Here is a 72,089-nt window from a genome sequence, read left to right as displayed (position 1 = left end):
GGCATAGGAGAAAAGGAAAGATACACTCATTTGAATGCAAAGTTCCAAAGAATAACAAGCAGAGATAAGAAAGCCTTCCTCAGTGATCAATGCAAAGAAATAGATGAAAACAATAGAATGGGAAAGGCTAGAGATTTCTTCAAGAAAATTTGAGATACCAAAGGAATATTTCATGCAAAAATGGGCTCAATAAGGATAGAAATGATATGGACCTAACAGAAGCAGAGGATATTAAGAAGAGGTGGCAAGAATACACTGAAGAACTATACAAAAAAGATCTTCATGACCCAGATAACCACAATGGTGTGATCACTCACCTAGAGCCAGACATCCTGGAATGTGAAGTCAAGTGGGCCTTAGGAAGCATCACTATGAACAAAGCTAGTGGAGGTGATGGAATTCCAGTTGAGCTATTTCAAATCCTAAAAGATGATGCTGTGAAAATGCTGCACTCAATATGCCAACAAATTTGGAAAACAGCAGTGGACACAGGACTGAAAAGGGTCAGTTTTCATTCCAATCCCAAAGAAAGACAATGCCAAAGAATGCTTAAAATACCACACAATTGCACTCATCTCACACGCTGGCAAAGCAATGCTCAAAATTCTCCTTGCTAAGTTTCAACAGTACGTGAAGTGGGAACTTCCAGATGTTCAAGCTGGATTCAGAAAAGGCAGGGGAACCAGAGCTCAAATTGCCAACATCTGCTGGATCATAGAAAAAACAAGGGAGATCCAGAGACATCTACTTCTATTTTATTCATTATGCCAAAGACTTTGACTGTGTGGATCACAACAAACTGTGGGTAATTCTTAAACAGATGGGAATACCAGACCACCTGATCTGCCTCCTGAGAAAACTGTATTCAGGTCAACAAGCAACAGTTATAACAGGACATGGAACAACAGACTGGTTCCAAATCAGGAGAGGAGTATGTTAAGGCTGTATATGGTCACCTTGCTTATTTAACTAATTGGCAGAGTACATCATGAGAAATGCTGGGCCAGATGAAGCACAAGCTGGAATCAAGACTGCCAAGAGAAATATCAATAATCTCAGATAGGCAGATGACACCACCCTTACAGCAGAAAGCAAAGAACTAAAGAGCCTCTTGATGTAAGTGAAAGAGAAGAGTGAAAAAGCAGGCTTAAAACTCAACATTCATAAAACTAAGATCATAGCATCCAGTCCCATCACTTCATGGCAAATAGATGCAGAAACAGTGTAAACAGTGACACATTCTATTTTGGGGGGCTCCCAAATCACTGCAGATGGTGACTACAGCTACAAAATTAAAGGACTCTTGCTCCTTGGAAAAAAAGCTATGACCAACCTAGGCAGCATATTAACAAGCAGAGACATTACTTTGCCAACTAAGGTCCATCTAGTCAAGGCTATGGTCTTCCCAGTAGTCATGAATGGATGTGAGAGTTGGACTATAACGAAAGCTGAGAGCCAAAGAATTGATGCTTTTGAACTGTGGTGTTGGAGAGTGCCTTGGACTGCAAGAGATCCAATCAGTCCATCCTAAAGGAAATCAGTCCTGAATATTCACTAGGAGAACTAATGCTGAAGCTGAAACTCCAATACTTTGGCCACCTGATGTGAAGAACTGACTCATTTGAAAAGATCTGACGCTGGGAAAGATTGAGGGCAGGAGGAGAAGGGGATGACAGAGGGTGAGATGGTTGGATGGCATCACTGACTCTATGGACAGGAGTGTGAGTGAGTTCTGGGAGTTGGTGATGGACAAGGAAGCCTGGCTTGCTGCAGTCCATGAGGTTGCAAGAGTCAGGCCCGACTGAGCGACTGAACTGAACTGAATTGAAGTGTTCATCAGTGGACAATGCATAAACAAAATGTAAATTCAGTTCTGCTGACCACCACCAAGGACAGACCCTCGGGTCAACTGTTGCAATCAAAGGAGGCCTGTCCATGTGGCAGGCAATACTGAGTTTCAGCTGAGTCAGAGATGTCTCTTGTGTTCTTGTGCACTGGCTTTTCAAGCTCAATAAAGGCACTTTCATTTCGGGTGAATTTCCTCTTGGTAGATTGGACATAGGCTGATCTTTGGAGAGAGATCAAGTCCTGAGCCTCTGGAGTGAGAGCACTGACTTCAAGACCCTAGACTACCAGAGAACTAATCCTGCTGCTGCTGCTGCTAAATCACTTCAGTCATGTCTGACTCTGTGCGACCCCATAGACGGCAGGCCATGAGGCTCCTCTGCCCATGGGATTTTCCAGGCAAGAGTACTGGAGTGGGGTGCCATTGCCTTCTCGGGAACTAACCCTAAGGAGTATCAAATAGGGAGAACTCACACAAAGAAAACCACTTGGATACAAGACCCTGCATCTCCCAACCACCAGTAGCACCCTGTGCATTACACCTCATCTAAACAACAAACAAAACAAAAATACAAACCCAATCATTAGCAAACAGGATTACCACCTCACTCAGCCTTGCTCATCAGAGAAAAAACAAACAAGCAAACAAAAACTCAGCACAAATATCACCCTATACAGGGCTTATAAAAACAACTGGACCAACCTTAAGTGAAGTGAGTGAAGTCGCTCAGTCATGTCTGACTCTTTGCGACCCCGTGGATTGTAGCCCACCGGACTCCTCGGTCCATGGGATTCTCCAGGCAAGAATACTGGAGTGGGTTGCCATTTCCTTCTCCAGGGGATCTTCCCAACCTAGGGATCGAACCCAGGTCTCCCACATTGGAGGCAAACACTTTAATCTCTGAGCCACCATGGAAGCCCAAGAGGGCAGAAACCAAAAGGAAGAAAGAATACAACTTTCTTCAAGTAAAGAATTCAACTTTCCTTGAGCCTGGGAAAAGAAGACTTCAAACACAATAAGTTTAAAAAATATAATGGAAAGGCAGAGTAATACTGCACAAATGAAGGGAAAACACTAGAAACAGATAAGTCCAAATAAACAAAGAGGAAATAGGCAAACTACCTGAAAAAGAATTCAGAATAATGATGGTAAAGATGATCAAAAATGTTGAAAACAAAATGGAGAAAATAGAACAATCAATTAACAAAGACCTAGAAGAATTAAAGAATAAGCATACAGAGAAAAACAACACAATTACTGAAATTAAAAATACTCTAGAAGGAATCAATAGCAGAATATCTGAAGCAGGAAAAACAAATCAGTGAGCTAGAAAATAAAATTGTGGAAATAACTTCTGAAGAGCATAATAAAGCAAAAAGAATGAAAAGAGCTGAGGATAGTTTCAGAGACCTCTGGGACCATATCAAATACACCAACATTAGAATAATAGGGGACCCAGAAGAAAAAGAGAAAAAGAAAGGGTATGAGAAAATTTTTGAAGAGATTATAGTTGAAAATTTCCCCAACATGGAGAAGGAAATAGTCAATCATGTCTAAGAGACACAAAGAGTCCCATACAGGATAAACCCAAAGAGAAACACACCAAGACACATACTAATCAAACTAACAAAGGCTAAACAAATGAAAGAATATTAAAAGCAGCAAGGGAGAAGCAACAAATAACATACAAGGGAAACACCATATGCTTAAGTTTTCAGCAGAAACTCTGCAGGCCAGAAGGAAATGGCAGGATATATTTAAAGTATTGAAAGGGAAAAAAATCTACAACCAAGATTACTGTGTCCAGCAAGGATCTCACTCAAAACTGATGGAGAAATAAAAAACTTTTTAGACAAGCAAAAGTTAAGAGAATTCAGTACCAGCAAACCAGCTTTACAACAAACGTTAATGGGACTTATATAGTCAAAAATACAACAAAAGAAAAAATATCTACAAAATCAACCCCAAACAATTAGAAAATGGCAATAGGAATATGTATTATCAATAATTACTTTAAATGTAAATAGATTAAATGCTCCAACCAAAAGACACAGACTGGCTGAATGGATACAGAAAAAAGACCCATATATATGCTGTCTACAAGAAGCCCACTTCAGACCTAAATACACATATAGACTGAAAGGGAGAAAATGGAAAAACGCAAATGGGAAGCAAAAGAAAGCTGGAGTAGCAATCCTCATATCAGACAAAACAGACTTTAAAATAAAGAAGATTACAAGAGATAAGGAAGGACACTACATAATGATCAAGGGATCAATCCAAGAGGAAGACAGAACAATTGTAAATATCGATACACCCAACATAGGAGCACCTCAATACATAGGAAAAACACTAACACACATAAAAGGAGAAATTGACAGTAACACAGGAATAGTAGGAGACTTTAACACCCCACTCATACCAATGGACAGGTCATCAAAACAGAAAATTAATAAGCAAACACAAGTCTTAAATGATACATTAGATGAGATGGATCTTACTGATATCTTCAGGACATTCCATCCAAATGCAGAAGAATACACCTTTTTCTCAAGGGCACATGGAACATTCTCTAGGATAGACCATATCTTGGGTCACAAATCAAACCTCAGGAAATTTAAGAAAATTGAAATCGTATCAAGCATCTTTTACGACCACAACACTATCAATTACAAGAAAAAAAACTGTAAGAAACAAACTCATGGAGATTCAACAACACGCTTCTAAATAAGCAACAGGTTACTGAAGAAAACAAGGGAGAAATTAAAATATCTCTAGAAACAAATGACAACTCAAAACCTATGGGATGCAGCAAAAGCAGTTCTAAGAGGGAAGTTTATAGCAATAAATCCTACCTTAAGAAACAAGAAAAACACTGAATAGAAAATCTAACTTTATACCTAAAACAACTAGAAAAAGAACAACAACAACAACAAAAAAAAAACAAAATTAGTAGAAGGAAAGAAATCATAAAGATCTGTGCAGAAATAAATGAAAAAGCAATGAAAGAAACAATAGTAAAGATTAATAAAACTAAAAGCTGGTTATTTGAGATGATAAACAAAATTGACAAACCTTTAGTCATACTCATCAAGGAATAAAAAGGGAAGAATCACATCAACAAAATTAGAAATTAAAAAGCAGAGGTTACAACAGACAATGCAGAAATACAAAGGAATGTAAGAAACTATTATGAACAAGTATAGGGCAATAAAATGGATAACCTGGAAGAAATGGACAGATACTTAGAAAAATTCAATCTTTCGAGACTGAACCAGGAAGAAATAGAAATTATGAACAAACCAATTACAAGCACTGAAATTGAAGATCAAAAATCTCCCAAAAAACAAAAGCCCAGGACCAGGTGACTTCACAGGTGAATTCTATCAAACATTTAGAGAAGAGCTAATGCCTATCCTTCTAAAACTCTTTCAAAAAACTGCAGAGGAAGGAACACTTCCAAACTCATTCTACGAGGCCACCATCACCCTGATACCAAAACCAGACAAAGACAACACAAAATAGAAAACTACAGGCCAATATCACTGATGAACACAGATGCAAAAAATCCTCAACAAAATTTTAGCAAACAGAATTCAGTAACACATTAAAAAATCTCATATACCAAGTTGGATTTATTCCAGGGATGCAAGGACTCTTCCATATATGCAAATCAATGTGATACACTATATTAACAAATTGAAAAATAAAACCATATGATCATCTCAATAGATGCAGAAAAACCCTTTGACAGAATTCAGCACCCATTTATGATTAAAACTCTTCAAACAATGGGCACAGAAGGAAGTTACCTCAACATACTAAAGGCCATATATGTTAAGGCTACAGCAAAGATTATTCTCAACAGTGAAAACCTGAAAGCATTCCCAAGATCAGGAACAACACAAGGGTATCCACTTTGGCCACTATTATTCATAATAGTTCTGGAAGTCCTAGCTTCAGCAATCAGAGAAGAAAGAGAAATAAAAAGAATCCAGATCAGAAAAGAAGTAAAGCTCTCAGTGTTTGCAGATGACATGATTCCCTAAAGATAGTATCAGAAAATTACTAGAGCTAATCAGTGAATTTAGCAAAGTTGCAGGATACAACATCAATACACAGAAATCACTTGCATTTCTATACACTAACAATGAAAAATCAGAAAGGGCAATTAAGGAATCAATCCCTTTCACCACTGCAACAAAAAGAATTAAATATCTAGGAATAAACTTACCTAAGGAGACAAAAGAACTATACACAGAAAATCATAAGACACTGATGAAAGAAATCAATGATGACATAAACAGATGGAGAGATATTCCATGTTCCTGGCTAGGAAGAATCAATATTGTGAAAATGACTATACTTTCAAACACAATCTACAGATTCAATGTGATCCTTATCAAATTACCAATGGCATTTTTCACAGAACTCAAACGAAAAATTTCAGAATTCATATGGAAACACAAAAGGCCTGAACAGCCAAAGCAGTCTTGAGAAAGAATTGAGATGGAGGAACCAACCTTCCTGATTTCAGATTATACTACAAAGCTATGGTCATCAAGATAGCTGGTACTGGCACAAAAACAGAAATATAGACCAATGGAACCAGACAGAAAGCCCAGAATAAACCCATGCACTTATGGGCACCTTATTTTTGACAAAGGGGCAAGAATATACAATGAGGCAAAGACAGCCTCTTCAATAAACGGTGCTGGAAAAAGTGGAAAGCTACATGTAAAAGAATGAAATTAGAACACTTCCTAACACTATACACAAAGATAAACTTAAAATGGATTAAAGACCTAAATGTAAGACCAGAAGCTATAAAACTCTTAGAGGAAAAATAGGTATAACACTTGATGACATAAATCAAAGCAAGATCCTCTAATACCCACTTCCTAGAGTAATGGAAATAAACACCAAAGTAAACAAGTAGGACTTGATTAAACTTAAAAGTTTGTGCACAGCAAAGGAAACTATAAGCAAGAGAAAATAACAGCAAATGAAACAACTGATAAAGGATTAATTTCCATATACAAGCAGCTTATACAACTCAATACCAGAAAAACAAACAACACAGTCAAAAAGTGGGGGTAAAGATTTAAACAGACATTTCTCCAAAGAAGGCATACAGATGGCTACCTAACTCATGAAAAGATGCCAACATCACTCATTATTTGCGAAAAATGCAAATCAAAAGTACAGTGAAATATCACCTCACACCAGTCAGAATGACCATCATCAAAAAGTCTACAAACAATAAATGCTGGAGAGAGTGTGGAGAAAAGGGAATGCTCTTGCACTATTGGTGGGAATGTAAATTTATACTTAGAAGACTATGGAAGTCTTCTATGGAAGATGGTATGGAGATTCCTTAAAAAACTAGGAATAAAACCACCATGTGACCCAGCAATCCCCCTTCTAGGCATATAGCCTGAGGAAACTAAAATTGAAAATGACACATGTGTCCCATTGTTCACTGCAGCACTATTTACAATAGCTAGAACATGGAAGCATCCTAGATATCTATCAACAGATGAATGGATAAAGAAATTTTGGTATATATACACAATGTAATATTACTCAGCCATAAAAAGGAACATACTTGTGTCAGTTCTGATGAGGTGGATGAATATAGAACCTATTACACAGAGTGAAGTGAGTCAAAAAGAGAAAGATAAATATTGAATTCTAATGCATATATACGGACTCTAGAAAAATGGTACTGAACAATTTAATTACAGGGCTGCAATGCAGAAACATAGAGAATAGACTTAGGGACATGGGGGGAGGGGAGGAGAGGTGAGATATAAGGAAAGAGTAACATGGAAACTTACATTACCATACGTAAAGTAGATAGCCAAGGGGAATTTGCTGTATGGCTCAGGAAACTCAAACAGGGGCTCTGTATCAATCTAGAGGGGTGGCACAGGTTGGGAAATGGGAGGGAGGTTCAAAAGGGAGGAGATATATGTATACCTATGGCTGATTCATGTTGAGATTTGACAGAATACAACAAAATTCTATAAAGTAATTATCCTTCAATAAAAAAGTAAGTTAAAAAACATGTGGTAAATTTAGTCAACAGAATATTATTTGTCCACAAGAAGGAATGAATACTAGTAAATGGTACAATACAAATAAACTGAAAACATTCTAAGTGAAAGAAGCTAGTTATAAAAATGCACAAATTATATGATTTTATTCATATGAAAGTTCAGAATAGGGAATCTCATAGAAATAGAAAGCAAATTAGTAACTATTAGGACAGGAAGGAAGAGTAGGAGTGATGGTCAGGTGACAGTCAAACAGTACAGGGTATCTTTGTGAATTGATGAAAATGTTCTAAAATGAGAGTAATAATGGTCACACATATCTGTGAATATACTAAAAACCATTAAATTTTACACTTTAAGTGCATGAATTGTATGATTTTATGTATGATACATGAATTTTATTTCTAGAAGACTATTTTTAAATTGATAATACAGCAAAAACAGTTAATAATAAGGAAAATTGATAAAAACTGACAACACAGAAGAAAGTATTAATGGAAGAATTAGACCACTTCACCAGCATAATGAGCGATTTGAACATATCTCTTCCAACTATTGACAAATCAAGCCCTAATAAACAATCAGCTTACTAAAAAAATCTCAACATTACTAAATAATATGGAACGAATGGTCCCAAATATTAAGAGTATATATTTTTATGAAGCACATGGAATATTTACAAAATCAATCTTGTATAATGCCATAAAATACTTCCCTAAAGTTGAAAAAATTGTCACACAAAATCTCATTCTTTGACTAGAATGTAACTTAGAAATTAATAACAAAAAGAAATTTTAAGCTTACATATTTAAAAATTAACTCCTTGGTCAAAGAAGAAATCATAATAGAAATTTAAAAAATATTTCTACATGTTTTTATCCATTTTTGAGAAATCTAAAATATAAGGCTACAAATACTACCTATAACACAATAAAATTTTTCACAAATAAGTATATTAGAACTTTTCAGTTTCTCAAGGATTGCTGGGCTTATAAGTAGCAGTACCAAAACACAGGTAAGAATAAATTTTAGCCAATAGGAAAGATTACTCAGATATACACAAATAATTGGATATTTCTGAAAGACTCCTCTATGAATGGTCCTATGGGTAAAAGCTAACAAAGCTAAACTTTTTTTAGCTATTCTTATAAACATAATTCTCCATATCTATTTCCATGGGAGAAGTGTCAGAGAGTTTCCGATTTTTGAGGTCACTCTCCCGACAACAGCTATTTCAATCAAAAAGATATTCAGATAGGAAGAGTCTGAATAAATAAGGCTTTATAAATAAATTCTTTCCTAAGATTTTCCTTTCCCCACCTAAATCCAGTCAAAGTTAAATACATCTATTTTAACAGGCTTCCCAGAAACAACATCAGAACTTCAACAAGCAAAAACAAAACCATATTTTTGTTTCATGGGGCACTAGTTGACATAATAATTGCACAGATGTGATTAGCTGCATAGATATATTAATTGCATAGATGTAGATATTTTATTGACCAGCTTAAAATGTATTTTCCCTGGTAAAAATGGTTATGTTACATACAGAAAAAGGTTGTACAGCACTAACACTTGAGTAAAGATAGTGAGGAATACCATGAAGTTAAAATGCACTATTTTCTATGTTATATAAATACAACTTAACAATTTATTTTTAGAAAAAGAGTAGTTGACGAAAATATGTCAATCATATTTCTGGTACATACAAGTTTAGGTACCAAATTGACATTTCTGGAATCTAAATTTTCTTTTGGCATTTAGAACAAAACTCAAAAATCTCGATGCTAAAACTGTAGCCACAGAACACGGTAGGATTTTTGTTCTATACAAAATATACATGTTTCTACATGTATCAGAAACATGAAGTATTATAAGGAATAAAAAGCTAAGAAAAGTTTCAAAAATGTTAAGTTACTACGTTAAAATTCTCAGTAATGTTTCAAGACATAAGATGATAAAGTTATTTATAGAATGTGTTGGTTCCCTCTGGACAGCGCTCAAAATCAAAATCTCTCTTTTCAATGCTTTACCATCATATACAGTAGAGCTGATTCTCTCTCTCTTTTTTTTTTTTTGAGCTGATTCTCTTAAATAGCATACATGTTGTCAGCATGCCTATATGCGTGCTCCCTATGGACTGTAGCCAACCAGGCTCCTCTGCCTGTGGGATTCTCCAGGCAAGAATACTGGAGTGGGCTACCATGCCCTCCTCCAGGGGACTGTCCTTACCCAGGGATTGAACCCACATCCCCTTGGACTCCTGCATTGCAGGCGGATTCATTACCTACTAAGCCACTGGGAAGCCCTGTTATGGCACATTTCACTTCTATTCACTCTCTATTTAAAGAATATCACTAATAATGATGATGACATATGTTACCATTAACTATTTTCTTTATACCAGGCTTTGTGTCACATACTTTCCATGTTTTATCGCTAATTCTCATGATAACATAACAAAGCATTAGTTATTATTGTTATTTCATTTTAAAGAAATCACATCTGAGACTACAAAAGTTTAGTTAGATCATCTACCCAAGAAACAATCCCTAATCTGTAGTTTAAGGGGTCCAGAATCTTTCCTCCATTCCATACTTTAATTTGCATTTCCCTGTTGATCAGTCAGTTATAAAACCAAATTCAAATAGGTATGTCTATACTCCAGGCTGTGAAAAATACGCTTGACACTATACTGTTACAAAAATATACACTTCTTTTAGACTTTAGAATAAAACACAAGAATTCTGTTAACCTTGGGTTAGAGACTCCTTTTCCTGCTTTTGACTGTCTGTACCTACCAGTGAATATCCATGTATCCCTCAGGCTTCCTTTATAGAGTTGGGGCTGTTGATTTACTTTTAAATAGTTTCCCATTCTCAGGAACTTGTGTGTTACATATGGTTTCGAATAACTTTAAAAGGTGAAATGGTGCACATATCATTTTCAATTTATGTTTTTCCAGCTTTCAGTACCCTCTTCTAAAGCAGTAGCTCTCAAATTTTAATGTACATAATAAAGTGTGTCATGGGACTTGTTATAATTGCCATATCCCAGACCCTCCTCCAAGATTCTGGCTCTGTGGGTCTGGAATGAAACTGGGAATTTCCAAATAATTCCTTTTTTTCCCAAATGATTCTGATGCAGGTAGTGTTCAGATGACAAAAGGACTGGATGTTATCCTTCTCCAAGATAAACTGAATATGATTATAATCATATTTAAATAAGAGTGGCAAGATCATGAGCTCCAGGTTTAGATTAACTTGTGGTTACACTCTACTTCTGCAGCTTTCTATCTCTGAACTATGACAAATCTCTTAAACTCCATAAGCCCCAGTTTGGGGAGGATTTAATAAGATAAAATGTAAAAGCCCTTAACCCAGTGCCTACTGCTCACCAAAGTCCTCAAAAAACATTTGTTCCTGTCATTCACTTTCCCCTTTTAAAGCTCAGATCTTCATACTCCCAACCTTCCTTTCTTTCTTCTCCACAAATATGACTAAGAGCAAAACGCTGCCTGCTAGAAACGCTACAGCTCAAAAACGCTGCCTGTCTTCTTAAATTCCTATGCATTAAACCAAGGCTACTACTCATTTCCTCGATGATTAATCTTCTAGTCGTCACTAGATGAATTTTCCACTGGCACCAGTTTGTTTTGACATTTTGAGCCTTTTGTGGACAATAATGCCATTTATTTGGAGAAAATAAAATTATGATGGAAATTCAAAACTGAAAAAAAAAAAAAAAAACCATTTATAAGGTACTCTGTTCCAGGCAATAGGAATTCACCTGAATTACGTCAGAGACCTATTACTTTTCTGGTTTCCTTGTGAATATGGCTGGCAGATAGCTTCAGTCATCATGGCCTATCCAGCTTTTACTCTCGCTAAATAGACATAAATTACCTTCTATTACTGGACACACTTCAGGAGACATAAGTGGCTTGGAAGACACTAAAAGAATACATTCTCTACACTGTATAATAGCTGTGCTATGGAAAAGGACAGAAAAGTCATGTAAAAAGTTGGGCAATTAATACTTCAATCTTCATGTATACAGATCTTTGATAAAAGTTATAGGTTCAGGATGGTGAAATATGAATATTCTCATAGACTGTTCTCACAGTCTATGAACATTTTATCTTAGAGAAGTTCTTAATTTAAAATGATTTTCTAGTAAAAAGTAAATGGTAGTAAAGGTTAAGAAAGAATAGAATGGTATAGTCATTAAAACATTATTGAAGGAATATGAAATACTTATTTGAAATGACTACTGGCATAGCCAGAAAGGATTTTTAACCTTTCAGTTAACTTTATAGCTCTGATTCTTGTTTCCAAATTTAGATTTCACTAGTGCCAACAGAATATATAAGAACAGTGTGCTCACTGTAGGTTTGGTATAGGATTTGTTTTGATCATCTTTCACTTATAGTTCTATAGACAAAACAAATAAATATTTGGAAACAAAAATGAGACATAATTATATTTATAGTACTTTATTTGTAACTTATTTCTTTCAGACAATAAACTACTATCAGGAGTCTAATTCTTAATACTTATTTCATCCAGGACTAAATCTGGCTGTTTTTAAGCTGTGCTGCTTAAAAACTGGCTCTGCTGCTTTTAAGCTATGTGCCATTGGTAATGTTACTCAGCTTCTTTGATCCTTCATTTTCTTATGTGTAATACAGAAATAACATTAATTTGCTTACAGAGTTATTGTGAGGATTAAATTAAGCATCTATAACCAATGCTGAAACATAGTGGGAAATCAACAAATAAGAATTTTTAACATACTCTGGATATTTAAAAATAAATAAAAATGAAGACCAATTAAAACTACAAAAGAAGACAGGCAGAACATTTTCACACAATATCTACTTGTTTGAGGACTAGAATAATAAAAACTTAATTGCCAAGGGAAACTTAGGAAGTCAAAATGTATGCATTTCTTTAGAACCAAAAGTTTGAGCTTTTGCTGTTTTAAGGTTGGGTAATCACATTAATCTTTGATTTTTAATGAATTAATTAGTGCTTGTTACTATAATCATTGTATCTGAAACTCTCTGCAGCATACCTACTTCATTAATGTGGAGGTCTGCAGACACAGAATATAGCCTACTCTACAATGATACCTAGGATTTGAAAGCACATTTAATTTATTATTATAACTATAATAAGTTAAGGATACAATTTTCAAAATTTTAATTGTGCATAGGCAAAATTACTGAAGCCCTGAAATATGAAACAGCTTGAAGTTTAATTGTAACTGGAAAACTATGCTTTGGAAAGTGTATGTGGATGGAAATATTTATAAGTTAGCACCAAGAGCTGGCACAGTACATTTGCTATGGAATAATTTTAACTGTTACCTTGTTTTACAAGCTGGATTTTATCTGGCACCTTTATGGGGGAGCTGAACAAGTCTCTATCTGTACTTTAAGTGCTGAGATTTCTGTTTTTGTTTCAATTCCAGATATGCTTGAGAAGGTTTTAGTAAACTTTTTACAGAAAAATGATCAAATAAAACAAACTAGAAACATTTTCCATTTAAGAATGACATGATATTTCACTTGCTCTACTGTTTCACATATCATCAATTTTGCACCAGATTTTGGCAAAGGAAATGATCTTGCCTCCAAGAATTTTTATTTCTTGGACCACAAATAAAAATCCAAAAGTAAACAAAGACCAAACTAAAGAAGAAGGCATAAAACAATGAAAATCAGAACCATGACTTGCATGTAAACTGGAAAAAGAAATCATACAATAAGCTTTCTGCTCATTCTGATTATAATTAATGCTTATCAAAACAGAGCAGTCTTGCTCACAAAAGATTCAAAATCCTTAAGTTTACTCTTAAATATGAAAATAGCCCCACTTTGGAAATAATACTTCATGTTCACCTCTGAACACATACCTCAAAAATACTAAATTTTAGTAATATATCTTATGGAAATACCATGAGTCTACCAAATCTGTATACACAAAGATGTCCATTCAATATTATTAAAATAGAAAAAATATTTAAAATCTATATTTTTTTAAAGTAAGGAGTTGATGAAGGACATATATTCACGATACATTATTCTGCAGTCATTGAAAAATTGTATGTAAGAAAATATAATGAGGTGGAGAACTGGCATTTGATCTCAAGTGGAAAAGAGTAAGGTGATTCTATTTTAGTTGGAAAAAAATGTGCTTATGCATCAGAAGAAGTTTTAGTTTCATTCACCAGCATTTATCTCAATGTGATATAAAATTTCAGCAGCTTATTTGCATTGAAATTAAATATATTTTCTAAAATTTCTAGCAATGTACATACTATCTATATGATAAGAAAGCATTTATTACAATAAATAAAAATCTGTATAAATAGTGGGAATTATCTTTCTACCAATAGGAAGACTACTTCTCAATTGATATTTCGGCTTCCAAACTCATGTCAGAATGTTCAGGTATGTCTAACTAGGACAAATCACCATCAAGAAAAAAAACTGAACAAAGGACAAAGGCAGGTTAAGAACTAGAGAACCAGAACAAGGGTGGAAGCCAGGGAACTTGAGAAGCCTACACAGGTCATCCCAGTGATCAAAGGGCCAGATGCTGAAACCCAAGAGGTCAAAAGCAATTGTTTCCTGCCCAGATACGTCTACCACATTAAAGGGTCTCTCACTCAGATTTTAATAGAGTTCTAGGAGAGCCCCAATATCCATGAAATTATATTAGGAAAGGCAACTTTAAAATAAATACATTAATTATGATTTTCTCTGAATATCTGTCCAGGAATGGGATTGCAAGATTATATGGTAGCTCTATTAGTTTTTTAAGGAACTTCCATACTGTTCTCCATAGTGGTTGTACCAATTTACATTCCCACCAACAGTTTAGGAGAGTCGCCTATTCTCCACACTCTCTATAGCATTTACTGTTTGTAAAATTTTTGATTATGATCATTCTGGCTGGTGTGACATGATACCTCATTGGAGTTTTGATTTGCATTTTTCTAATAATTAGTGATGTTGAGCATTTTTTCATGTGCATCTTGGTCATCTGTATGTCTTCTTTGAAGAAATGTCTGTTTAGGTCTTTCTCCCATTTTTTGTTCAGGTTTTGTATGTTGAGCTGCATAAACTGTTTACATATTTTGGAGATTAAGCCCTTGTTGGTTGCTGTCCGCTACTGTTCAGTCACTAAGTTGTGTCTGACTTTTTTCAACTCCATGAACTGCAGCATGCCAGGCTTCCCTGTCCTTCACCATCTCCTGGAGTTTGCTCAAACTCATGTCCACTCAGTTAGTGATGCCATCTAATCATCTCATCCTCTGCTGCTCCCTTCTCTCCTTCCCCTCAATCTTTCCCAACATCAGGTCTTTTACGAGTAGGGTCTTTTCCAATGAGTCAGTTCTTTGCATCAGGTAGCCAAAGTATTGTCCAGCACCAGTCCTTCCAATGAATATTTAAGATTGGTTGATTTGTTTGCAAATATTTTCTCCCATTCTGTGGGCTATCTTTTCATTTTGTTTACATTTTCCTTTGCAGTGCAAAAGCTTTGAAGTTTAATTAGGTCCCATTTGTTTATTTTTGTTTTTATTTTCATTACTCTAGGAGGTGGACCCCAAAAGTTCTGCCTGCAATTTATGTCAGAGAGTGTACTGCTTGTTTTCCTTTAAGAGTTTTATAGTTTTGATGTTTGATTTAGATCTTTAATCCACTTCGAGTTTATCTTTGTATATGGTGTTAGGGAGGGTTCTAATTTCATTCTTTTACATGGAGCTGTCCAATTTTCCCAGCACCACTCATCAAAGACACTGTCTTTTCTCCACTGTACATTCTTGCCTCCTTGGGCATAGGTTAGGTGGCCAGAGGTATGTGGGCTTGTCTCTGACCTCCCGACCCTGCCCCACTGACCTGTATTTCCTTTTCTATGTGTGCGCACCATGCTGTATTGATGACTCCAGCTTTGGAGTATAGTCTGAAGTCAGGGAGCCTGATTCCTCCAGCTCCGTTCTTCTTTCTCAAGATTGCTTTGGCTATTTGAGTCTTCTGTGCATCCATACAAATTGCAAAATTTTTGTTCTAATTCTGTGAAAAACACTATTGGTATCTTGATAGGGATTACATTGAATCTAGATTGCTTTAGATAGTACAGTCATTTTGACAAGACTGAGTTTTCCAATACAAGAACATGGCATATCTCTCCATCTGTTTATGTCACCTTTCATTTCTTTCATCAGTATCTTATAAGATACATATATTCCAATGTTCACTGCAGCATGATTTAAAATAGCCAAGATGTAGAAGCAACCTAAATGTCCATCAACAGAGGAATGGATAAAGAAGATATGGTCCATAAACACAAAGGACGATTGTGTGCTAAGTCGCTTTGGTTGTGCCCAACTCTGTGACCCTGTGAGCTATAGCCCGCCAGGCTCCTCTGTCCATGGGATTCTCCAGGCAAGAATACTGGAGTACTTTCAGCACTGACATGGGTTGCCGTGCTCTCTCCCAGGGTAACTTCCTGACCCAGGGATCATACCTGCATCTCCTGTGTCTCATGCATTGCAGGTGGATTCTTCACCACTGAGCCACCAGGTAAGCACAATGGAATATTACTTGGCCATAAAAAGAATGAAATAATGCCATTTTAAGGAACATGGGTAGGCCTAGAGATTGTCATACTGTGTAAAGTAAGTCAGAGAAAGACAAATATCATATGATATCACTTACATGTGGAATGTAAAAATAAGTTATAAATGAACCTATCTATAAAACAGAAATAGAGTCACAGATGTAGAAAACAAACTTATGGTTACCAGGTGGGAAAAGAGAGGGAACAGAATGGGAAGGGAGGTTGGGATTGACATATATACACTACTATATGTGTGTGTGTATGATATATGCATATGTATATATATAAAACATATATGTATATACACACACACACATACACACACACAAGATAACTAGTAAGAACCTTTTGTATACTATAATGAACTCTACTCAATACTCTGTAATGGCCTATATGGGTAAATGATCTACAAAAGAGTGGATATATGTATATGTATGGGCTTGCCCTGGTACCTCACCTGGTAAAGAATCTGCCTGCAATGTGGGAGACCCCAGTTTGATTCCTGGATCAGGAAGATGCACTGGAGGAGGGCAAGGCAGCTCACTCCACTATTCTTGCCTGGAGAACCCCCATGGACAGAGGAGCCTGTCTGTCTACAGTCCACACAGTCGCAAAGAGTCAGACACGACTGACCGACTAAGGGCAGCACAGACCAGCACAGGTATACGCATAGCTGATTCACCTTGCTGTAAGCAGAACATTGTAAATAAACTATACTCCAAAAAAATTTAAATAAAATAAATACATTAAATTCTACAGGAAACCAACAGCCTAAATATAAATTCTAAACTCTAAAGTAAAACTTCAGTCTCCAATTCCAGAGTGGTTTTCGTGTGTACATTATGAAGAGAAGATGAACCTGTACACTGCTTGGGAATGTACCTGCTAATGTGCCCCCAAATTATAAAGACCCTGCCAATATTACTAATCGCTATAATGGGAGATAACTACTTAATGGATTTAAAATTTTTATCTCTAGATGAAAACAATATTGATTTAATTGAATTTTTTTAAAAGCTGACAATTGCTTTTCTTCCTTCAACTCATCCCTGATTTTCTCAAATTATTTTCTGAAAAAAATGTCCACCATGGAAGCTAGAACTGCTGCACTGAATATCATAGGATTCCATTCCCAGCACTTTTATGATATTTAATCTCATATTATGAATACACAATAACTTTTAGAACAACCTGTTCAGTTCAGTTCAGTTGCTCAGTCATGTCCTACTTGTTGTGACCCCATGAAATGCAGCACGCCAGGCTTCTCTGTCCATCACCAACTCACGGAGTTTACCCAAACGCATGTCCATTGAGTCAGTGATGCCATTCAACCATCTCATCCTCTGTCATCCCCTTCTCCTCCTGCCCTCAATCTTTCCCAGAATCAGGGTCTTTTCAAATGAGTCAGCTCTTTGCATCAGGTGTCCAAAGTATTGGAGTTTCAGCTTCAACCTCAGTCTTTCCAAAGAACACCCAGGACTGATCTCCTTTAGGATGGACTGGTTGGATCTCCTTGCTGTCCAAGGGACTCTCAAGAGTCTTCTCCAACACCACAATTCAAAAGCGTCAATTCTTTGGCACTCAGCTTTCTTTATAGTCCAACACTCACATCCATACACAACTACTGGAAAAACCATAGCCTTGACTAGATGGAACTTTGTTGGCAAAGTAATGTCTCTGCTTTTTAATGTGCTGTCTAAGTTGGTCATAACTTTCCTTCCAAGGAGTCAGTTCAGTCAGTCAGTTCAGTCGCTCAGTTGTGTCCAACTCTGCGACCCCATGAATCGCAGCACGCCAGGCCTCCCTGTCCATCACCAACTCCCGGAGTTTACTCAAACCCATGTCCATCGAGTCGGTGATGCCATCCAGCCATCTCATCCTCTGTCGTCCCCTTCTCCTCCTGCCCCCAATCCCTCCCAGCATCAGAGTCTTCTCCAATGACTCAACTCTTCACATGAGGTGGCCAAAGTACTGGAGTTTCAGCTTCAGCATCAGTCCTTCCAATGAACACCCAGGACTGATCTCCTTTAGAATGGACTGGTTGGATCTCCTTGCAGTCCAAGGGACTCTCAAGAGTCTTCTCCAACACCATAGTTCAAAAGCATCAATTTTTCGGCGCTCAGCTTTCTTCACAGTCCAAATTTCACATCCATATATGACCACTGGAAAAACCACAGACTTGACTAGATGGACCTTTGTTGGCAAAACAATGTCTCTGCTTTTTAATATGCTCTCTAGGTTGGTCATAACTTTCCTTCCAAGGAGTAAGCATCTTTTAATTTCATGGCTGCAATCACCATCTGCAGTGATTTTGGAGCCCCCAAAATAAAGTTAGCCACTGTTCCCATTGTTTCCCCATTTATTTGCCATGAAGTGATGGGACTGGATGCCATGATCTTAGTTTTCTGAATGTTGAGCTTTAAACCAACTTTTTCACTCTCCTCTTTCACTTTCATCAAGAGGCTCTTTAGTTCTTCTTCACTTTCTGCCATAAGGGTGGTGTCATCTGCATATCTGAGGTTATTGATATTTCTCCCAGCAATCTTGATTACAGCTTGTGCTTCATCCAGCCCAGCATTATTCATGATGTACTCTGCATATAAATTAAATAAGCAGGGTGACAATATGCAGCGTTGACGTACTCCTTTTCCTATTTGGACCAGTCTGTTGTTCCATGTCCAGTTCTAACTGTTGCTTCCTGGCCTACATACAGGTTTCTCAAGAGGCAGGTCAGGTGGTCTGGTATTCCCCATCTCTTCAGAATTTTCCACAGTTTACTGTGGTCCACACAGTCAAAGGCTTTGGTATAGTCAATAAAGCAGAAATTGATGTTTTTCTGGAACTCTATTGCTTTTTCAATGATCCAGTGGATGTTGGCAATTTGATCTCTGGTTCCTCTGCCTTTTCTAAAACCAGCTTGAACATCTGGAAGTTCACAGTTCATGTATTGCCGAAGCCTGGCTTGGAGAATTTTGAGCATTACCTTACTAGTGTGTGAGATGAGTGCAATCGTGTGGTAATTTGAGCATTCTTTGGGATTGCCTTTCTTACGGATTGGAATGAAAACGGACCCTTTCCAGTCCTGTGGCCACTGCTGAGTTTTTCAGATTTGCTGGCATACTGAGTGCAGCACTTTCACAGCATCATCTCTTAGGATTTGAAATAGCTCAACTGGAATTCCATCACCTCCACTAGCTTTGTTCGTGTTGATGCTTCCTAAGGCCCACTTGGCTTCACATTCCACTATGTCTGGCTATAGGTGAGTGATCACACCATTGTGATTATCTGGGTTGTGAAGATCTTTTTTGTACAGTTCTTCTGTGTATTCTTGCTACCTCTTCTTAATATCTTCTGCTTCTGTTAGGTCCATACCATTTCTGTCCTTTATTGAGCCCATCTTTGCATGAAATGTTCCCTTGGTATCTCTGATTTTCTTGAAAAGATCTCTAGTCTTTACCATTCTGTTGTATTCCTCTGTTTCATTGCATTGATCACTGAGGAAGGCTTTCTTATCTCTCCTTGCTATTCTTTGGAACTCTGCATTCAAATGGGAATATCTTTCCTTTTCTCCTTTGCTTTTTGCTTCTCTTCTTTTCACAGCTATTTGTAAGGCCTCTTCAGACAACCATTTTGCCTTTTTGCATTTCTTTTTCATGCTGATGGTCTTGATCCCTGTCTCCTGTACAATGTCACGAACCTCTGTCCATAGTTCATCAGGCACTCAGTCTATCAGATCTAGTCCCTTAATTCTATCTCTCACTTCCACTGTATAATTGTTAGGGATTTGATTTAGGCCATACCTGAATTGTCTAGTGGTTTTCCCTACTTTCTTTATTTAAGTCTGAATTTGGTAATAAGGAGTTCATCATCTGAGCCATAGTCAGCTCCCAGTCTTTTTCTTTTTTTTTTGACTGTATAAAGCTTCTCCATCTTTGGCTTCAAAGAATATAAACAATCTGATTTCAGTGCTGGCCATCTGGTGATGTCCATGTGTAGAGTCTTCTCTTGTGTTGTTGGCAGAGGGTGTTTGCTATGACCAGTGCATTATCTTGGCAAAATCTATTAGCCTTTGCCCTACTTCATTCCGTACTCCAAGGCCCAATTTGCCCATTACTCCAGGTGTTTCTTGACTTCCCACTTTTGCATCCCAGTCCCCTATAATGGAAAGGACATCTTTTTTGGGTGTTAGTTCTAAAAGATCTTGTAGGTCTTCATAGAACCGCTCAACTTCAGCTTCTTCAGTGTTACTGGTCAGGGCATAGACTTGGATTACTGTGATACTGAATGGTTTGCCTTGGAAACAAACAGAGATCATTTTGCCATTTTTGAGACTGCATCTAAGTACTGCATTTTGGACTCTTTTGTTGACTATGATGGCTACTCCATTTCTTCTAAGGGATTCCTGCCCTCAGTAGTAGATATAATGGACATCTGAGTTAAATTCACCCATTCCAGTCCATTTTAGTTCGCTGATTCCTAGAATGTCAATGTTCACTCTTGCCATCTCCTGTTTGACCACTTTCCATTTGCCTTGATTCAAGGACATAACATGTTCTAAAACCATCAGATGATAATTTCAATTAGTGATTAATATTTATTAAGTTGGTAATAGCAATGACAGTGATAACATAGTTTTACTTCATTACACCTGTGATAAAAATATGACCCAAAGACTGGCTCTTCAAGCAGTTTTCCTGCTGGCCTCTCAGATATTCCCAGCTTTCCATATAGTCCCATTATCTCCCACTGGCAAACCTCAAGGGTCAGTTTCTTCTTCAAGCACTTGACCCCTGGTCCAAAGGGTCTTTCCTTGCACTTCTTATGAGACCTCCTTTACAGCTAATTTCAGTAGAGCTAACCAGAACAGCTACTTAAAGTGCAAAGCCATCTCTCTCTGTGTGTGGATATCTCAGGGTACAATACATTTCACCAAGTACAAGCTGGCTACTCAATTTATCTTAGTTTAGGTTAACATATAAAGCCAGTATTTACAGCCGTCTCCAATTATACTCTGCGTTCACTCAGTGTGACATCTGAACATTTGTGCTTAACCACACACCTTAGTGAGCCAATCTGATTTCACACGGTCCACTAGGCAACAGAGGTGTTTACAAGGAACTGAAGATGAACAATGCCCAAAGTGAAAATGTGTGCTAGTCGCTCAGTCATGTGGGACTCTTTGCAACCCCACAGACTCTAGCCCACCAGGATACTCTGTCCATGGAATTCTCCAGGCAAGAATATGGGAGTGAATAGCCATTCCCTTCTCTAGAGGATCTTCCCGATCAATGGATTCAACTCAGGTCTCCTGCACTACAGATTCTTTACTGTCTGAGCCATCAGACAATGCCCAAGGCTCCTTGAAGAGTTCAGCAAGGAGAAAATGAAAGACAACCTAATTAGAGGAATATATGGTATTTATAAGTTATATAATAAGTTATATAATAAGTTATATAATACATATGTGAAAGTGCAAGTGAAAGCCACTCAGTCGTGTCAGACTCTTTGTGACCCCATGGACTATACAGTCAATGGAACTCTCCAGGTCAGAATACTGGAGTGGGTAGCTGTTCCTTCTTCAGGGGAACTTCCCAACCCAGGAATCAAACCAGGGTATCCTGCATGGCAGATGGATTCTTTACCAACTGAGCTACCAGGGAAGCCCTATGTATCATATATGTATCACATATGTATCAAACTGTAAAACCACACACACACACACAAATTTGAATTTTAAACAAGATTCAAAATCTGCCACAAATAGCAAAAGTTACCTAGCTAGCTAACACTGCTTGTATTTAATAATTATTTAAATAAAATGTGCCTTTTTTTGTAATTCTTAAAAAAAGCTGAGATTAAGAGGCTAAATGGGTACTGTGTAAGGTCCTACTTTGGCACTGATTCTGACTACACCACTGTTCAAAACATTAATGATGGGAATGTTATAAATATTATTAACCAGGAAGGGGATAAAGAGACAGATAAAATTTAAAAATATTCATGCTTCATTGACACTGGCCTAAGGCACCATGGAAACTTTTCTTTGTTATTCTTTTTCATTATATAAACTGTATATCTAATTCCTAATTCTGCATGACCTATCATTATGGAGAAATAATAGAGAATTTATCCAGAGTGAGTTGTGGCTTCCCTTAAAAATGAAAATCCCATTTAAAAAGAAGGATGAGGGCTTCCCTGGTGGCTCAGTGCTAAAGAGTCCACCTGGTAATACAGAAGAAATGGGTTCGATCCCCACTTCAGAAGGATCCCATGTGCTGCGTTGAGCCTGTGCTCTAAATCCCAGGAACCACAACACTGGGCCCACATGATGCAACTACCGAAGCCCATGTGCCCTAGGGCCCATGCTCCACAAGAGAAGCCACTGCAGTGAGAACCCCTGCACCGCAACTAGAGAGCAGCCCCCACTTGCCACAGCTAGAGAAAAGCCCGCACAGCAACAAAGACCCAGCACAGTGAAAAATAAATAAATAAACAAATTTTAAAATAAGAAGAATGAAATAAAAAGACTGAGCAGAAACAGAGTTAAATACAATGCCTACTCTGAAGACACAGAATAGGAACTTTAGATTTCAATATTCAGAAGGTTGGAGTGGCCAACGTAAAGGAAATAATCACAGAGATATGGGCAAAACTGAACCCCAAAAACCTGCATCCAGAGAGATACAACTCTTTTCTTAGCACACAAAGTAGGACTTGCAAGATTTCTTGCAGTACAAGTTGAGAGTACCAGTAATAGGTATGTATCATACTTCGATTTTAGGAATGAATCAAAGTGACAATTTTTTAAAGCATTCTAAACAGAAAAACACTCAGAACCATAGTGTGAAAAACACAACCTATAAGATATCATAACAACCAAAATATCATATTATTAAACTACAATATTATGCAAATCATATAAAATCACAATATTATTAAAGCTCAAAGTATTGCCATTGACAATTAGAAAGTAGCTTGTATACTGGAGTTCTCGATTGGAAAAAATATTGGGTCCTTTAAATTGCAATTTAGAAAACACAAATGGAGGGAATGACCAAGGATGACTACATAAGGTCTAGTTATAAAGTCACTATAATTAAGAGATCTTGTAAACCTTAAAAGGAATTCTTCTTGAAGTGATAGGGTAGACTCAAATAGAAATTAGTTTACTTTGTTGAAGTTATTTCAGTCCCCTGCCCATCATTTTAGCCAATTTTTCTAATGCATATTACCAACCCTCATTTTACCTGGCATAATTCATACAAGCTAACAATACAACTGCGGCTTCCCCAGGTGCCTACGACTTAGCAAGCATGCACACAAAAACACAATGATCCTATTTTCTGACTTACAGTCTGATAGGGATTTTTTCCTAATTTTTTATAGTCTTGCAATGGCATAAGAATTAAATATATTTATGAAAGCATGTAAGAAGTTGTTTTTATTGAGAAACATAAAATAACATGAAATAAAGGCTAGGGAAAACTGAGACAGTTAAACACAGTTAGTGTTATCTTTTTTTTTTAAAGTAGCCATCAAGACTTAATCACACAGTTAATCCTACATTTGAAGTCAAATAACTGATGCATAACCAACCAAAGGTATGTGACAGCATTACATGCAAAATCTCAATGTAATGCAATACTTTTGTATTAATACTTCATGTTTAAGGTGTTCAACTTATTTATTCCTTAAAATTATAATCGTGCGTGAATAAATTTGATTAGCACATTCACATAATTGATTTCTTATTAAAAGGAAGAAACTACAAATAAATAAATCTCCTACCTTTCCCCACCATGCAGAAGGGAAGAGGCAGTTCTCCAGGGGCACTTGTTTTCAGTCCTGACAGGAAGGAAGCACTCAGAGAATCCATTTTCTGTAGTTGCTATTATCAGTCTCCACAGCCATTATAAAAGCTCTCACCCTTCCTTGCTTTCAGATGTCCTAAAAAGTCATAGATACACTTTCTCATTATTTTAAAAATACAAAAATAAAATACACCAATTAAAGAGAAGGGAGTATGGTGGCCAGAAATATGTATTCGCTTTTGCTTAAGTTTTAATTTGAAGGCACATTTTATCTTTTGTTCTGAAATAATTTCAAACTTACAGCAATGTTGCAAGAATTATACAAAGGACCCTATACCCTCCACTTAGATTCATCGACTGTTAATTTTTGGCCTCACTTGCACCCTCTCTCTCACTTTCTATATGTATGTATGTTTATATACACATAAAAAGATTTCCAAAACCAATTGAGAGGAAATCTTAGACATTGTACTTCATTACTCCTTTAGTACTTCAGTGTGATCTGTTGAGAAAAGAACATTATCTTACAAAGCTCCAGTATAATGAAAAATTATAGGAAATGAACAATGATGCTGTTATAGAATCCACAGTCCATATTCAAAATTCACCAATTATTTAGCCACATCAATGCAACAAAAGTAGTCTTCACAAATAAATTGGACATTCTATCTTCATTAAAATACAATGGATAACCAGAAGTTGTAAAAAGCCATTTTTTCCCCCAGAAGGCATAGGTACTAACATATATTTATAACTATGAACAAACATAACAGAATGTCTTCTGCTGTCTGCATAGAAAAAAAAAAATATTGAATTATGGTAACATAGCCTAGCTACCTACTAGAAATGGGCAACTAGGAGAATGTACAAATAACAGAATTAACATTTAATCAACTCTTTTATTATATGATAATTATGGAAGAAAAATAGAATTCAAACACATTTACAGTCTGTAGAATCCTGATCTCACAGATTCATAAAATTAATTCACCTAATGCCATTTTACAAGTTTAACAGTGTGAAAATGTTCCAATAAGACAGCAAAGGCTAAAGAACAAGTGTTTTTTCAAAGTTTGAGTTCAGTATTTGTGGGAAAAGAAGATTCCCTTCTGCTGAGGCATTCTTAGGGCTTAAAGTAAAACCTAACCTTCATACCATGAAAGTTTACAATGAAATTAACAATATGAGAGAAATGGGATTAATAATTCAATCAACAAGGGAACTGCTGGAGCAATCTATTTAAAAAAAAAAAAGACACAATATCCTTTACATCACTGTACACACTGCTAAGAAAACCTTGGAAGACATCCCAAAAAATAAAAGTACTAATGTTAAGGCTAATTCCAGGACAACTATACAAGATGAAAACATTATGCACACCTCTCCGAACAAACTGGTGAAATAGGAAATTCCAGCAGTTTTCAGTAAAAGATAGTCAATATTTGACTTTGTAAATGCATAAACACCACATTTAATGAACACTCTTATTAAAGTTAGAGCATTATAGTCTAACAAATAATACTAGAATGAAGATTAACTTAATGTACCATAGTACTATAAGGGGGCACAGGTCTGTAAGCAGCAAATATGAGTGGAAATCTCAGCTCTTATTTCTTTACCTAAGTAAAATCTTTTTCTGTTTAAACTTTCAGAATTCCAGCCACCACAATATCAAATTTCTCTGTATCTGCAACAGACTCTCTTAAATATTAATAAAGAAAATTAATTGAGTCGTATTCTGACTGTATCACAACTGTATTGTACAGGATATATGCTATATAGCTTAATATGCTTTATACACAATGAGCTCTTAAGCATTTTTAAGAAAAATAATAAAGAATTTACGCTCAATGTTCATTTACATCTACCCAAGAAATTAGGGGGGATTCCCTGGAGGCTCAAATGGTAAAGAATCTGCCTGCAATGCAGGCGACCAGATTCCATCCCTGGGTTAGGAAGATCCCCTGGAGAAGGGAATGGCAACCCACTCCAGTATTCTTGCCTGGAGAATTCCACAGACATTCTGGTGGGCTACAGACCATGGGGTGTGCTATAGTCCATGCGGTTGGGCATCACTGATCCTATTCGTGACACCAATTGTCTTGCTGTTCATACTCTTCCCACTGTTCGCTGAACCGAGGGTAGGCAAGGTGCGAGCTAGGAGGCTGGAAGGAGACTCCAGGAGCTGTAGGAACCGTAGACACGTTTATTCTCCTCTGGCTGGTTGGCAGCCTGCACACAACCTCTCTCCCGACTGGCAGAGCAGTCGCAGCAGCAGCCACAACAAAACCATAATACAGCCATAACGGAGCCATCACACAACTCATATAACATACTCATGATGCCACTCCAATGTAGCCCCAATGCAACAGTAGCTAGGGTTTCCATGGTGAAGTTCATACAGGCCTACTGTACACAGTAGCCCATTACCAAGCAAGTACCTTGTGACATACATGCACAGTGCTATAAGTGATCAGCGTTGTCACATTACCTTGCTAAGTCACTGTTTACAGAACATGGGGCAAGAGGTGTGAGAGCATGGGACAAGAGAGCCTGACTGGTGCCATCTCATTAATTTCCCCACAGGTCATAAAGAGTCAGGCATGACTGAGTGACTAACACACACACACAGAAGGAATTTTTACCATAACTGCTACTGTACTTTAGAACTAAAATGTATATAAACTTTTCTATCAATCCAAAATTTAAAAGATTAATTTTTAAAGATATGTCATGTTCTCCCTTTAAAAGGAAATTATGTATTTCATGTTTTTAATATAATAAGAAAAGTTTTAACAATTACTTGGGGTTTTGCTTTTTGTTTTTTTCATTTAGAGACCATGTTTAAAAAATGCTAGTTGGAAATTATGTAAGCAATATTTATAATCATTTCAATCCCCTCAGTGTGCCTCTGTAAGCAAGTCTTCTATTTTGAGCAATTAAATTATATATATATATAATTGAAAATATATATCAAATATATATATTATATAATTGAAATATATATTATACATATAATTGAAAACATTTTGTTTTTTAACAAAAGTAAATTTAGCTAAATTACAGATAAAAATAAAAACTTAAAAGTGCTTGGCAGATAATTCAGTTATAATGTTCAGCTTACAGAAAAGGAAACTTCAATAAAGCAAGACAAAAAAAGTTCAAACAAAATCAAATATGATATCTCATTTGTGCACCATGTTCACATGAATAATGTCAAAGAAGAAATTACTTCTTCACTCTACATAAATTCATTCGTAGCTTCATTTTTAAGGATAATTAGGTTTTAATCTGAAAAATTCTTTTAAAATGTATTGTCTGCTGATGCTATTACTAACAACCCCCAGACTACAATATTCCTGGAACCATGCCGCCCCCGACAGTCCATCCGACACCCTCCCTGAATAAATCATCCAACTAATTCACATCTTTAAATTGTAATATTTAATTCCCAAATCAAAAATTTGAAAAGAATGGCCAACTAGGGGAAAAAAAAAATCAAAGTTCCTTGGAATAAGGGAATGTGAAAACATGGTAACAGCTGCTAGGCACAGATGAAGAGATTTTTTTATTTTTCATCCAAAATAGAAATCATTAAATTCTCCAAGAACGGTCAGAGACAGCCTTGACTTTCTGTGCTGTTTTTAAAAGCTTTACTACATCTCCAAGGAAGGAAGCAGCTACCGTTAACATTTATTTGGTAGCTATTTACTTGGAGCAAAAGCTGAGGGTACCTAACAAGCTGAATAAACTAAAAGTACCACATTTTCTTAGATTCATCTCCTCGGGTTTCAAATACCCACTTCTTCCTTCTGCTTTTCAAAGGAATCAGGAAGAAGCACCTGGGGTAGGGGTTCACTTCATTACAACTAGAGGGGCTTATAAGCAAACAATATAAAAAAAAAAACAAGTTGAGTGGTCTGCTTACCAGGCTTTCTTAAGCTGCTCTGACCAAAATCTGTATTTCATAAATGTAGGTAACTTTGTCATGGAACCATTTAGGGAGGGAAAATCCAATGAAGGAAGTTCTATTGCATCTGGACTCCAAAACATACAATATTTGTATTAATTCCATGAGGGTATATATCAGCATTATATGCTAGAATCAGACAACTTGATTTTGAATTCCAACACAATGCAGGAAGGGAAGATCCCCTGGAGAAGGAAATGGCAACCCACTCCAGTACCCTTGCCTGGAAAATCCCATGGACAGAGGAGTCTGGTAGGCTACAGACCATGGGGTCGAAAAGAGTCGGACATGACTCAGAGACTTCACTCACTTCAATGCAGGAAGACCACAGAAGAGCAAATGAATTAACCTCTCTTCATCTCTTTAGAGTTTTGCCAAGAGAACGCACTGGTCATAGCAAACACCCTCTTTCAACAACACAAGAGAAGACTCTACACATGGACATCACCAGATGGTCAACACCAAAATCAGATTGATTATACTCTTTGCAGCCAAAGATGGAGAAGCTCTATACAATCAGCAAAAACAAGACCGGGAGCTGACTGTGTCTCAGATCATGAACTCCTCACTGCCAAATTCAGACTTAAACTAAAGAGAGCAGGGATAACCACTAGACCATTCAGGTATGACCTAAATCAAATCCTTTATGACTATACAGTGGAACTGAGAAATAGATTTAAGGGACTAATTCTGATAGACAGAAAGCCTGATGAACTATGGACGGAGGTTCGTGACACTGTCCAGGAGACAGGGATCAAGACCATCCAGAAGGAAAAGAAATGCAAAAAGGCAAAATGGTTGTCTGAGGGGGCCTTACAAATAGCTGTGAAACAAAGAGAAGCAAAAAGCAAAGGTGAAAAGGAAAGATATTCCCATTTGAATGCAGAGTTCCAAAGAATAGCAAGGAGAGGTAAGAAAGCCCTCCTCAGTGATCAATGCAAAGAAACAGAGGAAAACAATAGAATGGGAAAGACTAGAAAACTCTTCAAGAAAATTAGAGATACCAAGGGAACATTTCATGCAAAGATGGGCTCAATAAAGGACAGAAATGGTATGGACCTAACAGAAGCAGAAGATATTAAGAAGAAGTGGCAAGAATACACAGAAGAACTGTACAAAAAAGATCTTCACAACCCAGATAATCACAATGGTGTGATCACTCACCTATAGCCAGACATAGTGGAATGTGAAGCCAAGTGGGCCTTAGGAAGCATCAACACGAACAAAGCTAGTGGAGGTGATGGAATTCCAGTTGAGCTATTTCAAATCCTAAGAGATGATGCTGTGAAAGTGCTGCACTCAGTATGCCAGCAAATCTGAAAAACTCAGCAGTGGCCACAGGACTGGAAAGGGTCCATTTTCATTCCAATCCGTAAGAAAGGCAATCCCAAAGAATGCTCAAATTACCGCACGATTGCTCTCATCTCACACACTAGTAAGGTAATGCTCAAAATTCTCCAAGCCAGGCTTCGGCAATACATGAACCGAGAACTTCCAGATGTTCAAGCTGGTTTTAGAAAAGGCAGAGGAACCAGAGATCAAATTGCCAATATCTGCTGGATCATCGAAAAAGCAAGAGAGTTCCAGAAAAAACATCTATTTCTGCTTTATTGACTATGCCAAAGCCTTCGACTGTGTGGATCACAGTAAACTGTGGAAAATTCTGAAGGAGATGGGAATACCAGACCACCTGACTTGCCTCTTGAGAAACCTGTATGCAGGTCAGGAAGCAACAGTTAGAACTGGACATGGAACAACAGACTGGTTCCAAATAGGAAAAGGAGTACGTCAAGGTTGCATATTGTCACCCTGCTTATTTAACTTATATGCAGAGTACATCATGAGAAACGCTGGGCTGGAAGAAGCACAAGCTGGAATCAAGATTGCCGGGAGAAATAGCAATAACCTCAGCTATGCAGATGACACCACCCTTATGGCAGAAAGTGAAGAGGAACTAAAAAGCCTCTTGATGAAAGTGAAAAAGGAATGTGAAAAAGTTAGCTTAAAGCTCAACATTCAGAAAACTAAGATCATGGCATCTGGTCCCATCACCTCATGGGAAATAGATGGAGAGACAGTGGAAACAGTGTCAGACTTTATTTTGGGGGGCTCCAAAGTCACTGCAGATGGTGATTGCAGCCATGAAATTAAAAGACGCTTACTCCTTGGAAGGAAAGTTATGACCAACCTAGAGAGCATACTAAAAAGCAGAGAGACATTGCTTTGCCAACAAAGGCCCGTCTGGTCAAGGCTATGGTTTTTCCAGTGGTCATATATGGATGTGAGAGTTGGACTATCAAGAAAGCTGAGCATGGAAAAATTGATACTTTTGAACTGTGGTGTTGGAGAAGACTCTTGAGAGTCCCTTGGACTGCAAGGAGATCCAACCAGTCCATCCTAAAGGAGATCAGTCCTGGGTGTTCACTGGAAGGACTCATGCTGAAGCTGAAACTCCAGTACTTTGGACACCTCATGCGAAGAGCTGACTCGTTGGAAAAGACTCTGATGCTGGGAGGGATTGGGGGCAGGAGGAGAAGGGGACGACAGAAGATGAGATGGCTGGATGGCATCACCGACTCGATGGGCATGAGTTTGAGCAAACTCCGGGAGTTGGTGATGGACAGGCAGGCCTGGCATGTTGCAATTCATGGGGTCGCAAAGAATCAGACACAACTGAGCGACTGAACTGAACTGACCACATAATTTCCTTTGAATAACTGTAAAAAGTATATTAGTAATGTTAATAAATCCCCATAAAAATATTTTTATTTTATTCTACATAGTGTACATTTATTTTTGTCCTAGGTTTGCTTACTCATCAAATCCCATAAGCCTCCCTCACTCTGATCTCAACAGTACAAGATAACATGTGTTTTTCACAAAAGGCGATTAACATGCCTTCTGTAAAACCTGGCACAGTCATCAGAACAACAGAGGGGACATATCCTGGGATCACCCTAAAGAATAAAAAATCTAATATATCCAATTATTTTATTTAAGCAATTTCCTAAAATTATATTTTTAATAACTAAAATATCAGATCATGCAATTTAAATACAGTGCTTCCTTTAAACAACTACTCCGTAATTAGTTCAGTGAGGTAAGATGTCCTGAAGTTGCAAAACCTGACTATATACTTTGCACATTGGTCCTGCTAGCTTACACATGCTTAATCTTTATTGCCATCTTCTGGAGGATGTGCTTCTATATGCAAATAAGTAATACTGGGCCAATACATTTCTTCTGGAACTGGGATCTGGAAACACACGCCCTTTTGGGTGTCTCAAATTAAAATATAGGATAAATGCCATAATCACAGAGCATCTTAACCTGGGCCATGGAGACAAGTCACTTTAGAGTGCATTTCAGAAATAACAAGAAAGCCACTTGCCTAGAAAAATGAGAGCCCATTTATAAGCAAAGGTTTGTATTTCCACTATTATAGTTCCATATTAATAGATAAAATGAACCATGGCAAAAAACAGGGACTACTGGAAATAGTAATCTTTTAAATGTACCAATCACCTCCACTTTAGTGTAGATGAGTTTGGAGTGCTTTCTTTTTATGACAGATGATGAATGAGGTGCAGGGGTGAAGAAGACAATTCATGAATGACATGAGTATCATTTCTCTAAACATCACATAGTTCAGCCCTGCTGCCAAATAGGTAGACACAAGAAGTCACAGTTTGAATCTGGAACTGCTTAGAGGAGGGAAAGACCAAGCTGTGAAAGAAATAATGATTTTATTTGGCAGCCAAGGCATGGCATTCAAGGAAGTATGGCACCACAGTTTGCAAACAGTTCGCATCTGGGAATCTGACCTCAATTCATTAATCATCCACAAGGCAAAGTAAGCAGTCAGAGAAACAGCTTAGGTAGAAAGCCTGACAGCTAAAACTGGAGAACTCCATCAGCATAGAGTAGCAACTCAGTCACCTGGACATGGCTCAAGATTAAATTTCAGTCTCTGAGTCCATGGCTATGAAAAGTAGCACCACAATTCAGTCCTAGAGTTACTGGGGTATTGAAAGTGTATTATAACAAGAAACACTAGTACAGTGCATGTCACCCTCCTTGCTTCTAGGTTTACAAAGAAAATGGATGCAGGTGCTCCCAGAAGAGGCTCTGGGCACTCAGCACTTCTGTAATCCTCCATCTCCACATACCAGAAGGGAGAATCCAATGGGGAGAAGAGACGAAAGACTGGTTCTCTGAATCACACCTGGGGCAAAGCCAGAAGGAAGAAAGTAAGAGGAACCTGAAGCTCAAACTCAGGTCAGGAAGGTACCGAGGGTTGTGGCTGAGCTCTGAATAGAAAGCAGGGCTCTTGCCCTGCAAGAAGAAGCCCCAGTACCTCTAGTGTCCTTTATTTAAAGGATATACTCATGTTGTTCAAACATTCATTCATGAAACAAATATTTACTGAATCTGTACTGTAGGAGGAGCATAATGTTAAGCACTACAGATACACCATGAAAAAAATAGATATGGTCTGCTCTTTAAAATATTACTGACAGTAAGTAACAAATTCAAATCTTTTCTTACATATTTCAGTAAGTATCATATGGGAAAAGAACACAAGACTTGTTCTAAGAAAGAACAATAGTGCCAGGTGGCCAACTACTTTTGAGTTAAGAGATCAAAAATGATCCTTCTAAGGAAGGTATGTTCCAAGAACAAGCAACAGAGAAACATAAATTCTTTTCTAACATTTTACATAAATTTAAAGTTTAATATCATTATATATGTGATATTATATAGCAATATATAATAATATATACAGATATATTACTATAGAGGGATTATTATCCAATGATTAATGGCAAACAACTAAAATCAACTTTTAAAAGACTGGTTTTACTATGAAATATAACACTACTGCTAGATTCTTAACAACCTGTCCTTTCAGGTAAGAGAAGAGTTTAAGCTTTCATGAGAGACCCAGAAGATGAAGAGAGAAGAGCATATCCCATATACTAGTTACATATAGGTATATCTACTGCTAAAACAGCAATATTTAATCTTGGTTATTATTTATGCAATCTAAATATAACAGCTGAAATCTGGGCAAGCAAGCAAACTCAAATGGGTATCTACATTCAAGATCAAAGGCTCCCAAGTTGATAGGAGAATCTTGAGCACTAGTGGGTACACCTAGTTCTGAGAAAAATATCAGAGTAATTTCAAGTAGTACTTACAGAATAAGCAAATTTATTGGGATATAATGTACAATCCAATTCACAATGCTATCAATTCCCAAAAGAGGGTAAGAATTCTAAACTTTGAGTGACTCAACTAGAGGTTAATGGGCCTACAAATTTTGCTTTTATATACAAAAGTTTGTGAGCATATAGAAGGAAATATGAAGGGGCCCTCCAGGGGTACATTTTATATGGTGTGTTAAATGTGTGAAAATTTCATCAAGTATATGCTTATTATTTGCACAAACTTTTCTGTTGGTATATAATATGAAAATGCCAATTAAAATTTGCTTGTTTGGCATTTTTTAGTTTAAGAAGAAAAAAATCAAGTCCAGGAAAATTCAGATATACTTTTATGGGACACAATAGAACAATATCTTAAAAGGAAAATTTAGAGCAGCTTTTACATAATTGTCAATCAGTTAAGAAGCCATTCCCAAGCATGCTACTTATTTTAAATAATGGGAGGATTTTCAAGAAGTACACAAAAGCTAATAAAATCAGAAATCATTATGTTTACCTAAAATAAAATTTCACCTTAACTGCAGATTTTGAAAATCAGTATCATCCTTTAATCTGTATTTTAATCATAACTTTATCTTCACATATGGTCTTAATTTACACACACCTGGAAAGTTTTATATTTGCTCTTTTGCAATTTCAATCATTGATGCCTAAGGCAAGTGCTCATAAAACGATAAACACTTTTTGCATCTTTCATCTATCAAGCAAAAAATAAAAGGAGCAGGATGCTTACTCTATAAGAACAATGGAGAAAAATCTGAAGTTGTACTTAATAGTTACGAAATAATCTAAACTAAAGTAAAAATATTTCTCTTTTGAGACTCATTTTGCTCTACTTTTCTCTACTCTTTGTATTTTAGATACTTTCAGACATGAAACAACTTCCTCCAAACGTTCATCCTAATTCTTCTGGGTATTTCCCATTTACTAATGTATTTTTTATACTGATATCCACGTGAAATTTTGGATTTCTAAATCGCAAGTAATTATACAAGGATAAGGTTCTCTTCCATTCTGTCCTCATGGATTTTTCTTCGATAACATACAATTGATAAAGACTATCCTCTCTACATGTATAATAGCAATGAAGCTCTTGTAGAGAATTGGGGTCAATTTGTATATTGTACTTGTAATTGTGTGTCATTACTCTTAGAGAACTGGTCAAACAATAACCTAGGACATTAAGTTTTACAGACTCATGACAGTCATTTATTTGTGAGCAAATGACAAAAGTAAAGAAAAGAGCAGAGTTTAAATACAATGAAAAGTCACAATTTTCCATATCTGTGATTTTCTTAACGAATGAAACCTTAAATTTACTGGAGAAAAAAAAATCCCCAAGCACTTGCTAATGTTGCAGTTTATTCCAACAGTTGCTTCATATCAAACAAGCCTTCATTCACTTTATGAAACCAGTTACTCATGGTCACTCAATTTCATTTTCTTTCTTATTGGACTCTAACAGAGGCATTCACCAGGCCTTTTGTTCTCAAAGGTTAAAATACCCCATGAACCACTACATCACTTTTCAAGTATGTCCCGGTCATAGGAACAAACTCAGCAACATAACTCCAGGGAAGGGAACAGGGAAACCGTAATTTTAATCTGATCTCTACTACTAACTCGATAAGGAAAAACTCAGCTAATTTTCTACCTCAAGTCTCTGCCTCAGATACAATTTTTTAATTAAAAAGCAGTTTTCTAGTGCAGAAGTTCATAAGATATATTCCAAAGCACTAAGATGCTTCATAAAAAGTTTGGGCAAGACTATATATATATACGTATACACATAGTCTATAGACTATATAATAGACCATATAGCTCGCTTGGAAATCCATAAGGAGCATTAACACAGTAAAGGTTCTGAGAATTCCTGCAGCTCTGTTTAATTGTGTTCAACCTACAGAGACTATTTTTTACGACCTAACATCCCTAAACATCTATGGAACCTGTACTGAGAGATGCTGCACTGGTGGTTTTCAAACTATGTTCTACAAAATGGAGGTGAAGATCAGGAAGCACTCAGCAAGTAGGACACTGGGTCCTCCACCCCCACTTCAATCATTTTACCGTTGAGCCTCAAAATACAATATTACTTTGAATAAAAGTATTCATTACTTTAAAATTCTTTGGTGTTTTTAAAGTTTCTGACTTAGAAGTGATTTATTTCTAGTCTGAATCAACAAGTTGAGCTTATTATGGGATTGCACAGAAAGGGTCCACAGTAATTCCAAGAGAAGTTCTTATTATAGGTTGAATTATTATTCATGTCACTCCCTCCACATCCTTACTGTGCTTTCCTGGAGGCTGAGTTCACTTCTCTGCCCCTGTGATTTGGGACTGTCACATGACCTGCTTTGGTCAATGGATTGTGAGGGTCCAATGTACTTATGTGGTTTACTCCCTTGATCTCTCTTCATCATGAGAAGAGAATGGCCCAGACATTAGAAGAGACATGAAGCCCAGCTGATATCAACAAAGCCAACAACCAACCCACAGGCCTCATGTAAACATGAACAAGAAATAAATATTTACTGTTGTAAGCCTCAGGTATTTGGGGGTTACTTGCGGAAATAGCAGAAGCTGAAACTGTAAATCAAATCTACACTGATTTGACTCTAAATCATATGCCTACAATATTACCCTTGAATAGCTTTGGATTAGAAAATAAAGGTAGGAATTGTTAAAGCCACTAATAGTCTTGCAATACATCTGTATAACTTTGAAAAAGTACAATAATGCTGTTTCCTCACTCTATAACCAATTTCCTTTCTTCACCCTCCAAAGGTAAATGCTTTACCCACCATGATTCATAGGGACAATCAATGGCTAACATCAGTGTCAACAAAACTCACTATATAGCGTTCAGTCATGAGAATCAAGTGATTTTCCCTTTGGTCATGAAGCCAAATTCTCCTTTTGAGTTGAGATTTAATAAGAAAAAATCTAGTATGCTTTATCCATGCCTATAATTATTTTCAGACAGCTAATTATGTCAAAATTAAAACAAAACTATATTTAATCAAGCTGTAACTCAAACAAGAGCCTTCTCAACCAACACCCATGAAAAGCAATCCAGAAATAATAATAAAAGAAGCTATATTCATTTTCATTCTAAAAACAGAAACCATAACTACTACAAACGGATACACAGGGAAAGAATGAGCTTTCACTTTACTCAAGTTCTTTAAATTTACAGGAGAGTTATATATGAAAATAGATCCCATATTATATGGAATAACCATGGAACTACTCTATTTCATAGAAAATATAGTTGGAAAAACACTTAACTCTGAGAAAAAATTCTACCAGTGAGGTATCAACCCATGGTCATGCATAAGTAAATGCAAAATGAAAACCTTCTGGAAGCAGTCTATCTTCATGGAGTTAAACAAGTGCACAGAAGAGCCATACAATTAAAAGGAGAACTATATAGCAGTGATAAGAGACAAATAGCAGAAAGATTTAAAATTACTAAGCAGTGAATACTAATAATACACATGAACTTATAGTTCATGATTCTTTTGAAAAAGAATAAGAAACGGATTTGTGATCTATAGGGGGAGAGGAATCCCTCTTTTACTTAAATAATTTAAAATAATAGCCGGGTCTCCCGCACTGTAGGCAGACGCTTTACCCTCTGAGCTACCAGGGAAGCCCACTTATTAAGCACCAGGAATGTGACAATAAAGAGTTTAATGTAAGTAGGAAACAACCTGACACAGTAATGATATGCTCATTTCACAGATGAGCAGATGAAATCTTCCATAGTTTAAGTAACACGCATGTATGCGTGCTCAGTAGCTTCACTTGTGTCCAACTCTTTGCGACCCTATAGACAACAGACCACCAGGCTCTTCTATTCATGGACTTTTCCTGGCAATAATACTGGAGGGGGTTGCCATGCCCTCCTCAAGGGGATCTTCCTGACCCAGGGATTGAACCCACAACCCATGCATCTACTGCATTGCACGCAGATTCTTTACTGCTGAGTCATGGGGGAAGCCCTTAAGTAATATGTTTTCACAACTATTAAAAAATGGATGTGCTTAAATATAAATTAAAGTGATAAACACGTGACAAGATTAAGATAAAAACAGAGAAGACAACTAAGATCAGAAATGAAAGATAAGATATTATAACTAATACCACAGAAATGAAAAAAAGGTCACAGGGGACTATTATGAACAATTATACCTAAAAATTGCACAACCCAGGAGAAATAGGTAATTTCTAAAAACATACAAAGTACCAAGACTGAATTATGAAGAAACAGAGAATATGAACAGATTTATAACTAGTAAGGAGGATGAATCAGTAATTAAAAATCTCCCAACAAGGGAAGAACCAAGGACCAGACAGCTTCACTGGTGAATTCTACCAAACATTTAAAGAATTAATATCAACCCTATTTAAACTCTTCCAAAAAAAGAAGGAACACTTCTAAACTCATTTTATAGTGTCAGAATTACCCTTGATACCAAAGCCAGAAAACACACTACCAAAAAAAAAACCTAAAAATCATGATCTCTGATTAATACTGATGCAAAAATCTTCAACAAAACACTAGCAAACCAAATTCAACAGTGCATTAAAAAACTTATACATCATCACCACCAAGTGGAATCTGGTTTATTTACTCATTTATTCTTACAATGCAAAGGTAGTTCAACATACAAAAATCAATCAAATGTAATCACCACAAGACAAAATGAAGGACAAAAATTAATCTCGATGCAGAAAAAGAATTTGACAAAATTCAACACCTATTCGTGATTAAAAAAACTCAACAAACATAGAGATAGAGGGAAATGATATTAACATAATTAAGGCCATATATTAAAATTTCTGCAGATCCATTGCACAATAATGTGAATACACTTAACACTACTGAACTATACATTTAAAAATGGTGAAGATGATAAATTTTACATCATGTGTTTTTTATAACAATTTTTAGGAAGTGAAGAGAGAACATGCATCCAGATTTTTTTCACAGATGTTTTACTGAAACATGCACTTGGAGGAGACTGAAAGGAACAACCAGTAAGCAGTCCAGGTGGAATGAAGTGGTGAGATGAGTAAGTATCGATAGTTATACGTGTTAAAGGATAATAACCTGGTAGGAAACCAGAATTGTCACAGAAGTACCAATACACACAGCAGCCTGTAGTTCAAACGTCAGGATATATACCTTTCCAAGAGATTTAAATGACAATAATTTTCTTCAAAGATTTAGTCCCTACTTCATTATCATTACTGTATTAGTTGCTAAGATAGCCATACCAAAATACCACAGACATGTTTTTTCCTACAATTCTGAAGGCTGAAAGCCTGAGAGCAAGATGTCTACATCTCTGCTTTCTCCTCAGGTCTCTCTCCTTGGCTTCCAGACAGCCTTTTCTCAGTGCACATGCATCCCTGATGTGGTTCTCTATCTGTCCTAATCTTTTCTTATAAGGACACCAGTCAGATTGGATTAGGGCTCACCATAATAGCCTCACTTAATCATAATTACCTCTTTAAAAGCCCTATCTCCAAACACAGTAACAGTCTTTAAGGTAACAGGGGTTAAGACTTCAACATACCAATACAGCAGGAACACAATTCAGTCCATAACAATCATACTGTTTAAAGTCCTAGTTAATTGTACATGTGGTTTTTGCTAAAGAAAAACAGAACTTATGGGTGAATAGTTCAGGTCACATGCTATCAGCCAGGGATAATAAACGCAATGGACAAGAGTTTGAGCGAGCTCCGGGAGTTGATGATGGACAGGGAAACCTGGTGTGCTGTAGTCCATGGGGTCACAAAGAGTCAGACATGACTGAGTGACTGAACTGAGGGAAAATAAGAGAATGTAATTCTTTTACGTTCTCAGCATCACCAGCCACTTACGATTTCACAAATTATACATTTCTACAGATGTAGCTTTTTTTTGTTTGGTTGGTTAGTTGGACGATTGGTTAACTATTCTATATTTTACTCGGTAGCAGGGAAAATAAAAACATCAAAAGCAGGCTGTCAGGGCCAAGTGAAAGTTTGGAAGAACATCTCTATAATTCTGCAAGATTGTTCCCGAGAGATTTCACAACATTTCCGTGGGGAAGTCTGAGAGCAAAACTTTTCTTCAAAAGGTTTTAATATTCTGGCCTCCAGACTTACCCTGGACTGGGACATCTCCAAGTATTTTTAAATGAAATTTTTAAAAAACTGTAGGACTATTTCAGAAGTTTTTCTTTTAATATTGTAAATGAAAAGGTGACTTAATTTTGACCCCTGGAAAGAGAAAATGTTTTCTCTTTTCCGGGTTCATTTTACAGTCACTTCTGTAATACACTCAATAGCCATTTATTTTCCCTTCTGAATTTTTAACTGATTTAAATTCTTAAGAAAATTATTTTCTTGCACACACTGACTAAATTTCTCAGTATCACTAACATCAGTAAATATTTATGAAGGCTAGCTGCATTAACTACATATATACACATATATTCTTAACAAAATACAGCACAAGAGCAATTTTTAATTTAAGAGCCTAAATAAATGTGTTTATTTGGTGGTTTAGTTTCTGTTAATGGAATCTGACAGAATAAAGGAAAACAACCCAATTCATAACTTTCTATAATTTATGAAGAGCTATGTAGCAGAGACATTACTTTGCCAAAGGTCCATCTAGTCTAAGCTATGGTTTTTCCAGTAGTTGTGTATGGATGTGAGAGTTGGACTATAAAGAAAACTGAGCACTGAAGAATTGATGCTTTTGAACTGTGGTGTTGGAGAAGACTCTTGAGAGTCCCTTGGACTGCAAGGAAATCCAACCATTCCACCCTAAAGGAGATCAGTCCTGGGTGTTCATTGGAAGGATTGATGCTGAGGCTGAAACTACAATACTTGGGCCACCTGATGCGAAGAGCCCACTCACTGGAAAAGACCCTGATGCTGGGAAAGACTGAAGGCGGGAGGAGAAGGGGACGACAGAGGATGAGATTGTTGGATGGCATCACTGACTCAATGGACATGACTCTGAGTAAACTCCAGGAGCTGGTGATGGACAGGGAGGCCTGGCGTGCTGCAGTCCATGGGGTCGCAAAGAGTTGGACACAACAGAGAGACTGAACTGAACTGATGTACCAAATATATTCCCTTTTCAATAATATGAGATTCAGCACATTTTTAAATCCATAAAATAGAAAAATACAAGATATTAATTTGGAACAATTTCTAAATGGATGAAAATAAGATTGTTCAACTTTAAACATAATTTGAGACCAGTTTACCATATCAATAAGCACATCTCTGTTTACATAGATTTGATGTTCCCAACTATCGCTATTTTTAAATGTACAAGCAAATTCATGAACTTTACACCCCAAATATTGTTTACAAAGACCCAAGTTTTTTCCCCTGATTATCTTACAAATATTGATCTACATGAAACATTATTTTAAAAGTAACGTATTTCTATTTGTAGGTTAGAGTGATGATTAAATATTTAATCTCTTTACTACACTAATAACATTCTTACATACAGCTTACTGAAGAAAAAAAGTCATTCTAGTTCAATAGGAATATCAGCTAGAATACTGAGTACCAAAAGCAGGCATACAACATTCAAATGCAGTGACTAAATGTTAAATTTTAAATAGATTTATAGAATATTAAATTTCCCTCTATAAACCTAGATATATAGACACAAAATACTCTTCTACTTCCCTGAAAAGTTCAAGAAACAAAGCAATGTCATGCTAGTATTTAAAATGTTAGCATCAAAGAAATAGTGATGATGATTTATATTCTGCTCCTTTTTTAAATTTCTTTGAAGACATAGAAAATCCAATTTTTTGTAACTCCTGGATTAGACTGGACTCCAGTGTCCATTAACATAGCAATAAAGGGCTTCCCTGGTGGTCCAGTAGTTAAGATACACCTTGCAATGTGGTAGACATGGGTTCGAGCCCTAGTCCAAGAAGATCCCACATGCTGCAGGGCAACTAATCTCATGTGCCATAATTACTAAGCCTTCACTCTAGAGCTTGCGAGCCACAACTACTGAGCCCGACTTTGCTGCAACTATTGAAAACTGAACACCCTAGATCACGCACTCCACAACCGGAGAAGCCACCGCCTGAGGCAATGAGAAGTGCAGGAATCACGAGAGTAGCCCCTGCTTGCCACACTAGAGAAAGCCAGCTTGCAGCAAAAGACCCAGCACAGCCAAAAATAAAAATAAATAACAAGTAATTTTTAAAATATAGCATAAAACAGGGGATAGGACAAGTTGAGAATAGATCATATTTAAATGTTAACTTCCATCTAACTGTCAGAGCACTGATGTCTTCTTGGCTCTCGAGATCATCCTAACAAAGTAAATATGAGAGCATGAATGCCAGGCACTATTCCTTCCAGACAGTCTAAAATCATGAGAAGACAAGTCTGTGACACCCATTAAGAATAAGCCCTCACTCGCTACATAAGACTTACATAAAGCAAACATTTTCATCTCCTAATTATCTGCCACCCAGTATACTTCTGGACTATCCTTTACCATTTTTTTTTACTATTTATTTAAATATAGTTGATTTACAATGCTAACTTCAGGTGTACAGCAAAGCAATTTAGTTATAAATATACATATATTCTTTTCTTACATTTTCTTCCACTATAAGGCATTATAAGATATTGAATATATTTCCCTATGATATACAGTAGGTCCTTTTTGGTTATCTATTTTTATATATTCATGTGCATATTTTAATCCCAAACTGATAATTTATCCTTCCCTTTGACAGAGTCAATTCCTAGGCAGGTTGTTAAGTCCAGGGGTCCCTGAGGAGAGAGAGGTCTGGGGTTCTTGAGGAGGAGGAAAGGATAAACTTTGTTTTTTCTCTACATTCCTTTGTCTCAGTCACATAAAAAGTTTTTTTTTTTTCTTTAAGCCCGGAACTGATGGTTACACAACAACTCAGTTTAAACTCTGTACTAGGGATTACACCACAACAGTTATCCTGCTTGAGGACAGCTTCTCCTTCCTGAAAACCTTCTGGCTAATCCTCTTATCTTAAAATGTGAATTATGGGAGTGGGTCCAGTAAGATCTTTACAACCTTGAGACATTCTTTTGATCTATTGTAATAACCAATCAAAAAAGTATATAACTCCCTAGCTAGCACTAGGGAGGGAGTACTCTTTGTCCCCCTTCTCCTGTCTACGTCAGAAGCCTTTTCATACTTTAACAAAACTGCTACACAAAAGCTCTTGAGTGATCAAGCCTGGTCCCTGGTCCTGAAGCTAAATCTCCTTCTTCGGAGATCACTAATCTGACATCGTTCACTGTAAGCTATCGCCTTCCTCTCCTTTAGTAATCATAAGTTTGTTTCTGTGTCTATGAGTCTATTTCTGTTTTATAATAAAGTTCACTTGTATCATTTTTTAAGATTCCACATATAAGTGGTATCTTATTGTATTTGTCTTGGTCTGGCTTACTTCACTTAGTATGATAATCTATAGGTCCATTTATATTGCTGCAAATGGCATTATTTCATTATTTTTTATGTCTAAGTAATATTCCGTTGTATATACATACCACATCTTCTTTACGCAGTCATCTGTCTAGGGACATTTAGGTTGCTTGTTTTGACTATTATAAACAGTGCTGCTATGAATACTGGAATACATATATCTTTTTAAATTTTCTCTGGATATATGCCCAGGAGTGGGATTTCAGAATCATATGGCAGCTCTGTTTTTAGTTTTTTAAGAAAACTCCATACTGTTCTCCATAGTAGCTGTAAAAATTTACATTGCGAGCAACAGTGTAGGATGGTTTTTTTCTTCCACACCTTAACGTTATTTGCAGACTTTTTAATGTTGGCCATTCTGATTGGTGTGAGGTGATACCACATTGTAGTTTTGATTTGTATTTATTGAATAATTAGCTATATTGAGCATCTTTTCGTGTGCCTATGGTTATCTGTATGTCTTCTTTGCAGAAATATCTTTTTAGATTTTCTGCCTATTTTTCTGCCCATTTTTTTCACGCAGCCATGAAATTAAAAGACACTTGCTCCTTGGAAGAAAAGCTATGACCAACCTAAACAGCATACTAAAAAGCAATAACATGACTTTGCCAACAAAGGTCTGTCTAGTCAAAGCTATAGTTTTTCCAGTAGTCATGTATGGATGTGAGAGTTGGACTATAAAGAAAGCTGAGCACCAAAGAATTGATGCTTTTGAACTGTGGTGTTGGAGAAGACTCTTTAGAGTCCCTTGGACTGCAAGGAGATCCAGCCAGTCCATCCTAAATGAAATTTGTCCTGAATATTCACTGAAGGGACTGATGCTGAAGCTGGAACTCCAATACTTTGGACACCTGATGTGAAGAACTGACTCATTTGAAAAGGTCTGAAGCTGGGAAAGGTTGAAGGCAGAAAGGAGAAGGGGACGACGGAGGGTGAGATGGTTGGATGGCATCACCGACTCGATGGACATGAGTTTTGAGAAAGCTCCGGGAGTTGGTGATGAACAGGGAGGCCTGGTGTGCTGCAGTCCATGGGGTCGCAAAGAGTCAGACACAACTGAGTGACTGAACTGAACTGCTCATTTTTTGACTGGGTTGGGTTTTTGCTTTTTGGACACTGAACTGTAAGAGCTGTTTGTATATTTTGAAGATTAATCCTTTGTCAGTCACATCGTTGCAAATATTTTCTCCCATTCTGTAGGCTGTCTTTTTTATTTATGACTTCCTTTGCTATGCAAAAGTTTTTAAGTTTAATTAGGCCTCATAAGTTTAATTAGACCTAATTAAAATTAGGTCTCAAAAGTTTTTAAGTTTAATTAGGAGATGGATCCAAAAAGATATTGCTTCCAATTATGTCAAAGAGTATTCTATGCTTTCCTCTAAGAATTTTATAGTATCCAGTCTTAAAATTTAGGTCTTCAATACACTGTTACTTTATCTTTGTGTATGGTATAAGGAAGTGTTCTTAATTCATTCTTTTACATGTAGCTGTCCAGCCTTCCCAGTACCACTTATCAAAGAATCTGTCTTTTCTCCATTGTATATTTTGGCCTCCTTTGTCATAGATTAGGTGACCATAGGCTTGTGGATTTATTTCTGGACTTCCTATCCTGTTCCATTGATCTGTATTTCTGTATTTGTGCCAATACCACACTGTTTTGATGACTCTGGCTTTGTAGTATAGTCTGAAGTCAGGGAACCTGATTCCTCCAACTCCATTTTTATTTCTCAAGAATAAAATAATAATAATTTCATTTCAAGAATAAAATAATAAAATTGCTTTGGCTATTTGGGGTCTTCGGTGTTTCTACACAAATATTAAACCCTTTTGTTCTTATTCTGTGAAAAATGCCATTGGTAATTTGATAAGAACTACACTGAATCTGTGAATTGCTTTGGGTACTATAGTCATTTTCACAATATTCTTTCAATCCAAGAACATGGTATATCTCTACATATGTTTGTGTTGTCTTTGACTTCTCTCATCATTTCTTATAGTTTTCTGAGTACTAGTCTTTTGCCTCCTTAGGTAGGTTTATTGCTAGATATTTTATTCTTTTTGTTGCAATGGTAAATGGGATTGTTTCCTTAATTTCTCTTTCTGACCTTTCATTGCTAATGTATAGAAAGATAAGAGATTCCTGTGTGTTAATTTTGTATCCTGAAACTTTACCAAACTCATTGATGAGCTCCAGTATTCTGCTAAGTATCTTTAGAATTTTCTGTGTACAGTAAGTATCACGTCATCTGCAAACTGGTCTTATTTCTTTTCCAATTTGGATTCCTTTTATTTCTTTTCTTCTGATTATCCTGGTGAGGATTTCCAAAACTATGTTGAATGAAAGTGGCAAGAGTGAACATTCTTTTCTTATTCCATATCTTTTAGAGGAAATACTTTTCAGTTTTACAGCACTGAGTATGATGCTAGCTGTGGGTTTGTCATATATGGCCTTTATCATGTTGAAAAACATTAAAATGAAAATATGGAGCTACACTGAGTACATAGTACAGTCAAATAAAAATGCTTTTATATGTTTTTTTGCCTGTGCTTACCTTCTTGAGTGAGAAGTTGATTGCATTTTATAACTGATTTCTACGCTTCTATTTCTCCATTAAAACATTACCAAGTCATCAATGATTCTACCTTTGGTTAGTGGTTAGAAAACCTCTCCTGTCAGCACTTTTGTCTAATCTTATAATGAAAAAACTGGCATGTGTACATATAAGAGCAGACATATTGACTATGTTTGATGGTTGGAACAAACTGGAAACGAAACACATTACCTAACACATTATCCACATTACTAAGAAAGCAGGTTCCTTTTGCAAGATTTATTCCTAATTCTTTTGAGGTTAGTGAGCAAAATGTGGTAAGAAGGAAAACTGCTTTTGAAACCAGTTATATTCTTCTCGCTTCTCTGTAAGGATTCTCCTGTTATCTCAGCAATCATTCTGATGTGGATAACTCTAGCCCAACTTCTTCCCTTCCCTCCAGGACAACATTTTAACTTTTCAACCTAATGGCTGACACTTCCATCTGGATGTTCTGCTAACACCTCTGGCTTTAAAATGTATTCAAAATGGAGCCTCTCATCTGGGTCCTCCATCTACCTCCCTTTCTCCTATCTTAATAAATCTCCCTTCTTATTAAAGGTTTTTTTGATGTGGACCATTTTTAAAGTCTTTATTGAACTTGTTACAATATTGTTTCTGTTTTTTATTTTGTTTTTTGGCTGCTAGAAATGTAGAATCTTAGCTCCCCAACCAGGGATCAAACCTGCACCCACTGCATTGGAAGGTAAAGTCATAAACACTGGACCACCAGGGAAGTCCCATCCCTTCTTACTTTTCTGTTTCCTATTTGCCATTATTATCTGTCCCCCATCTTTGAAATCACAGGATGGGCCCTTCATCCATGTAGATGCTACATCAGCCTGTCTTTACCAAGCTAAGCTCCTACTTTTGTGTCTACTATTGTCAAAGCCTTCAGTACCTCCTTGAGGCAGCTGGTCCAATACTCTGCTGTAAGATGTGTATCCCTTCGGCACACTGGTCCCAGGCCACCGCCAGCCCGTGTGATGCTTTTGTACAAACCAGAAAAGACAACCTACCTTCAACACATTTGACTTATCTGTCAGGAAACTTGTCATAACATATTTACAATGACCGAAACATGGTCACAAAAGATATAGAAATGTAAAGAGTTTCCATGTGAATGCACCCTCTAAGATTTTCAGTGGAAAGTCTGCATACAACATTAGGCAGCCCTATGACCCTAATGCTCCTCAACTCTATACATTTTAACAACCCCATCACCTGTGAAAATAAATGCACACCTGTCAGCTTAGGAGAGGAAACTCATCACACTTGGCATCAGCCTGCATCTTCTGTATTATTTCCTATTTCCTACCTTTTTACATACCTATGCTCCAATCTAGCTGGCACATTTTTCCAGAAATAACTCACACTTGTCTGCCATCTTGCTTTTAACCCTTTATCTCCTTGGTATGCCCTCTATCCCTTTTTTCACCTGTAAATATCCCATCTGTTTTTCAAATGTCATTTCTTCCATGAAGACATGTATCTTTTTCCCACCCCAAATAGAAGTGAGTATTCTCTTTGAATCTCATTGAACTTTGTTTCCACCCCAGTTACAATATTGTAACATATTGCCTTTTATTAGTTATTGGCTCATCTGATTGATCCTGTACTAGATTGTAAACTTCTTGAAGCTCTGGGTATTATGTCTGATTTTACATCATCTTTAGGGTCAAAATGACTTCCCTGGTGGCTTAGACGGTAAAGTGTCTGCCTACCATGAGGGAGACCTGGGTTCAATCCCTAGGTTGGGAAGATCTCCTGGAGAAGGAAATGGCAATCCACTCCAGTATTCTTGCCTGGAAAATCCCATGAATGGTGGATACTGGTAGGCTATAATCCATGGGGTCGCAAAGAGTCGGACACAACTGAGAGACTTCATTTTCTTTCACTCAGGGTCAAAATAAGGATTTCATGCAGAATAATTTATTTTTAATTTGTTTAGTTGAATTAGTAGGCCTTACTCCCAATAAATATGAACTATATTTTTGTGGTTAAAAGCTTTCCTTATTCCTTAGGAACATTATCAAGGAATTTTTTATTTAGTATTGAATTGGCAAAAAAATAGAATAAGTAATTATGTTTCTAGTCTTCTTATCTATAGCCCAATTCATTTGCTTTATCTCTCCATTAGCTGAATAATGGGCAATTGCTATAAAATGTATAACCCATAAGATATATGCTCACTATTTTATTTTGTTCAACCAGCAGTGTTAAATATAATTCCTTCTTGCCTCTGTCTTATAAAGTCAGTCTATCTCTGATTATATAGATCTCATTCCTCTGACATTTTCACTGAAAATAAATAAGAAAAGTCTTTCAAAAAGAGTGGGTAACAAAGTATTTTCTTATTTAAAAAGGACCAGATCCAGTTCACAAATAATTATGGGACAGGAAGCATCGTAAATCTTTCACCTGCTGTGACTACTATGCCACTATGGATTTTAAAGAGCTCAAGATCTCAACTGAGTTGAGCACTATTCATTCATTTTATCATTTTGTTGTTAAAGTTATACAGACAATGCTAATGAGACATCATTTATTTGAGTCAATTTGTTTAACTTGTAAATATGTGATAAATATATGATTTTTAAAGAATATGCTTCTCAGGCTCTGAGACATACTAAATAAGTATGTGTCAGAAACTGGGCCCTAGACATCAATCGAAAATGGTGATGATCAATGACACAGGGATACAAATGCAAACAAGGTTGACAATATTTATAATTTAAAATCATCTAAAAATCCTGTTATTCCATATTTCTTTCATTGATTGAGATACTTGGCATTCAATTGCCCTCTGAGATTCAGTTCAGTTCGGTCGTGTCCGAATCTTTGTGACCCACGGACTGCAGCACACCGGGCTTCCCTGTCCATCACCAACTCTGAGAGCTTACTCAAACTCATGTCCATCGAGTCGGTGATGCCATCCAACCATCTCATCCTCTGTCATTCCCTTCTCCTCCTGCCTTCAATCATTCCCAGCATCAGGGTCTTTTCAAATGAGTCAGTTCTTCACATCAGGTGGCCAAAGTATTCAGGTTTCAGCTTCAACATCAGTCCTTCCAGTGAATATTTAGGACTGATCTCCTTTAGGATGAACCGGTTGGATCTCCTTGCAGTCCACGGGACTCTCAAGAGTCTTCTCCAACACCACAGTTCAAAAGCATCAATTCTTTGGTGCTCAGCTTTCTTTATAGTCCAATTCTCACATCCATACATGACTACTGGAAAAACTATAGCTTTGACTAGACAGACCTTTGTTGGCAAAATAATGTCTCTGCTTTTTAATACGCTATCTAGGTTAGTCATAACTTTTCTTCCAAGGAGCAAGCATCTTTTAATTTCATGGCTGCAATCACCATCTGCAGTGATTTTGGAGCCCCCAAAAATAAAGTCTCTCACTGTTTCCATTGTTTCCCCATCTATTTGCCATAAAGTGATGGAACCAGATGCCATGATCTTAGTTTTCTGAATGCTGAATTTTAAGCCAGTTTTTCACTCTCCTCTTTCAGTTTCATCAAGAGGCTCTTTAGTTCTTCTTCATTTTCTGTCATAAGAATGGAGTCATCTGCATAGCTGAGGTTATTGATATTTCTCCCAGCAATCTTGATTCCAGCTTGTGCTTCATCCAGCCCAGCATTTCTCATAATGTACTCTGCATATAAATTAAATAAGCAGGGTGACGGTATATAGCCTTGACGTACTCCTTTCCCGATTTGGAACCAGTCTGTTATTCCGTGTCCAATTGTAACTTGCTTCTTGGCCTGAATGAAGATTTCTCAAGAGGCAGGTCAGGTGGTCTGGTATTCCCATCTCTTTAAGAATTTTTCTACAATTTGTTGTGATCCACACAGTCAAAGGCTTTGGCATAGTCAATAAAGCAGAAGTAGATGTTATAGGGTGAAGAAAAGAGTCACTTGCATTGATAAACTAAATTTCTACCTGTTTATCAACTTGAGAATACATTTTCCCTTTTTGTTTTTTTCTCTCAGGAAAATCAGGATTAGACTTGACTTTAAACTCTTACTTTCTAGACCCCAAAATGCATATGAACTCTGGCGTTTAGGAGCTTTCAAGGGTGATAATATTCAATCACAAGGACTGAAGTTCACCTAGTCTGCCATTCCCATTCATATCTGAAATTCCTCTATAGCTTCTCTAACATATGGCCATTGAATGCTCACTTTAACATGTCTAGTATTATAATAGGAAGCTCAGCTTCACAAAGACTCCTTTTCCTAGAATTAATTCAAATTTTAGAAAACCTTTCCTTATGATGCACTGAAATCTATCTTTTTGTCTAATATCCCTTTCATTCCTATCTGTACTACTTCTACCCTCCAGGGCTACAAATATTATTTAAACTCCCTTCTAAGTCATGTTCCTCCTTTGAAAATTTACTGAAAATTGCCTTGCTTTTCATTATATCTTAATCCTGGCTCTGCCACTTGCCAGCTTTGTCATGCTAGCTTTATATGTCTAAAACCAGCAACCCTGGAAAAGTTGCTTAGTATCTTTAACTGTCAACATTTTCCTCTATAACATGAAGATAAAAATACGATCTGTCTCATTTGGTTTATCTTAAGGATTTCATGAGAAAAACACTTACAGAAGTGCTTCACACATTTTCAGTACTCCCTTTGACTATTACAAAAATCCCATTTTTAAGTATCCTTTCTCATCTATAAGGAAAGCCCTCTTTTTCTCAGTCCATCACCATTCCTCCTTTTTGTTTTTGTCCAAATTTCTCTTTTCAATGCCTTTTCTACCTGCCTGGCAAACAAAGAGAAAATGGCAGTGATGTTGCTGTGGCCTCACACAGTTCTAGTGACTCCTGATAATATACTCAAGTCTCATTTGTTCCTTTGAGGTGTACCTTCCCTATAGCTTGGAGCTCAGCGCAATGTTAAAGAAGGCCACAATGCTGAGTGGCACTGCCTGCTTTCCTCTTGAAATTTCCCCTCTTTCCACCTGAGAACAACTTCCCAAGTCGTGCTAGTGGTAGAGAACCCACCTGCCAATGGAAGAGACATAAGAGACTAGGGTTGGATCCCTGGGTCAGGAAGATCCTCTGGAGAAGGGCATGGTGACCCACTCTGGTATTCCTGTCTGGAGAATCCCAGGGACAGAGGAGCCTGGCAGGCTACAGTCCATAGGGTCACAAAGAGTCGGACACAACTGAAGTGACTTAGCACACATGCAGGCTCCCCTCTTGAAATTTTCACTATAGACTCCTCATCCCAACCATTAATCCCCTCTCTGAGCTACAAAATCTAGACTGTCACAGATACTCTTCCTCCTCCAGCTTCTCTGGGACCACAAGAGAGAAAAAGATAATAAACTTGTATGCTCCATGTTCATTTTTGGCAGTGCCCTTGCATTGGCCAGCTAATCTTACAAACAATTTTGCTATTGAGCTAATGGGAACTAATGGTCTAATATTTTGCCCTTCTAAATAACAAAAAATGCTATATCTTAGGCCAACTATAGAACCTAGATGTGACTTTTAAGTGTTGGATAAGACTTAATTTTATCCGTAGGTGTCTTAACAATTATGCTTATAAGGTTATTTTTCCTAGTATTTTAAATTTACCTTAATTTATTGTCCTGTGTGCTGGAACCACATGCTGCAAGAAATGATGATCTAAATGAGACTCAACACAGCAACAGATAAATAATTGTGTACTTTTTAAAAAATGTGTATGTGTATGCAGCACTTCACAGATCTCCATATCTATCAATAAGAAGTGGAAACTACTTAGAAAATCAGTGATGACAATTTCAGGCATCTCACTGGTGTGAGATGGACTTCTCAATAAGAAACTTTATAACCTTTTTGTGCCCACAAAAGTTCACACCATGTATCGCTTAGTCCAATCTTAAAACCAATTAAGTCTGATTCTATTCTATAAACATGCTTATACATAAAGAGTTATTTCAAAACTATTGCTGTTACTTTTTGGAGGTGAATGTTCACTGTCAAATTACCTAAAGCTTATGAGATTAACCTAAACAGAGAAAAGAAGAGATGAGATCAAACTTTTAACCAAAGTCAACAAAAGCACAACTTTCCTGCATACTCTGTGTAGCTCCAAAACAGGAAATGATCGAAATTCCTCTAATATTTATTCTTTGAACAGCATTCCTTCAACCTTTTCCATTTAGAAGTTGTTCATGCTAAGTATGAGATCACTCTTTGAAGTAAATTTACAGTAATATGTTCAAACCAAGATTGCTTACATTAGAGCCTCCATCCATGGGATTTTTCTAGGCAAGAGTACTGGAGTCGGTTGCCATTTCCTTCTCCAGGGGATCTTCCCAACCCAGGGATCGAACCTGGGTCTCCTGTATCGCAGACAGATGCTTTACCATCTGAGCCACCAGGAAAGTGAGCAAATGCTGTTGGAAAAAATGGTATTGATAAATTTGATCGGCACAAAATTGCCACAAATCTTCCCCTTTGTAATAATAGTATCTGCAAAGTGCAATAAAGTAAAATGCAGTAAAATGAACAATTAATTATCATAGAATTAATCACAGAATTATCATAGGCCATTATAAAACATCCTATGAGTTAGGTATTAACAATACCCTTCCCTCACCCTTTTTTAAAAGATGAGAGCAGTAAAACAGAGAAAGTTAAGAAACTTATCCCAAATAACACAGCCACTAGTGATAGAGGCAGTTTTGGAATCCCTCCATCAAGTCCCTGAGTTTGTTTTATGTACTGTTTCCTTTGTATGTACTACTTCCTTTATTATTGATTAGAATATTAAAGAATATTCACATCTTCCTACTGGAACTCATATCTGCAAATTTTGACAAACACAGACTGAGCTTGTTAGAAATAATGGCCACAAAGCTCTCAAAGCAAAAGCTAAAATCAGTGTGACATGATATGAACAAAACAACTATGAATTAATAATTTATGGGAATTTACACAAAAAAAATAGTTGACTGTGAAAACAAATCAACCATTGATTTCTTTTAAAAAATGAACTTTTTAAATGACATAGTATGCAATACAAAACAGTTATCTAATAGTGAAATAGGTTTTATGGAATCTGCTTGTCTATGCTAGTTGGGGTAGGCCAAGGAAAGCTATGGTAACAGATGACAAATACATTCCAGTTACTTCAGTGGTGTGAAACTTAAAAGTTTATTTTTCATGCATGCTATATGTCTTACATTTTGGCAGGGGTTTCTGTACCCATTTTTCACAGCTGAGACTTTCTGGAATGCCACTGACTGAAGTAACAAGCATCATCTCTTATTTCTTTGACCACAGCAAGTCATACGGCTGTGCCTACCTTCAAGCAGGTAGGGACGTGCCATCAGAAATAGAGAGGAAATACTAGTGAGAAGGTTTTCAATCAAGATTTATCAGCACATAGCTCCCAGATAAATACACAAAATCAGTACTCAGGTTAAAAGGAAGATAGAGGAGCAGGATGTGACTATAGACAAGCAATCAACATTTTCTGCTACCATCAGAAATGCTAGAAATAATAAATATGATAGTTGTGGCTGACATTCATTGAGAACTCACAAAAAGCCAGTCACTGTGCATTGTAGCCACTTGACATTTAAACCCAAATCCCACAGAGAAAGTGCTTTTTTGTCTATCTTCTAAAACACAAAACTGAAGAACAGAGAAGTAAAATATCTTTCTGGACCTCTGAGCTCGTAACTTGGAGCTAGGTTCAAGAAACTAGATAATCTGGTAATACTCCCTCTTAGAATTATTCCGCTATACAACTTCCCCTATGGTGCTTCTCTTCTGAGTTGCACATGATTCAGCGTTTAGAGTATTTTACCTCTGGATATTACAGACTTTGCAACTATATTCATCATTAGATCATGAGTGCAAAGTAGAAACTGACCCTGGTGGTTTAACTATAACCGGAAAAGACAACTTCCACAAAATTTTCTCATAAAGCCTGTTGCCAAGATTGTTGAGAACAACATGTGCTTTCCCAGATTACAGTGATAAGGTCGATGTTGCTGAGGGCTACAAGTTCTAACGAAGCAGCAGGTCTTCAGGAGAGGGATATTTCTGCTGGCCTCCACAAAAGCCTGTGCAATGGTTTATTGGGGAGAAGCTGGTTAAGTTGGTTGGGAAACAACATTGAATAGATTCATGCTGTGGGAAGGGCCATCAACAGGAAATGGTCACTAGATTCTCTTAAATCCACTGAGCTTACAGAGGGGTACTGCTGCAATCAGCTGAATGTTACCATGCTGTCCATTTACTTGAAGACTGCAAGACTCCTTCTGTTCTAAAGAAGGAGTAATTAAAGAAAAAAAAGAGTGTCTGCCAAAATAAACTATTCAAATTACTCACCCACAACTGGGAATTTACACCAATCCCACCAAGAAAAAAAGTAACTATTTCAGTGTCTGGTATCTGCTGAGCTGTAAATCTCTTCAACAGCTGCTTACTGTCATGGGCTGGCAGGTGCTAGTGTCAAACGGCCTCTAGCAAACACATACAAACACATACACACCCCCATGTCTTCCTTTCATGTCCAAGTTCTTTCTGCATCTCCACTGGATCCTTTCTCTCACTCTTGGGGTACACAAGACTCAGAAGAGATCCTCAGAGATATTAGATAAGGCTCTTCATCAGGCCATGGCTGGTCTGCTACTTCAGCCCCATGATAAACAAGGGGTTTCTCTTTATTTTATTTTTAGGCTGTGCTGGGTCTTCACTGCTGCACACAGGCTTTCTCTAGTTGTGGCCAGTGGGGGCTACTCCTCACTGCAGTGCACAAGCTTCTCTTGTTGTACAGTACAGGCTCTAGGGTGTGCAAGCTGCAGTAGTTGCAATGTGTGGGCTCAGTACTTATGGCACACAGGCTTAGGTTACTCTGTGGCACATGGGCTCTTCCAGGACCAGGGATTGAACCGGTGTCCCTTGCACTGCAAAGTGGATTCTTAACCACTGGACAACCAGGGAAGCCCCCAAGGGGCTTCTAACAGCATTCCAGTCTCCCTGGTTACACCTTGGAACCCTGGGAAGTGAGGTACCGAGTTCTTTCTGTTTAGGGTGTGGGAGTGAGGGAATACAGAGCAGGATTTGGGTCTCTCTCATTTGCTCTTACATCATCATACATTCTTTGATTTTGACATAATCTCCAGGCTTTATCACCTTCAGGACCTTGGATTCTAATATCCAAAGCCAAGAACTTGAACTTTAAAGTGGCTTATGTGTCTCAAGCACTTGGTTCCTAAGAATTTCACCTCTGCTCTAAGTTTCAAAATCCATTCATCATTCCAACTGTTTCCTTTCAAAGCTACACATGCACTCCCTCTGTGGGTGGTGTATAAAGAAAATTATATTGTGGGGAAAGGGTAAATGGGTTCCAAGCTCCCCTACAGAAGAGTAGGAAAGCGGGATCAAGAACTCTGACTAATGTATCTCCAAATATAACATTATTTGCTGGATAAGTATGGGTGTTTCTCCTATGTTGAGGTTATTCTAAGAACTGTAATAGCTACACTTAGGTAGCATTTGATGATATCATGTGTCAGTATCTTAGATGACTTTACCCTCTAATCCTCACAAAACATTATGAGTTGGAATTTTTATCTCCTTTCACAGATAAAGAAAGGGAGTCTCAGACATGATTATTAATTTGGCTAAATTCACACAAGGTAGTAGATGGTGGAGCCAGGCACTATGTTAGGCCCTGAGTGTTGAAAGATTAACGGTACAAAGATGAATGTGCCAACAGGTACAGACATCAGAAACTTAAATGGAACCAGACAGCCCAGGCGACTAGACCTGCTGATGAGGTTTACACACACAGGAAGGACATCTCACTAAGGACTATGCATGACTTCCTAAAGAGATTAAGTCCTGAGTTGATTCAAGAAGACTAAGCAGGAAGGTTAGGCAAGTGAAAGAAATGGGAAAGGAAGAAAATAAAGAGTATTTCAGGCCCAAGAAATAGAATCAACAAAAGCACAGGGGCAAGATTACATAGAATGATTTGCTCCCTATTTAGTCTTATTTCTCCAGTTACTGACTTCTGTGTAACAAGCCACCTGAAAACTTAATGTCTTATAACAGCAGTTATTTTGCTTACAGAGCCTGCAATTTGGACAGGGCTTTGTGGGAACTCCTTATCTTATCTCTGCACTGCCTGGCTTCATCTGGGAGAACTTAAAGGCTAGAGCTAGAATCAACAAAGGGTGACTCATATGCGAGTTGATAATGGCAATAAGCTGAGACCTCAGATGAGTCTGTGGGCTGATAAATCTAGCCCTGGCCTGTCCCTGTGGGTTAAGTTTCTTCACAACATGGTTGCTGGGTTGCAAGGGTGACCACCCTGAGAGAGAATAAACTAGGTAGAAGCCATATCACATTTTTTTATCTCCCCTTTTAGTCAGCAAGTGTCACTTCCACCACCTTCTCTTTGTCAAGATAGCCACAAAACGTCACCCAGTTTCAAAGAGAGGAGCAAAATCTCAACCCTTGAGGGCATATGGCAAAGTTTTGGAGGAGCATATGGAACTGGAAATAGGTTTGTGATCACTTTTTAAACATATGATCTGATGGAGCTATAAACATGAAAGAACAATATACAATGCAGATAGCCCTCTCCCATAGCAGTCCTGTCATTCCTGATCTAATCACACTATTCATTGTATGAGATCACTGATTGACTCATATCTTACTAGGAGGAGGTTAACAGCATAAAGTCAAGAAAAGAATTTAAGTCATTCACTATCCATGCAATAAATTGGACACAGGGAAATCCTGTCATCACTCCACAAAATTCAAAGAACACATTCATGAACTGTCTACAACAAAGACTCAGCTAAAAATTGTGTCCAAAAGCTTGAATTTGACTTTTGCAATGAAAAGACCATTTGAACCTTTGTCCCATAACGCCCTGGGACACGCAGTAATCTGTATGTCTTCACCAAGAATCCCTAACAGGTTTGCAGTCATTCAGGGAAGGTTTTGCTGTTTGTGGAAATGTATTCAAAATGGCTTAATCACTTTTAGCTTCATCTCACTTGCAGAGCACAAAAATCACAGCCCCGTGCCATTTCATCATGAGATTGTAAGATGCTGAGGTTTCTGCTCCCTACAGGGCTCAGAGAACAAGTGGGTCAGTATTTCTTGTCAGGTTAAGAACATGTAAACTTGCTTTTCTTAGGCAACTCAGGATAAAGCTAAAAAGATAATAACTCTCTTATCTAGAAAAATTTAGCTCTGAATTTTCAGCTTTTTAACCACCTCATCTCCCACTCCTCCGGGATCAAAACAGACACAGAGTACAGCTAGGGGTTTGGGGGCGTTTTTTCCAGGTATCTCAGAGATGAGTTTAGAAATAGCCATGAACAAATGCAGACAGGAACCCTGTTACCAAGCAATTTAATTCTAATAGGCACAGAGGTTTATCAAAGTCACACGAATATGGGATATAACTGTGAAGATAAATGCTATGCAAAAAAAAGCACCTGAGACTACTAAGAAAGAAAAAAGAAGGTGAAGTCGCTCAGTCGTGTCCAACTCTTTGGGACCCCAGGGACTGTAACCCACCAGGCTTCTCCATCCATGGAATTTCCAGGCTTGAGTACTGGAGTGGGTTGCCATTTCCATCTCCAGGGGATCTTCCCGACCCATGGATTGAACCCAGGTCTCCCGCATTGCAGGCAGAGGCTTTACCATGTGAGCCACCAGGGAATCGCCCGAGGCTACTAAAGCGTATTATAAAGTTGACAGATGCCTGGGGAAGGCTTCCCAGAGGAAGTGACAACCGGCCGAAGCTGCAGAACAAGTATGAATTAACCTGGAGTCTGGCCTGAGAAGGGGAAAGGGACAGAGGCTGGCTCCACACAGAACTAAATGAGCAGCAGCCCACAGACCGAAGCCCGGTGAAACCCAGGAAAGAAGGCACAGCATACAGGATGCTTAGAAGTTGCGGCAGGTGATCCTGCAGAGCCATTGTCCTAAACATGGTGCTGTGCCCAGGGGCCAAAAAAGAAAGAACCACAGAAAAGCCAGAAGAGCCTCACAATGCAGAAACAAAAAGCACCAGACCCTTATAGCCCTGCGCGCCATGTTGCAACTGTTGCAGAATTTTCAAGCCTTCTTGGGCAACATGTCTCATATAAGGAAAGGTATTCGTCCTGTTCTCTCCTTTCCAGTAAAAGGAAAGTATATGTACCCCACGCAGTCAGCAAGTGACTCAGAAAGATTTCTTTGTTCCCCAGCTATAAAAACAAGGAGACGACCCACGTTCCTTGAGGTGACCCGAGGTTCTAACAGCATCTCCCGCTCTAATAAACTATTCTCTCTTCATTCTGCTTCCTGTCTGGAAATTCTTTTCCAACACACGCATGGACTAGGACACTGAGGTCAATGAGAAGCCATTAACAAGATGCTAGTCTCTCGGTTTATAAATTCACTGCATTCGGTATCATATAATTTTCAACTAAAAGGAAGCCAAGGCAGAACAGGGCGGCAGTTTCGGCACTGAGGTGCACGTCTTCTGTCACAGCCTGGCCCTCGGACACTGCCGCTACCGTCCGCTTTGCGTAACCAGACGTTGTCTTCTTACCCTGAGCTCCTCTCAGAGCGCCTTCAGTGGTCCACACGGCGGGCGGGGTAAGCGCCCAGCCACCTCAGCACGGTGACGGACCGGGCCGGGCGCCGCTATGGCGGCGACGACGCCTGGACGCTAGCAACGCCCGGCCGCCGGCGTCGGACCCGGATGATGAGGACGCCCTCTCGGTGAGAGGAACCAGGCGAGCAAAGGGACCGCCGGAGCTTCCATGGCACTGTGGAGCGTGTCGCCTGTCTTCCTCTGGCTTCTCCATCCTCTTGGTCCTCGGCTACACCTTTCATGGCTTCTCTGCCTGAGGACAGGATGCCCAAGTGGGCGCCCGGGAAAGTGAGAGGCCTGTGAAAGTCCGGGAGGCCCACGGCTCCGGATCTGCCTCGACTCCAGTGAGGACCGCTTGCCGGACCGTGGTGAGGACCGCCTGCCGGACCGTGGTGAGGACCGCCTGCCGGACCGTGGTGAGGACGTACCAGTTGCCGCGGGGGTTCAAGAAGTGCCACCTTCTCCGCTCGCCGGCCGCCCTCTGCCTTCTCCTCAGAGCACCTAAGCAAAGGAACTGAAATGCTGAACTCCACCCCCCCCCCCCCCCCACCCCCCGTGCTTTCAGAACTTTATTAGGTGAAGTTCGGGCAGATATGAAAACCCTTGAAACTGTAGAAGTGGGGTAGAGGCGCCTTGGCTTGGAGATGTTTCTCTCACTGAAAAGAAAGCCATCTTTGGTTTGGTTTCTTTCTTTCTTTCTTTCTTTTTTCCTAAAGAGGAGCTGACTGGCTGAGTATATCTGAACACAAATTCAGATTATGTTCAGAATGGAGAACTAGAGGAAGGCAACTCTCTGGGCACAAGACCAGGCGAGAAGCAGAAGCCCCTGCTCTGTAGGAAGGCAGACAGGTGCCAGTTTTATGTTGGGCATGGGAAAGTTGTGGGGAGGGTATCTCTGCTCTTTCTAAACCGAGATTTGGTGGGAAGGAAACCTGAAAAATGGCGAAAGGACCGGGATAAGGGATATAGTTACACGGGGAAGAAAACAGATAACGGAGCTCAAGAAGTCGTGATCCTTCTGTATCTGCCCTAGTACCCAAAGTTCATCTTCCTACAGTGAAGTATTCCTCACGTCATTCTGCTCAAAAACTTTTAGAGGCACATTCAGAAAGAAGAATAAATTCCTCCTCTTTGTTATTTGTCATTTCTGGTTCTATACAATCTGTCTCCTCCACAGCCAGCTCCCACTCTTCCCCAAATTAATCTTTCGCTTCACCCGAACTCAGTATTTGTCTCCACCTCCTCGCTTGTGCTCATGTCAGTAGGAATGAGCTTGCTTTCTTCCTGCCTTGGCCAGCTCTTAGTAATCATTAGAATATCACCCTAGTCCCACATCTGTAGAAACTTGCATTGTACATTTATTTCACTGAGAGCTTATAGCTCCCGTTACCTATACCCTTTCTATTTGCAACTAGTCACAAATGAATGCACACTCCTGTGTTACTCTGTAACTGTTCACATAGGTCTGTCTTGTCTCTTCCAAGAAAAACACAAGTTCCTTGTCAGAAACCTTGCCTTTAATGTTTTGAAGAACATTAACCTGCGTTGGCAATTCTTTTCTTAAGCAATGGAGCCATCTAGTGGTTGAAAGTTTGCATGGCTTTGACTGACTTTAAGATATATTTATAAGAAGGATATAGATTAAGTAATGAACTCAAATGATTCCCATCAATTACGCTTGCTCATGAAGGGACTTAAAATGCAGATTTATGTGCTGTCCCTTCCCACTGCTTTCCGCATCCTCCTGTGGCCCAGTGGCCCACAAACTGCTGGTAAGAGGTCCCTGCATGTGCTCCTTGCAAACCACAACATCCCTTTCCTGTAGGAAGATCACTAGACGCTTTTATGGTGATTATGCGATTTTTAATTCTGTGTTTCCTGTTGATATAGAGGTTTATGTGCATAAATATTTATTTTGGAAATAAAATATGTACTTGAGGAAGAAACTTGAGATGATAAATATGATAGCCAGAGTAGAAACCCATTTCAAAGCCAAATGGGAGAGGCAGTGTGGTGCGGAGGAAAGCCTGTGTACATTGGCTTCTGAAGGACTTGGGATCAATGCCAGGGCTTTCCATTAAAGTCATGTGGTAGTTGTGACAACTAACATCTCTGGAACTGTTTTCTCATCCCAAACAAAGAAAATGACCTTGCCAAGCTGCTTTGGGGAGGATTGAATAGAATCGTGTACCAAAAAATTCTGGTCCAGAGTAGGTGGTCATAAATTATAGCTATTATTATTATTATTTACATTTTGCTAAGAATTATTATCATCATGCTTCCAATTTTGTATCTTTTAAAAACAAAATCCTAGTTTTTAAATTTGGAAACATCAGTAACTAATTTTGATTCTGATTAAAATTACCTCATCATTCTTGGTTTAAAATGATAAAGCTATAAAGTAATGAATTTGGGGAAAGTATTTTAAATCTCTGAAAATGAAACAGGAATTCTAATCTGTAGACATCAAAATTTGAATAGTAATGAAGGGTTTAGAAGAAATGAAGCAGACCGAAATTATCTTTACATAGAGAACTTGAAAAACAGCCTCTTTAACTCAGGTTATAAATTTCGAAGACAACCTGCATTTCTAGAGGGAGAAAAAAGCACTAGGACTAAATATGTAAATAAGTTTAGCATAAGAAAATATAAAGTACTAACTTGTGTGGCCCCCTTGTGGGCAAAATGTGAATAACAATTACCCTTTTTAAATGTACTTTTTTGTTTTTGAAAATATGATTTGAGTTTTATCTGAACCTTAAGGTAAACCAAGAATTGGTTTTAAAAGTTCACCTTTGTTGCCTATTATTTGGAACTTGGAAAACTTTTTTCCATATAAGGGATGTTATATATGGTGGTTTATTTTTCTGTCAGCTCCAGATTAATGCTACATTTAAGCCTCAACAATATAGCCCCATAAATTGTATTAGCCCAAGTAGCAAAAACAGACAATGATGTTTCTTTAAGCACATCAAAGAACAGTAGAATTTCTGGGTTGGAAGAAATCTGAGATCTCTATTCTAAATTCCAGCTAAGTATACCAAAAACAGGCTTTCCTGGTGGCTCAGATGGTAAAGAATCTGTCTGCAATGCAGGAGACCTGGGTTTGATCCCTAGGTCGGGAATATCCCCTGGAGAAGGGAATGGCTACCCACTCCAGTATTCTTACCTGGAGAATTCTATGGACAGAGGAGCCTGGAGAGCTACAGTCCATTGAGGTCACAGAGAGTCAGACACGACTGAGCGACTCACACACACACACACACACACACACACACAGATATACCAAAAACACTCCTTCCCCCAACTACTGTCCCATCAATGGAAGCAAATAATTCTTCTCCTAGAATTCTCTTCTCCTTCTTCTCCTAGATCAGACATAGCTCTTTTATCCTATTGAGAATTATAATAGAAACGGCAAGTCATGGACAGAAGGCCTGGGTTCAGATTCTCACTTTTTTTTGTTGTTGTAGAAGAAAAGAGTAGAAAGTTGGGATTATCATCCCAAAATTTCGTAAGATTAAACAAAGGTCTCCTTTGTGCTCATGTTAAGGGCCTCCACGGGTTGACTGCTATTCTCTTCCCAAGTCTTTTTCTTTCTGCCACCTTGACTGAGACAGCAGCCACTGACCAGGAACATGATAGTCTGGTGGCAGAAGGGAAAAATAAATTGACCAGTGAAATGCTTCACAGTGCCTGCTGGGAAGCAGCATGGCCTCTTCCACTCACATTCCTCAATCAAAGCCAGTCATAGGACCAAGCCCAATGTTAACAGAATAGTAAGTATACTCTTTTCACAGGGTAGAGCTCCAGAGAAGGGCAAGATAGGGAAGACAGCAAATATTTTGAACAAATATTGAAATGTATCGATTTTTGTGGCTGTAAATAGATCACCTATGATCTGTTAGTCTTAAGACTCAACCCCAAAATTGGAGGTAACAATCCTCTCCAGCCTAAGCTCAGGATTGTCGTAAAGATCAAGTATTTGTTATTTTTATCCTTTCCCATAGATTTTGTACAGCAAGTCTCATGGGGAACGCTACTGTCTATATTTTTTAAATGTCTCCATATATTTCAGAACCCAGAGAGCTTTAAGAGAAGACATACTTCTGGGCCTTATGCCAAAAACTCTGATTCTCCAAGTCTGAGATGGAGTTCTAGACATTGTATTTTTAAAAGCTAGTCCAAGTTTCTGATCTAAATCTGGGCAAGAAACCCTGAGCTATAGATTGTTTTTAACAACAAAATTCTGTAATATAGTCAATAGCTTCCCCTTTTTTTCAGAAAGCAGGATATTTTTATTGACTGTTTATATAGCTTTCTTTAGAAACTTTATTTTATATCTCAATCTAATACTAAAAAAAAAAGAATAGGTAGCAGATAAGCAAAGAGTAAATAAAGTAAAGGAGAGAGATACCTAATGTGACTACATAGCTCTGAGTGCAGAAATAACGGTGCTCATTAATTCTGTGATCTCGGGCTCTGGCTTGACATGTAATATTTCTCTGGAACCTCAGGATAGAATTATAAGTTAAGAAATATTATACTATATTAACCTGGGTGCCAAAAAGTTAAGTCAGAAGTGGATAAAGCAGGATTCATACTCAAATCTATCTAACTCAGATCTCAAGAATACTGGAATGAGTTGTCATTTCCCTTCTCTGATTTAATCTATGCTACATTCTCAATAGGTGGCCAATAAATATTTATTAGACAACATAAAAAGAAAATTTAGGGCTTCCTGATTGATTTTCATGATCCCAATATCCACCTGGAAACATTTTTCTTCTTCAGTCAGCTTTCAGAATTCTGCTTCTTTGTCTTCATCTAGGAAAACCTACAGGAAGGATCATCCTAATCCAGTGAGCACCTTGGGATTTCTAACATGAGTGCTTTGGCCCACAGACTTCCACATCTGCTGGTAGAGTGAGACTTGGAGAAAATAATACTAGTCCCCAGTCCCACCAACCTTAAGACTGTTTTATGCTTAAGCTGTTTGGCACTGGCTTTCTGTCACTTGTAACCTAAAGAGTCCTAACTAATATGTTCTACTCAACTTTTAACACGTGAAATTTGAAAAGTAAAGCAGGCAGGTAGCCTGGTCCTTCAGACCACAGTGCTGAAACAATTCATGCCATACCACTGCTGCCCTTGATGTTGAGGCCTTTTAGTCACTTATAGACGTCTCTATGGTACTAGAAGCCAGACTTCCAAGAAACATAAAATCTCTCCTAGGTGTTCCAGGAAGGTAAAAGAAAAACCATCATTCTAACCAGGTGAGGACATCTGGAAAAGGGAAGAATACTGTACTCAAAGATCCTTCCTTCTAGGCTTCTCTGACTCATCCAGTCCCTTTTAGCTACATTCTAACCACTTCTACTCCATACCTGAATCCTTTACCCAGTTCCCCTTTTTCAGAGATTCTTTAGATAGCCTTAGCTCTGTGTAATAAAGTATCCCTTTCATCAAGAAACCAAGGGAATCTTAGCTCACCTCCTACTCCAGTGCCTGCAGCGGCAACTATTGAGAGGTTCCTTAGATTTACAGGTTTTTGGAGCAGGTCCCCTCCCACCTTATCTCATAACATTCAATTCTTTGCTGCTCCAATTATTACTTCTCTTTGGCTACACACCAAATTTCAGAACAGATGGACTTGAATGACAAATGCTGCTGTAAAGTTTAACTTTTTTCTTGCTCTAAATTTAAAATGTCACTATAGAGCTTAGTCTATTAAGAATTTAAATTTATTTTTTTAAGTACTCTGTAAGTCTTTGAGAAGTAATATAACATTAACACATTACCTCAGAATGGAGTTAGTATATAGAAAACCATCCACCCACATATGCTACAAGTGCATCTAATGTATGAATTCAAAAATTTGTCCTGTTTTATAGCAACAGTCCAGGAACATTTTCTGTATTTTTCATGTTTTTTTTTTTTTTTTTATTTTCTGATGCTTTTACATCTTGGGGCTTTACTGATCCTAGAGGGAATACCCCTCCAGGGTTAACTAATTCCTAGAGATACAGACGATTCATCCTGGAGTGTTCCTTTTATATGCAAACCATATGAAATCCAGAGCCCATATCCTTAACCATCTCCTTTATTAGGCTGAGTAATAAACATGCTGAGTATGCCACTATCCTTCTGCCCTAATCACCACAAGGAAGGTCTGGTACCAGACAACTAGAGACAGAACCTACAATACCCCAGCGTCCACAGAAAGTATTCAGATTAGCCAGTTCTAAGCCTGCTTATCCTGCTTTGCTTTGGCCTTTTCACAGAAACTACAACAAAGCCTCTTATACATGGTTTCTTTTGTTTCCCCTGCTTCCTTTCCAACCCTGATACTTATTTATGTGCAACTACATGAAGTGGTATGTTTCATGTTCCTAGGGTCTAAGAAGTCTCTACAACCTCTTTTGATATGAATAAAATACTGTGAGTCACCCAAGGGAAAATAATTTCTCCGTTTGTTGATTAGAAGTGATACATAAATTTTTACAAAACTCTAGGGGAAAGGCATTGTTTCTAACAATTTACCTAATTGTTCATTCGATTCTGGTGGATTATCTTGCAGTTTATTTAGGAAGGGGCTATTGAAAAGCAAGTGGCCCCTACATGTGACTGGCTAGTGTTTCCTTCCCTGGAGGAAATTAATCTTGTGGCAAATTATGCATTTTCTTTTAGCTAACCTTTAAATGAGTGTGGAGTTGATGACCTACCTGGCTACCTGACAGGGAGACTTTACACACGAATTACATTAATGTAATATTTCATAGTTCATGTTATGAAATAAAAACAACTTCTTTGTCCCAGAGAAGTTATTTTTCCTCTATTTAGAAGAGGAACTTTAAAAAAGAAATTCTGCATATGAAAACAACCAGGGGTAGAACCAGCTGCCCATTACTTTATACAATGGACCTCAAATTCTAATTTGAATCAAATTCTTTGTGGAGTGTGTTTAAAATGTGTATTTATAGATCACACTCTCCAGAGATTCTGATTCAAGAGTCTAAATAGAAGGTCAAAATCTTTATTTTATCAAGAAGTCCATATCCTGACACACATGTTCCAAGAATCACAATTTAATAAACACAAGGAAACCACCAGCCTACTTTGCCTGATTCTGAAGATTTATTGTTGAGTCATGTATGCAGTCAGCTGCCAGCTTTTAGGTCCTAAAGTATCTCCTAGTAACAGCTTCTCTCTAAACACTGGATTGATAATATTAATGTCATGCATACATTATGTATACATTTATAGACAGATCTAGCTATCTAGCTATAGATATGGTTTTGATATCACTTCATCTGAGCCAGACATAAATGAGTAAAATTTCTATCTCAGTCACTAACTGTCTGAATCAGGGCAAGTTAAACGCTTTGAATCTATTTCCTCATTTTTAAAATGGAATTATTACACCACTTCACAGATTTGCGATAAGGATTAAGGGAGCATTTGTGTATAATGCATTTAAACCAATACCCAACAAAGAATGAGGATAGAAGTGGAGACAGTACTACTGATTGGTGTTTTACATGTATAGACATTGTTATATAGTTTCCAGAGCTCTTTCACATGCGTCATTTAATTATATCCTCAAAATGTGCATGTGAGGTAGAGGGTGCAGATTATTGTTCCAATTATAAAAGTTTTAATCTCAGTCTGCCACCATGATCATAGGAAAGAAAGGAAACTGTTAGTCTTTCAGTCATGTCCAACTCTTTGCAACCCCATTGTAGCCTGCCAGGACCCTCTGTCCATGAGATTTTCCAGACAAGAATACTGAAATGGGTTGCCATTTCCTTCTCCAGGGAATCTTCCCAACCCAGGTTGAACCCGGGTTTCCCATATTGCAAGTAGATTCTTTACTGTATGAGACATCCTCAGTGGGGAAAACAAAAAAAAGAGCATCAAAGTGTCTTGAGAGTATAGGAGTTTCTTTTACCTTTTGAAGCCAAGGAATTAGTGTGCCCCAGAATGCTTCACACTTCAGAGTTCAAGGTGAGTTTCAAATTTGTAGAATGGCAGAGTAGTAGTGGTTAGGAGCATGGGTTTTCAAGTAGACGAATTTGGCTCTGTCACTTTAACAACTGCATTAACTTGACAATGTTATTTAAGTCTTCTAAGCCTCAATAGCTTCTTAGGAAAATAAGACTTATAAAGCAATGGTTAAATAATTTTCATAATTGTAATAGTGATATCTAATATTTATCAAAGCCTCCATAAAATATTTTGTAGAGTGTTTAGCAGAGTAATGCTCATAATAGAGCTAGTATATAAGAAACCATCCACTCATACATGCTACAAGTACTACCGATATATGCAACCAGTTCTAACAAAGAATAGAGCAATAAATCTTTTAATATGAAGAGATAGCTAATATACAAATTATTAGTTACTATTATAACCACAAACTTTATTAGGAAGCAAAGTAAACATGAAGAAACTATGTAGATAGACCCAGATCACAAAATGACTCCATGGCAGGGTCAGGTTTCTGCCCTGTCCAAGACCCTGTCTCTTCTCCAGGGATCACTGTGATCCTTTCATTTCACTCAGAAGTACTTACTAAACTTGGAGAATTCCCTCATAGAGTTCCATGGTTTCATACCAAATACTCTGAGGTCTTGAAGATTACTCTGTTTACTATGTTAGATTACCTTGTGTTTAATGTTCTGTGTTTATGTTGAAGATGGAATTTTTGCAGAGTTAAAGGCCTACACAGTTCTTACAGGTTCCAATTTGGAACCAGCCCTAAATCTTTTGTGGCTTTGAGTTAGTCTTGGCAGAAGACTTCCAGAGTGGGAGGATTTTTAATGGGTTTCTTTAAAGAGTCACTTTAAAACATTCATTTAGGCTCAAACCAAAGTAAACTGACCAATCTATTCCCATGGATTTTAGAGGAACAAGGGTTAGAATTCAGAGGAAATGTGGTAAGCAAAGCCTACTGAGAATTTGGTTGATACTGGGGGCCATTAAGAGAGCATGGTGTCACTAAAAGCAACTTTCTCACAAAGAGACTTTCTCACAAATTTCCTACTATATTATGCTCCCATAATAGTAGAGGTGTTTTGAATATGTACATATATGTATACACACACATAATTTATATACCTTGTATCAATGCCAAAGATTGTCATAAAAGTGATATTTTGCTGAACATAAAATCATAAAATAAACTTCTAGTACAAAAAAAAACACTAAATTTTTTTTATTGACAATAGTAGTGAAAACTTAAAGGTCTAAGATGACAGTGAAGACCTATAATTTTCTAAAGACTGTCAGCTGTTAAATGCTCCCACGGTCATTACACAGCACATCTGTCTTACTAAGTAGCCATTTTTCTAAGTGAAAGACAAAGATATTTTCCCACAATACTTGTTTTCTCTCCCCCATAGGTTTTGTATTCATTTTTAGATCTGAAAACTGTATATGGTTTTGGGGTTTTTTCACCCTCAGGAATATTTGAGATGGCAAACTGGTATTCTGCTCTTAATTCCTTCTCATAAGTTGTGAAGAATCTTAATTGGGACTTTTTTCCTGAAAGAACTAAAGGCTCAAATATATTCTAAAAGTTATGCAATATATGTTCTAATGATGACATTGTTAAGTATTGGATGAATGCTCAGTTCTGTTCAGTCCAGTCGTTCAGTCGTGTCCAACTCTTTGCGACCCCATGAAAGTTAGTATCCAATAATTCTATAAAGATTAAAAGTATAAACCATTTTATTTCTTTTATACTCTATCTTTAAAGTCATATAGTGATTATTTTTAATAGTTTTCCTAAATCTATCTAGCTGAAGTATATTCTCTTCTTTTAATACTCAAATTTCTTACTTTGTTAATTCTTTTTTTTAATTGAGATATAATTGATATATAATATTGTGTAAGTTTAAAGTGTACAACATGTTGAATTGATACCTTTATATATTGCAATATGATTACACTGTAGCATTAGCTAACATTTCTAGCACATCACATAATTATAATTTCATTTTGTGTGAGAAGACTTAATATCTAATATCTTAACAACTGTGAAGCATATAGTACTTGATTGCAGACTATAATCACACTGCTGTGCATTAGATCTTCAAAACTTATTTAACTTCTAACTATAAATTTGTACCCTTTGACTACTGTTTCTACATTTTTTCCACTTCCCAGTCCCTGGAAACAGCCATTCTACTCTGTTTCTCTGAATTAACCTTTTTTAGATTTTATATACAGGCGTACATCAGAAATATTGAAGATATGGTTCCAGACAACTTCAATAAAGCAAAGATCACAATAAAGCAAGGCACATAAAAGTTTTGGTCTTCCATGGAAGCAACCTAGATGCCCATCAGCAGACGAATGGATAAGGAAGCTGTGGTAAATATACACCATGGAATATTACTCAGCCGTTAAAAAGAATTCATTTGAATCAGTTCTAATGGGATGGATGAAACTGGAGCCCATTATACAGAGTGAAGTAAGCCAGAAAGATAAAGACCAACACAGTATACTAACGCATATATATGGAATTTAGAAAGATGGTAATGATAACCCTATATGCAAAACAGAAAAAGAGACACAGATGTACAGAACAGACTTTTGGACTCTGTGGGAGAAGGCGAGGGTGGGATGTTTCGAGAGAACAGCATCGAAACATGTATATTATCTATAGTGAAACAGATCACCAGCCCAGGTTGGATGCATGAGACAAGTGCTCGGGCCTGGTGCACTGGGAAGACCCAGAGGGATCGGGTGGAGAGGGAGGTGGAGGGGGGGGGATCGGGATGGGGAACACATGTAAATCCATGGCTGATTCATGTCAATGTATGACAAAACCCACTACAATATTGTAAAGTGATTAGCCTCCAACTAATAAAAATAAAAGAAAAAAAAGTTTTGGTCTTCAAAAAATTATAAAAGTTACATCTACACTATACTATAGTCTATTTTATGTCTTTAAAAACATGCCCATATCTTAATTAAATAATACTTTATCACTGAACATGCTAACCATCATATGAGCCTCCAGCAAGTTTTCCTCTTTTTTGCAGTAATAGCCTCTGATATAACTGATCATCAATCACTGTAACAAAATATAATAATAATGAAAGTTTGTAATGTTGCATAAATTACCAAAATGTGACACAGAAGAGACATGAAATGAGCAAATGCTGTTGGGAAAAATGACACTGATAGACTTGCTCAACACAGGGCTTGCAACAAAACTTCAATTTGTAAAAAGCTGAATATCTGCAAAGTGCAATAAAGCTAAGTGCAGTAAAACAAGGTATGCCGGAGTTTACTCAAACTCATGTCCATTGAGTTGGTGATGCCATCCAACCATCTCATCCTCTGTCATCCCTTTCTACTCCCGCCTTTGATCTTTCCCAGCATCAGGGTCTTTTCCAATGAGTCAGCTCTTTGCATCAGGTGGCCAAAGTATTGGAGTTTCAGCTTCAGCATCAGTCCTTCCAATGAATATTCAGGACTGATTTCCTTTAGGATGGACTGGTTGGATCTCCTTGCTGTCCAAGGGACTCTCTAGAATCTTCTCCAACACCACAGTTCAAAAGCATCAATTCCTCAGCACTCAGCTTTCTTTATAGTCCAGCTCTCACATCCATACATGCAATAAACATGAAGAGCAGATTTCTTTTTAATACTGTTTTTATTTTCTTTGTTTATCTACACAAAGTGGTATTTCTGCATCATTATGGCTATTTTATACTTAATATTTTGAAGAACCTCCATACTGACTTTAGTATCAGGGTAATGCTGATTTTACAAAATGAGTTTGGTGTGTTCCTTCCTCTTCAAAGTTTGGAAAAATCTGAGAAGTATTGACATTGATTCTTCTCTGTTTGGTAGAATTTATGGGGAAACCATGTGGTCCTAGTCTTTTCTTTCTTAGGAGGTTTTGGATTAATGGTTGAATATTCTTACTTATTGCTGATCTGTTTAGCTCTTCTATTTCTTCATGATTCTTGATTGGTTGTCTTGAGTCTTGATAGGTTGTATCTTTTTCTAGGAATTTATCCGTTTGTTCTTTATAGATGATCTAGTTTGTTGGTATGTAAGTTTTCATAGTATGATCTTCCATATTATCAGTTGTGATATCTCCTTTAATTTATTTTTCTTTTTTGGCCACACCTCACAGCATCCACGATCTTAGTTCCCCAACCAGAGATCAAACCTGAACCTGCTGCAGTGGAAGCAGAGTTCTAACCACCGGACCACCAGGTAAGTAAGTCCCTTTAATAAATTTTTAATCTTTTTTTAACACTTTTAATTTCTGATTTTACTTGAGTCCTTTTCTTAGTCCACCTAATGATTTGTCAATTTCATTTATCTTTTTTAAAAATTAGCCCGTAGTTTCTTTTCTGTTGTCTCTTAGTCGCAGTGTCAATTATTTCCATTGTGATCTTTCTTACTTCCTTCCTCCAAGTAACTTTAGGTTTAGTTTGTTCTCCTTTTTCTAGTTCCTTGATGTGTACAGTTAGGCTATTTATTTGAGACTTTTCTTTTTCTTAATATAGACATTTATCATTATAATCTCTCTTAGAACCACTTTTGCTACATACTACAAATTTTGACATGCTGTGTTTCCATTTTTGTTTGTTTTAAGATTTTTTAAGTTTCTTTAGACTTTTTCTTTGATTCAGTGGTTGTTCAGTGTATGTTGTTTAATTTTCACACATTGTGAATTTTCCAGTTTTCTTCCATTATTTACTTCTAGTTCCATACTCTCATGGTCCAAAAAGATACTTGGCATTTCAGTCTGCTTAAATTTGCCAAGACTTGTTTTGTGATCTAACATATGATATATTCTGGAGAATGTTTCATGCATGCTTGAAAGGAATGTGTATTCTGCTGCCGTTGGATGGAAAGTTATATATGAGTCTGGTAGTTTCATTTAGTCTAAAGTATAGTTCTGGTTCAGTATCTCTATTAATTTTCTATCTAGTTTAGCTATCCACTGTTAAAAGTGAAATATTGAAGTTTCATACTATTATTATATTGCTATCAGTTTATCCCTTTAAATCTGTTAGTATCTGTTTTCATGTTTAGTGCTCCAGTGCTAGGTGCATAAATATTTGCAATTGTTATATCCTCTTGATGAATTTATCTCTTTATCATTATATAATGATTACCTTCTTTATTTCATGACAGTTTTGATTTAAAGTCCATTTTGTCTGATATAAGTGTGGCTACTCCTGTGGTCTTTTGATTTCCATTTGCATGGACTATCTTTTTTCATCTCTTCACTTTGCACCTTTGTGTGTCCTTAAGGATGAAGTGAATCTCTTGTAGGCAGCATGTAGTTGGGTCTTGGGGGTTTTTTGTTACTCTGTCAGCCACTTCATACCTTTCAACTGAAGAATTTAATCAATTTATATTTTAGTAATCATTGATAGATGAGGACTTACTAACACCGTATTATTATTTTCTGGCTATTTTGTAGTTCCATTGCTTCTCTCTTCCTTTCTTGGTATCTTCCTTTGTATTTTCATGATTATCCATAAGGATGTGCTTTACTTCCATTTTTTTATCTATTGTGTATCTACTGTAGGTTTTTACCTTGTGGTTACCATGAGGATTATTTAAAACATCTTTTGTCAGTCTGTTTTAAGCTAATAGCAAGCTAACTTTGGTCACATCCAGAAACTCTAACCTTCTACTCCTCCTCCCCCACCTTTTATGTTTTAATAAAATAATTTAACTCACTTTATATTGTGTATCCATTAACTAATATTGCAGCAACTGTTATTTTAATATTTTTGTCCTTTACACTAAAATTAACT

At 37.4% G+C, this 72,089-nt stretch overlaps 1 non-coding gene across 1 annotated transcript; it reads right to left on the bottom strand.

Moving 5' to 3' along the window:
• Positions 1–51,978: 51,978 nt before the first annotated feature.
• On the bottom strand, positions 51,979–52,051 carry TRNAR-GCG (transfer RNA arginine (anticodon GCG)). Its single transcript has one exon. It is a non-coding gene; the product is annotated as a tRNA-Arg (tRNA).
• Positions 52,052–72,089: the final 20,038 nt, after the last annotated feature.

This window comes from Odocoileus virginianus, chromosome 1, assembly GCF_023699985.2.
Source record: "Odocoileus virginianus isolate 20LAN1187 ecotype Illinois chromosome 1, Ovbor_1.2, whole genome shotgun sequence".
NCBI classification, from domain to species: domain Eukaryota; kingdom Metazoa; phylum Chordata; class Mammalia; order Artiodactyla; family Cervidae; genus Odocoileus; species Odocoileus virginianus.
This window is presented reverse-complemented; position numbering and strand designations above follow the sequence as displayed.